We start from the raw sequence: 71,269 nt of genomic DNA, 5'->3' as shown, positions 1-71,269 counted from the left end.
GTCGTTATGATGGCCCAGGACAGAATCCCACCTTGGGGTCCTCAGGCTGGCCTAGGTTGAGCCGATTACCACCAAGGTGAGGCACCTCTATGTCATAACAATGTCATCTTATTGTTGTTGATTTTGTTTTCTTAACCACGAGCATTGTTAAGGTAACAATTGTGTTGGATATACCCAACTTATGAAATATTGTGAGATCACGTCATTAATATGTTGTCGGAATTTTTTTGTTAAGTGTTAATATTTCCTTATGTCCTTACACCATCAAAATATCGTATATCTGGCGTTGCCAAACGTCACTCCATAACTAGGTGATTATAAAGGTAGTTTTTGGGTATACCAAAAAAGTATGCCGTGGTGTTCAGTATGTGAAGACAGTGATTTGCTCCGTCAACGATGGAGAAATATACTCTCCTCCCCCTCGGTATTACGATGTTCATCATCGTCTCGATAGACATAGTGACTAAGATATTAGTCACAAGATCATCGAATATGAGACGGTAATCATGATAATTAGGTATAGTTATCAAAGTGTTGATCACGGGGATACCAGAAAAACCTTGCCTCGGGTTTTGTAAAGTACCGTGAAGTAAAGGGAATGTTACACGATAACAGAAGGTTCACTCGATAAAGTCAATGTTGATGTGTAGGGATCATTATGGGTGTTAGAACCCTCTAATTATTATTCACCAAAACGCGTTCCAAATATGTTCTCATATAATCAAACTTGTAGGGTCACGCGCTTAATGACTAGCAGTATTTAGGAGAACTAGGACATTAAGGATAATGAGATAATGGGCGACATAAGAGTTTCAGATGATCCCAGAAGTATACCGGGAGGTCCTAAAAGTGTCTTGATGATGTCGGGAGTGTCCCGGAAAGGTCCCGAAAGGGCCTGGAAGCTTCTGGATAAATCCAAAAGGTACCCAATTGGTTGCCACCTTGGTTGGCCAAGGGGAAAGGCCCACAAGGGCCCAAGTCAGCCAAACCAAGGGAAGCCTTGGAGGGGAGTCCTAGGAGTACTCCTCCACGTTGGCACATCATGGGGATTGGGATTGGGTTCAACAAAGTACACGCAATATCCGAGAGATTCTAACTTGAGTTGTTCTATCGACTAGCCCGACCCCGCTTTATATAAAATATCGGGGCCCCTAGAGTTACAATAGTCCTGGTCGCCAAGATCGTTGTAGAGGAGTCCTCTACGTATCGAGCTTCCTTGTCTTGTATGGCAAGGCTTTCAGAATCCTCCGTGTACAGAGCCCATGCGTCGTTATGATGGCCCAGGACAGAATCCCACCTTGGGGTCCTCGAGCTGGACGAGACTTGCCCGCTCCCCGCGCGTGCGCCCGTTCGTGCTCCCGCGTACGTGGCTTGACTTGATTGGAACAAAATAAGGCCCGGCCCCACCCCCTTAAAATCAGGGGGGAGATGATTAGATTAGAAAGGAAAAAAGAAAAAAGACAGTCGTAGGATGAAGTGGGAGCACGGATGGGAGCATGGAGAGGGAGCAGGCAAGCCGGATCCCCTCGGGCTGGCCTAGGTTGAGCCGATTACCACCAAGGTGAGGCACCCCTATGCCATAACAATGTCATCTTATTGTTGTTGATTTTGTTTTCTTAACCACGAGCATTGTTAAGGTAACAATTGTGTTGGATATACCCAACTTATGAAATACTGTGAGATCACGTCGTTAATATGTTGTCAGAATTTTTTTGTTAAGTGCTAAAATTTCCTTATGTCCTTACACCATCAAAATATCGTATATCTGGCGTTGCCAAATGTCACTCCATAACTAGGTGATTATAAAGGTAGTTTTCGGGTATACCAAAAAGGTATGCCGTGGTGTTCGGTATGTGAAGACAGTGATTTGCTCCGTCAACAATGGAGAAATATACTCTCCTCCCCCTCGGTATTACGATGTTCATCATCGTCTGGATAGACATAGTGACTACGATATTAGTCACAAGATCATCGAATACAAGACGGTAAACATGATAATTAGGTATAGTTATCAAAGTGTTGATCATGGGGATACCAAAAAAGCCTTGCCTCGGGTTTTGTAAAGTACCGTGAAGTAAAGGAAATGTTACACAATAACAGAAGGTTCACTCGATAAAGTCAATGCTGATGTGTAGGGATCATTATGGGTGTCAGAACCCTCTAATTATTATTGACCAAAACGCGTTCCATATATGTTCGCATATAATCAAACTTGTAGGGTCACGCGCTTAATGACTAGCAGTATTTAGGGGAACTAGGACACTAAGGATAATGAGATAATTGGCGACATAAGAGTTTCAGATGATCCCAGAAGTATACCGGGAGGTCCTAAAAGTGTCTTGATGATGTCGGGAGTGTCCCGGAAATGTCCTGAAAGGGCCTGAAAGCTTCTGGATAAATCCAGAAGCTACCCAATTGGTTGCCACCTTGGTTGGCCAAGGGGAAATGCCCACAAGGGCCCAAGTCAGCCAAACCAAGGGAAGCCTTGGAGGGGAGTCGTACGGGTGTGTTTGGTTCCTGTCACGAAGTGGAACGGCATGGATCGGACCTGCACCGGAGCCTCGTTCCTGCGTTTGGTTTGTAGGTGGAACGAGAACCAAGTCGTTCCCACCAGGCGAATATTCGCCCAATATCCGAAACGCGTTGAGACCTCCAAATCGGAGGAATCACTCGGAACCGGTCGTCGCTCTTCGTCTTTCCTCTCCCTGCCCCGAAAGCCCATCGCGTCTCTCACTCCCCTGATCTGGGCCACCGCTAATCCTCTCCCTTGATCCGCGCCGCCGGCTGCTCCTCTCCCTCGATCCGCGCCGCCGGCTGCTCCCGTCCCTCGTCTCCTCCTCTCTGGACTGCGGTGACGGACGAGCGCGGCGGAGCGGCTGTCTTGAAGCTGGGCGGCTGGCGAGATGCTACTCCGGCGATGGCAGGGACTAGGCATCCGGGGGCCGCGGTGGCGATCTGATCTAGGGGCCGGCGGCGGTCTAACCTCCTGGTGAGAGGGCGATGATTATGTGGAGTGCGGCTGCGGCTGAAACTGCTCGGGGCGGTGATAGACAGAGATAAATGTGAAGGAGCAGGAAAGAGCAGAGGCGATCGAGGAGCAGGGAAGAACACTGATCGATTTTTGTAGCTCAGCGGCAATTGGTGTGTGTTGGTCGGCGTGGACCAGCCAGATCGCCAATGACATTGTGGAGCTTCACCGTAGCATTATCATGTGCATATCTTTTTCCTTGTATATTTCCTGTATTTTTATTCTTGTTCGGACTGTCAATGTATGATCTTGTACATATTTTTTTGGTGCAAGAGGAGATAGTTGTTGGTATCTTTGATGTCATATGTTCAAATATTAATTTACAAAGGGTGAGAAAAACCAAATCCATTCCATTGCATTTCTCCAACCAAACATCAAGATGTTACCATTCCATTCCACACATTGTCCTCAACCAAACACGCGAACGGAACCAACCCATTCTAATGAAATGGAACCATGACATTCCATTCCACTACATTCCTCGACCAAACACACCCTAAGAGTACTCCTCCAGGTTGGCACATCATTCGCCACCAGCCCCGATCAAAGTTGGGCAGGACTTTCGTCTGGAGAACAGAGCACCTATGTCAGGGACGAGGTCCCCGACACACCACCACTGACCAAAGCCAGCACAAGCTGCCCCGCAAAGCACTGACATGAGAACCACTCGCCAGAGCACCACCAGCGATGCAAGCCCAGGAACCATGCCCTGACTAGCACCGCCTCGGACCACCATCCCGTCGGAAGCCACCACGCATCCAGCAAGCAGACCAACATGTTGGCCGAGCCTCCCGCCGCTGCCAACCAAGGGAGCAAGCGTCGTGCCGGGGCGTCGAGATTTGGCCGCAAGACCACCGAGTGCCCAGATCGAGACCTACACCAACGAACCTTGCACCCTTCTACGCCCAGGAGGCCAGGACGCCTCTCATCGGTGCACACACACCCCACGCCACCCTGGTCGACCGCGACCTGCCTCCTCGCGGCTTGCGAGCAATCCCGGCCGTAGGCTTGCCCGAGCCTAGATCTGGCTCAGCCGCCGCGCCCCCATCTCCTACGCTGCCAGTGGCCTCCTCGCGTCGGCGGTGCGCGCGCTAGCCACCTGGCGTGTCGAGCAGCGGCAGCCAGCGTTCAGCCACACGCCGGAATGCCTCGCGCCTCCGCTTGGCGCAGCTGCCCCGCGCTGCCCACCTCGCGTGCGGGAGAGGAAGAGCCCGCCGCCGTTGACACCACACGGGCTTTGCCCGTGGTGCTCGCCGGCAGCGGTGGGGGAGAAGGGGTGGATGTGTGGCGGCGGTGCCCAGCGGCTAGGGTTAGCGCCCGGGTCGCTCGCGGGGCGATACGGGGCTCCTCTTCTGATAGAATTTGTATTTAGTTCTAAATGAATACACTTTTGAATTTTATGTTGGATGCCATATGGAAATGGGTAATTGTTCATTATATGAATTACTGAAGTTTAGAATGGAACCTTAAATGAACACATATAAATTTGATCGGAATCAACTGAAAATTGAAAAATATTATCCACGCATCAAGAAGCTACTCCGAGCTTATCAATAGACCAAAGCATGCAAATATGCCGTGTGTAGGGTTTTGCAAAATTTTGGTATTTAAATTTACAACCTCATGTTTACACTGTAAATTGTTACAAATATAAACGAATTGCATGTGTGTTCTCCACGTGTTCTTTTGGAGAAACTCAATTTTTTTTTCGAGAAACTGTTATCCACGTGTTAAGGAGCAACTTTGAGATTATTGGCGGATCACCTCATGCAAGTGGATCCCACGTACTTGTACAAATGGCTCCCATAAAACTTTAACTTTTATTTTTTTCAACTTGACGTTCGCACTATGAATTTCATGAAATTCTTTGACATTCTATAAACATTGCCAACTTACTGAGGAGCAACTTTTGTGCATGTTGGCAGGCCCATATATGTGCATGGAGGTCCCACGAATGTGCAGGACAATCGAATTCCATTTGATTAGTTGTTGGTAATAAAGAACTAATTCCAATTCTTAAATTCAACAGCAACCAACCTATGATTGGGTGGTTAGAAAGACAGTGGTATCATCGAGTGTTTTTGGTTTTAGAACCAAGTGGAATGTCATGAAACCGTTCCATTCGAAAGGAACGGAATGATTCCATCTTGGTGTTTAGCCGGAAGAGAATGAGATGGGATGGAATGGTTCCTAGGGACAGAACGCCAAAGTTTCCAGTGAATCTGGAACATCTGAAGTCTGAAGAAGCAACGGCGCGGTTTATCGCAGTTTATCTGAACTTGCTAGTTACAACGCCAACACTATCCTTGAGCAAGCACCAACCACCAAAGCACGGTGACCATGCTACCTGAAGAGGAGGACGTCGGGAGACTGGAGCTCGCCTCGGGCTTCCACCCCTACCCGATCCATCATGAACCTCATGCCGACGCTGGGCGGATCTCGCGTCCTTGCACACCTCCACGCCGGTCGGCTGGAAGCGACGCCCCCCCGCAGCGAGCGGTTCCTGACATCGCACGACCGCGGTTCCCAGCGGTGCGTGCTCAAGCGCAGCGCCCGGCTGGATGCGACGCTCAAGCGTGACGGCTGGCTGGAATGCGATGCCCCCGGCAGCGCGTGCTAGATGCCACGTGGTGGCAGTGGCTTCTTGCTGCAGTGGCTGCTCCGCGACTCCATTGCTCTTTGTAGCGGGTAAGTAAGGAGGTGGAGGTCGTGGGAGCGTGTTGAGTATATTGATAAGATTGGAAACATAGGTTAGACTAGGAAATATTCTTTTTTCGTGAATACGCAAATCTTGCGTATCTTTCCATTGATAGGATTAGAACGAGTACATCAAGAGATACAACACATGACACGAACGCAGGCAAGCGTGAACATGGTGCCCGGAGCAGAGAGAAGGGATGCTCATCCCGAGTGGAGGATACAACACAACTAAGCCAAGCAAACCCAAAAAAACCAAGAGTGGCCAAGCCGAACCAGGCAGAACTCTGACATCACCCGAGCCAATACGACGGACACCGCGAGCTAACAAGATAGCGCCTTCAAGAAGGAAAACGATGCCGAGACGCCGTCGCCATCCGGTCCAGAGGAACCAGACCTAGGGTTTCCCCTGAGCTCGAAGAAGGGCGCAATTTAAGGCCTTGACAACGCCTCCAAGAAGGTAACGACACTCGCAAGTGCCGCCGTTGCCAGCACCGGCAAGCCGAGCAGGGATTTCTCCTTGGCCTGAAGCTGAGCAATCCCATAGCCGCCAAATTGGGAATCGAAGATGAGGAAGCCAATGTTGGTCGAAACCACCTTGACGGAAGTTGGGTTGGTGGGGTTGCACTTGCCGTCGGAGGGTGGCACCGCCTCCGAACCCTGGAGCATTGGATCTGCCAAAAGGAGGAGGCTTTGAGGAATATAGAGAAGGGCAGGCAACGAAGCAAACCACACGGGGGGTCTGGACGACGACGTCAGCAACGCCGACAAGCAAGGACTGGAGGGACGCAAATCCAAAACTGTCGTGGCCTTGCCATCGGAACATGGGCGAACCAGGTGAGCCGGAAGGCACGTAGCCACCTGGTTGCCAAGGCCGGAGTCGCCTGGCAGAGCACCAACGGCGGGGGACACCGGAGAGACGCGGGCCCGAGACCGCCGGGGCCGGAACAACGCCAGGAAGGACCCACCATGAGGGCCCGTGTCTGCCACATCCCTAGAAGGATCGCCGTCTCGATCTAGAAGCCGTCACCTAGGCCCGGCGTGGAGGAGGTGCCGCTGGAAACGAGAGGGGCCGCGGGTCGCGAGCAGCCCCACAACCAGCCGCAAGTCCGGCACCCCACCCATGGCCGGCAGTAGCGCCAATAGTGGCTGGGCCGCGCCGCCGCAGGTGGTGAGGAGGACCCTAGGGGAAGGCGCCCAAGGCCAGGACACCGAAACCACCGTCGGACCGGCAAGCATACACAGCAGCTGAAGAAGACGCCGACGAAGCACCGGGAAGGAGGCCCGGGGTCGCACGAGAAGGGAGAGGCGGAGGTGGCGCCCTCGACGGCCAGGGGAGCCAAGGCGAGCCCAATACGGTGGGGAAGGACTGGATCCGGTAGCCCAACACATCATGGGCGCACCACAGCCGTGCCAGACCGACTAGGGGTCGCCGCCGGGGAGGGAGGAGGAAGGAGAGATGGAGCCGCGAGGCTGGGCAGGGGTGGGGGTGGGGAGCGTGAGAGGTCAGATCCGCCCCGCCGCCACCTTCCTAGGGTCCGGCACGACTTCGCCGGCTGGCCCTCCAGCGGCGGCGATGCGAGGGTGTGCGCTGGAGGTGGCCGCTAGTTGCGGCTGTCAGATTTCGGGTTCCGGCAGACCCTTGAGGTTCGAACACTGGGGTGCGCATGGAGATTTCGCCCTCTACCTACCTGCTCCTCGCCGCCTCGCTATGATCTAAACTACGAAAGGAACAGCACAAGAGACACAGAGTTTATACTGGTTCAGGCCACCATTGCGGTGTAATTTTCTACTCTAGTGTGTGGTGTGGTGGATTGCCTCTTGGGCTGATGATGAACAATACAAGGAAGAACAACCTCACGAGGGTCTGTTCTTGGCTGGTGCGATGAACTGCTAGGAGGAGTTCAGTCGCTCTCTCTACTGGTTTTCTGGTGAGGATTCTGTTCTTTCCCCGATGCTCGATGCTAGCTCTCGGGTTCTGGATGGCTCTACCCTGGGGGTGGCTAGTCCTATTTATAGGCAAAGGCCCTGGGCCTCTTTCCAAATATTGAGCGGGAAGGGCACCAACAATTGGCCATTTTGAAGGGTAACATCTGGTACACTTATCCTAACTAAAGTTGGTCTTTGCCTGTCAAAGGTTCTGGTGGTGACGCCTGCTTGGGTTCCACAATGACTTCCTTCCTGCTGTTGGGCTGGTCTTGGTCTTGTTGCACCGAAATGGATGCCTTTGCTTGATGCTCTCGCCTGCGCTTGCTCCCTTCGCACCAAAGAGGAAAGGAGGACACTGCGCGGGCTGGCACCCGCCTGGCGCCCTTGTTCGTCATGGCTTGCGTCATGGGCACCTCGCGAGGTACCCCGCCTTGATCTCTCCGCCTCCTCGTGAGCCAGCCTGATGAGGCCGTGCCTGAGGAAGCTTCTTGTCGTCCGCCCTGCGAGGCTTGCCCCCCCCCTCTCGAGGATGTTGAGCTTGTGTTGATGAAGATGGGCCGTGATGGGTCCCCCCTTTGAGCCATGCCGCAGGCCGCAGGCAGGCAAGTCTGGGGACACCCGTTCCCAGAACGCCGACAGTAGCCCCCGGGCCCAAGGCGCGCCCAGACTTGGCCGAGCAGAGAGGCGAAAGGGCAAGTGTGAAGCGCCGCGGGCCCTAACAGCCTGCGGCCTTGGGCGCCACGTGGCGGTTGATTGGATGTGGGCGCCTCAGCAACCGCGCGAGTTGATAAAGGAGCGGCATCTGTCTGGGCTTAGCCTCTTTTGCTTTCTCCGGTTGCTGCTCAGATCCCCTTTCTTGCGCCTCTCCTTCCTGCCTCCGAAATCTTCAGATCTACTCCGTCTGCGCGCCCTAGCAAGACATGGCGCCTCGCCAGGCCCCGGCCGGAGCTTGGTATTTGTTCGCCTTGGACTCGCCGAACGTGTCGGAGGCGAGCCTTGCCCGGGTGCGCCAGATGGCGGCGGCGCAGGGCATCGACGGGGCGAAGGTGTTCAAGGCCGGCTCTGCCCTTCCTGAGGGCCAAGGGAGCACCTTCTATCCGCTCTTTGTGAGCGCCATTGTTGTCGGTCTGGTGCCTCCCTTTTCTGAGTTCTTTTTCTCTGTCCTCCGCCATTACAAGCTTCAAGCTCTGCATCTCCACCCCAACTCTGTCCTTCTTCTGGCAATCTTCGCCTACTATTGCGAGGCTCACGTAGGGGTGAAGCCCTCAGTGGCCTTGCTGCGCCACTACTTCTCCCTCCGGACCTCTCGTGGTCCCGTCTCTGCGTGCGCGAGCTTCGTCGCGTACGGTAGCTCCATCGCCATTTCGAACCCCGGGAAGAGGATTGAGGGCTTCAGGAGCAAGTGGGTCTTGGTAGATGCTGGACGCATCCACCCTCGGCTGATCTTGCCCACGGGGCACCCCACGAGCTCCGACGACTGGCCTCGAGTGGAGCTTGCCGATCCCCGCGCGAGGCTGGTGTTGGAGAAGATGGACAAGGATCTGAGGCCGGCCAGCATGGCGGCGGCGAAGCTGACTGGCGCATCGCTGCTGAGGGAATTCGTGGAGCATCAACTGGCTCCGCTTCGTCAGTACTCACTTCCGATGTGGAGGCCCCACCCGAGCCCCGCGGTCTTGGCCGACGAGGATCTGGCTGTGGTCCTCCAGTCTTTGGTCGGGGGCAACGTGGCGAGGTTGGAGGGCGCTCCTACGCCCCTATTCCTCCGCGAGGACTGGGAGCAGGTAGTGGAGTCCATGCATGTCTTCATCAGGGACGGGCCCGTGCCCGCGGAGGCTCCCGAGGACCCGGTGGACGTGTCGTCCGACGACTCCAGCGAAGAGAAGGAAGAAGGGGAGCGGGAAAAAGGGCCTGACTCCGAGGCGACTGACGGAGAGTCAAGGGCTCCCCCACCTCGGCGTAGGTCCCGCGCTCTCCGCCTTTCTCTGAGTGATGATGACGAGGATGACGACGAGCAGGGCAGCGGGAGCCTGCCCCCGATCCCGAAGAAGGACAGGACCGGGCTGATCCCCCGCGGGTCTGCCCCGGCCCCGAGGCGATCCGCAGACGCGCCTCCTGCTCCCGAGCTCCTTGAGGCTGATCCTTGCAGCCGGCTCTCGGGCTTCAAGTACGGCCGGAGGCTGCTCGAGCTCGCGAGCGACGACTTGTAAGTGCTTGATTCCTGTCTTATTTCTTGTTCTGTTGCTGAGGCTTGACGTTCGTATCTCCCGGCTAGGCTGGTGCCCGCGGCAAAGAAGTCAAAGGGAGCTCCTGAGGTTCCATCCGGGGCAGCACCTCTGCCCGCGAAAGAAGGTGACCGTGACGCACGGGCCTCTCCTGCCCGGGCATCCTCGCGAGGCCTGGCTGAGCCAGTTGGGGCGAGCTCAGCCCCCACGGCCCAAGCGACTCCCGAGGTGACCTTGCCTGATGCCGCCACCATAGCCGTTGGGGCGCAGCAGGCTCCACCTCAGGATACTATGGTCACGCTGCCGTCTTCTCCTCCTACTCCACCGACAGTTGTTTCCCCGACTCCTCCTACTGTTCTGGATCGTGTTGCTGCCGAACTGGACTGTCTGTGGCAGGATCTTCTGGGCGCCGACCCTCGTTTAGTGGCCGGGCGCTTGGAGCTGGCTTCCGGCTGGATTCGCTCCGACGCTTCGATTTGGGCGGTGCTGGTCCAGGCCTCGACGGCTTGCGACGAGGAGAAGCAGGTCATCCTTGGAGCGAAGGCTGCTCACGACGCCGCCTTGGGGGAGGTGGCTAATGTCCGAGGTCGCTGCAAGGCGCTGGAGAGCGAGCTGCAGGGCCTGCAGGACCAACTCGCCGAGGAGACCCGCCTTCGCCAAGAGCAGGAGGAAGGCATGAAGGCTCGCGAGGCGGCCGTCAAGGACCGGGACGCCAAGCTCAAGAAGCGCCGTGACCGCCTAGGCACGCTGGAGCAAGAGTTGGAGGCGAGGAAGGTCGAGTTGGATGGCAAGGCACGGGTTCTTGTTGAGGATCGCGTGGCCTTCGCGGAGATGGAGGCGAAGGCTCGCACCTCGCTGAAGACGCTTTATGACAGCGGCCTGGAGAGCCTGCTGGCCTGCGCCGAGGATGGCCCCGCCAAGCTGCTTCCCTTCCTGGTTCGTGCTCTTGAAGATGTCACCCTTGGCCTTGGCCCTACGGCTGAGGCCGAGGCGCGTGCCTTCTCTTCTGCAGTGCTGACGCGGGTCCTTACCCACATCTATCTTCACGACCCCAACGTCGACCTCGACAGCCTGTTGGAGCCAGCGAGCGGCGAGCTTGCCACTGCTGCTGCTGAGGCCGTGAAGGGTCGTGCGGAGGCTCTGCTGGGGAAGTTCCGGGCCTTCAGCGCCAAGCCAAAGCGGGGCGCTGCCGACCCTGCAGCTCCACGAGGCGAACCCGCTCCGCGCAGCTCCACCGTCGGCAAGTGACTCCGTTGTGGCTCCCGTCCTGCTTTTAATTCCTGCACATGTACCATGCCTCGGGGAGGCGTTAAAACTTGCATTTGGTGCTGTGATAACAGTATGGACTGTAATATTTGCTTTTGAATTCCTTGAAATTTGCTCTATTTCCTTCCTACTTGCTTATGTTCTACGCCGGCAGAGCCCGGCCCCGCGCATACCTCAGCCGCCGTTAGCCCCGACCGGAAACCAGGACGGGACCAAGGAGTGAGGGGCTACATGACAAGTTAGGCTCCTGAGTCGCGACGCTCAGGAGTCCCCCTTGGCGCTCGAACAGCAAGTAGGGAGGTGAGATGTGGGGGTGACTCCTTAGGGAGGTGAGATGCGGGTGGATCTACCGTTCTACGTCTGCAGAGCCCGGCCCCGCGCATACCTCAACCGCCGTTAGCCTTTCGGAACTAAGGAGTGAGGGGCTACGTGACCAGTTAGGCTCCTGAGTCGCGATGCTCAGGAGTCCCCCTTGACGCTCAAACGGCCTTCGTACCTTGGCTCCACTCGGGGAGGGACGTGCGACGAACCAGGCCCGGGGGCCTGGCTGGGTGGCGTGCGTCTGGGCGTGACCCAGGCGCAGCCCCCGTGCCCAGCCCCCTCGCGCGGCACTCCCGAGGGGAGGCGTTGTGATGAGGCTAGACACTGAGCTCTGGGCTCCCTGAGGTTGATGCGGCCCGGGGGCCACCCTCAGTTGTTTATCACCAGCGCGGAGCATAGCGCTTCCGTATGTGTACGGGCATAGCCGCTCCTCGGCAGTGTCGTCAGCCAGCGCGGAGCATGGTGCTTCCACTGGTGCGTGGGAGGGGGCTCCCCTCCGGGAGGAGCCCCCGGGGCGTGTACAGCCCCGCCCTGACACGTGGCTGGCACAGTAGGGCCTGACGAGGTGTATCTAGGCACCCGTGAGCCAGCACGGGACTCACGGGGCCCTACCTCAAGGCGGGTTGCGCCTGGCAGTGGGCCTTATCTTGGGATGAGTTCCTGCAAATTTGGTTAGATGCCGGCGCTCTACGTCCTCGGGTCCCGGCCCTCAAGCTGGTCTCAGCCGTCGCTGGTATGCCAGGTCGCGATGCCGTGGACAAGGATAGAGGGTGAGGGCTGGAGAGCCGGTAGGAGCCCTGAGTCACGATGCTCAGGTACCCCCCCCTTTAACATGCAAGCTTGGTTAGATGTCAGAGCTCTACGTCCTCTGGTCCCGGCCCTCGAGTTGATCTTAGTCGTCGCTGGTATGCCAGGTCGCGATGCCGTGGACAAGGCCAGAGGGTGAGGGCTGGAGAGCCGGTAGGAGCCCTGAGTCGCGATGCTCAGGTACCCCCCCCCCTTTAACATGCAAGCTGGCGACATCAAGGAAGAAAAGGTGCCACGGACAGGCACCAAATAACAAGCACGATGGGTCGAATGCATGCCCCGAAGATAAATGCAAAAAAAGGGGTACACGCCGCTGGGTCTGACCCGAGCGACTTGGGGATGATGCAGCCCGAGGGGCGCCCCCAACAAAGTAGGCTAAGAACATGAAATAAAAGGGATACACGCCGCAGGGACGGACCCACGCGGCCTGGGAATAATGCAGCCCTGAGGGGCGCTCCCAGCTGGAAATGGAACTTGAAAGATGTCACCTGATAATGTTGACGATGAAGGGGTGTTGAAGTAGCAGGCGCGGTGGACTGCGGGAGCCGATCCTCACGAGCACCCAGGCCCAGGAGCCTCGGGAGGCTCCGGGGGCGCTGGTGGCTCCTCGCGAACCATCTCCATCTCCGCCAGGACTGCAGAATGTCTGGCCTCCTGAGCCTCCAGGATGCCCCTCATGAGGCGCTGGTACGTGGCAGCCGCGTTCGACAAGCCATAAGGCATGCGAACGTAGCTGTGGGGTGGACCTTCGCAGCGCCCCACTTGCGAGGGCCAGAGGCGCTCCTGAGAGGCGGCTCAGTTGAGCCCTGGTATGTCGATGCAGACGCGCAGCCCACCATCCTCGCCTGGATGGGGGGCCACAGCGGGTAAGCGGCGGCTGCCTCTCATGACTCTTGACTCCTGTAGCTCCCGAATGGCCTTGCTGACGAACTCCTGAGGGTTTGGCCCTCCTTGCCTTGCTCCTTCTTGAGGGAAACATGCTTCGAAACACGCCTCCAAGTGGTGCCCAAGCGCCTCCCTCATTACCCTGGCGAGGTCGGCGGACCTCCAGGGGAGAGCCCCCGAGCCCTGCCTGAGGAGGGCGCCAGGCGCGCTTCCCTATGCGATGGAAGGAGGTTCCCCCTAAGCAGGTGCGGGCCCTGAGGGGCCTGCCTCCTGAGGGGTCGGGCCGGACGATGTCTTCTTCTTCTTGGGGGCGGTCTCGGGAAGCCTCCTGCTTCCGCGATCCGGGTCTTCCAGTGACGCGGCCTGAAAGGCTCGTTCCAGGGAGCACACCGTGTCTTTCTCTTCGCAGGGCACCGTGATGACTCCACCACTTCCTGGCATCTTGAGGACGTTGTAGCCATGGTGGGTTACGGCCATGAACTTGGCCAGCGCTGGGTACCCGAGGATGGTGTTGTACGGCAGGCGAATGTGGGCGACGTCAAAGTCGATGAGCTCGGTGCGGTAGTTGTCGCGCGCCCCGAAGGTGACAGGGAGGCGAACCAGCCTAATCGGGACCGTGGAACCGTCGGTGACTCCGGAGAAAGGCTTGGTTAGCTGAAGCTGGTTGTAGGGCACTTGGAGATTGTTGAATGTTTCCACGGACAGGACGTTGAGCCCTGCCCCGCCATCGATGAGGGTCCTAGTGACTAGCACGTTGATGATGATTGGGGAACAAAGCATTGGGAGGACTCCGGATGTGGCCGCGCACTTGAGCTGATCCGCTGAGCTGAACGTGATGGCGCACACCGACCACCTAAGGGGCGCGTGGCTTCAAGCTTAGGGAGGACTGCATTCACTTCGCGGGCGAACTGCTTGAAGATGCGTTGAGAGGCTGGGGCTTGAGCTCCGCCTAGGATGCAGGCGATCGCACGTGGCTCCTGGAAGCCCCCAGCCCCCTCGTCCTGATGATGCTCCTCATTTCTCCTTGGCTGCGGCGGTAGTGGAGGGAGGCCTGCGTTGCCCTGTGGGCGATCCTCGCGAGGCTGATCCCTCCAGTCTCCCTCGCGAGGCGGGTCCTGCCAGCGATCCCCGCGAGATTGGTCGCGCCACCCTTGGCGAGGGCCGCGGTCTTCCCAGCGTCCTGCGTTCCTTCCTCCTCTGCGGTCGGGACGTCGGCTGACCCTTCCTTCACGCACGGCTCGGAGCTCTTGGCATTCATTGGTGTTGTGGGTGTGGAGGTCATGGTACACGCAGTACCAACTGCCCTTGGAAGATTCAGGCTGATCCCTGCCCCGCTTGGCGTCTAGTTCTGCCGCGAGCATGGCAGCCCCCTTGCGCTTCACATCCTTGGCCTTGGGTTTCTTCTCTTCTGGGTCCGCGGCAGGCAGCTCGAGGAGGGAGAGACGCCCTTCCTCAGCCCTGGCGCACTTGGTCGCCAAGTTGAACAGCTCCAAGGAAGTGCACATGTCTTCATGCATCGCCAGCTCCTCCTTCATCTTGACATCGCGCACGCCATCGGAGAAGGCTGAGATGATGGCCTCCTCGGTCACCTTGGGAATCTTGAGGCGTGCGTTGTTGAAGCGCTGGATGTACTTCTGCAAGGTTTCTCCTGCTTGCTGCTTGATACGGCGCATGTCGCTCACGGCGGGTGGCCGGTCGCAGTACCCTGGAAGTTGGCGATGAAGCGGGTGCGCATCTCGTCCCAGGAGGAGATCGTGCCTGGAGCCAGGTTCAGGAGCCAGGTGCGGGCCCCGTCCTTGAGCGCCATGGGAAACCAGTTCGCCATGACCTTCTCGTCTCCGTTGGAAGCTTCGATGCCCAGCTCGTAGAGCTGGAGGAACTCTGCGGGATCAGCCGTACCGTCGTAGCGAGGAGGCAGGTCTGGCTTTTACTTGCCGGGCCACGCGACGCTGCGTAGCTCGGTGGTGAAGGCGCGGCAGCCCGCCGTGGCCACGGGAGGCCTTGGGTGACGAAGAACTTGGTCCTGCGGGTCCTCATGCGCCGCAGCTGGGAGCAGCGCGGGGTCTTGACGTGCTGGAGCAGGAGCATGGTCGCGACGAGCCGGAGCAGGGAGCGCTCGGGCAGCTTCTCCCGGGCGAGGGACTTCTTGGCAGCTCTGCTCTTGCCGCGCTGGCGCCTGACGAAGCGGGTTCCGCCCAGGGGCCGCGCGCCTTGGGGCCAGGGCGCCTTCTTGAGGGGGAGGCGGCTGAGGTGCCCCCAGAGCTTCGTCGCCCGCGCAGGGTGGGGTGCGGTGCAGTGGGACGGACGGCGCAGGAGAGCCCCCTGCGGCATGGACGAGCTCGGCGACGCGGTCGAGCCATTCTTCGTAGACGTCATCGACGGGACGATAGCGCAGAAGCTCGTTTGCCGCGATGAGCACAGCTCGAGCCTCCATGGGCGCGCGAAATGCGCGAGACAAAGAACCAGCTGGGGTGAGCGAGGGGTAGCAGTGCGGCCGTCTTGCTTCACGGAGGGATGCTGGGACGATGCTTGCTGCTCGTTCCCCGCTGGGCCGGTGGCGGCGTTGACGGCAGGTGACGGGGAACGACGAGGGCGCCCGCCGACGGGAGCCGTCTGGGCGACACGGGAAGCGAGGGCGGCTCGGCGCTCGGCGCGGGCCCGACGAGCGTCAGACATGGATGCGATGGTCGGAGAAGAGCAGGGCGACCGAAGATGAATTCCGGCGCACCCCTACCTGGCGCGCCAAATGTCGGATTTCGGGTTCCGGCAGAACCTTGACGTTCGAACACTAGGGTGCGCGCGGATATTTCGCCCTCTACCTACCCGCTCCTCGCCGCCTCGCTAGGATCTAAACTACGAAAGGAACAACACAAGAGACACAGAGTTTATACTGGTTCAGGCCACCATTGCGGTGTAATACCCTACTCCAGTGTGTGGTGTGGTGGATTGCCTCTTGGGGTGATGATGAACAATACAAGGAAGAACAGCCTCGCGAGGGTCTATTCTTGGCTGGTGCGATGAACTGCTAGGAGGAGTTCAGTCGCTCTCTCTACTGGTTTTCTGGTGAGGATTCTGTTCTTTCCCCGATCACTACAAGGAAACCCCCGATAAAGCAACGAAAATTCTACAACGTCTTGAGTATATGTTGTAAAATTCATAATAGATACACATATATGAGTTGTAGCATATGCGTTGTAGATTTTAAGCTCATAACCATACGAGGAAAGGAGAGGGAGACGCGCGAGAAACAGAGCCCACGACTCCCTCGTCTCTCCCGAATCGCCACCACCATTGCCTCGTCTCCCTTGCGCCGACCCTCCCCACCTCCCACCACAAAGCTCTGGAGGCTGTCAGATCCGCCAAATCCCGACCCAACCGTCCCTCTCGCGTCCCATCCTGATCTCTTCACGCGGCTCCTCGCCGCTCTACGTGCGGTGGCTCCATCAGGTAATGTCCGGCGAATCCCGCCACCACGAAGCACAGGCCGAGGTCCCTTCGATCCGTGGAGCCCTCCCATCCAGCTAGATCCAGCGCTTGAGTCCACGACAGCCCACCCGCGACCCATCCCCCATGGCTAGGGTTCCTGGCGTCGGATCTGGTGCCAGTGGCCATGTCGTTGTCGTCCTCGTCTCATCCGTTGAGTGCATCCCCTCCCCTGGCTTCATCATCTCTCTCTCTCCCTTGTCTAACCTCTGCTCTTCACTTCTCATGTAGACGTGCGGGGAGGAACGTCCAGTGGACAACCTTGCTGCGGCTCGGGATGAAGCAGCCACGAGCTTCCTCCTCCTCCGGCTTCAGGTGAGTTGGTCCATTCCTCCCTCTGCTCTGGTTTGTGGCAGATCAGGAGAAATTTTTGTTCTGATGGTGTTAGGATTTTCTACTGCTTGGGATCAACCGCCTGCTGGTTGAGGTCAATTTGATTTTGTTTTGCTGCTAAAGTGTCAAAGCAGAGGACGACCACATGCTGGACTGAGTCCCAATGTGTTGAGGCTGGGAAGGTCGGCATGGCCTCCAACCATGGCAATACACCTACTATGTTGCTGCCTTGCAAGCAGTAGTGGCTAGAAATCAACCACTGGCTGCATATTCTTTCTAGGGTAACATTATTGTAGTGAGGGATTCTGTAGCCCATCTACGCAGTAACCAGTGTGTTTGAGGCAATTAGTATGGAAAACACCTAGGTATAGTTAAAAAACCAGGTTAGGGTCTAATTAATACAGTATATATCTCCAAGGCCCTGATTATTTTCTTTTCCAATCTTTAGTACTCTCCTGTTTCAGGTTTTGACCATGGCCAACATATATTCTTTTAGGCTAATTACTAAATCAATCTTACGATGGTTCATGTGGCTGCGGAGTTGTAGCAACGGCAGTTTGAAGCAGATTAGGCGCCCCGGGCGTCTTTGCCAGCGAGGCTGTCGAGTGAAGGAAATGGCAGTGTGGTGATTTGTTTTCTATTCTCCATCCTTAAAGCTCATAACAGAAGAAAGAACTATACAATTGACTTTATCACTGTAGTTTTATTAAGAAAAAAACCTGTCTTTTACGCATGTATTGATTCTCCTCTTGAATCGATTGTGTTGTAGGGAGTGAAAGCATCCAGTTGGGGTGGTCTGCAGCTCTGGTCGCCTCCAGCAGCACTACATAATCAAAGTTCCAAACAATAGTACTGCACTGCTGCCTCCAGCCAACCACAACATAATCATTGGTGTGCTTCTTATCTAGAAAATTTGAGTGATGTACGTGTTTATTTCAGAAAACATTTCTTAATGAAGGTTTATATAAGACAGATATTCCTGTACATTAGCTTTAGTTTGTTTCTAACTAGAAAGTGTGGTTTCCTTTTTTTTACATGAACTCACTAAAGCATGGGATCCATTCGGGGTTCCTATAGATAGCTAATATTAGGAGCACACAAGATTTAGAATCCTGCTATGTAATTAAAGGAAATCACAATATTGACTAATATCCTCTGTATTACTAACCCCGGATCCCAGACTTTTAAATATAAATTATAATTTGGAAAGTTTATTTATAGGAATGATAAATAGTTTGTATAAATGCCTTTATGAAAATAAATTTATTTCAGAAACATGGAAGCCAACACAGCATCACATGTAATATTTTTCAATTAGTTAAAAGTATGCTTCTTTTAAAATTTATGGTTTTATTTTTTTCTTACATAAGAATATTCTAGTTATACATGGCCAACTAAAATTGTCGTGCATACACACTGGTTGATGACTAGTCTAACTAACTCAGGGATAAATTCATTGAGTAAGATGTAAAGTTGCCAAGATAGTAACTAGGACACATAGAACGGGACAAATATGATTATCTCCTTTTATTAAGTAGGAATGGAACTTGATGAAGCTTTACTTGTGTTGCGCTGTTCTAGAGATGCATGAGACACCTGTAACCTTTTCCCCTTGGCTTTGCAGCTGCACGCACCAACTTGTTGTAGGGGGACACCATGGAAGGTATACACTCTCCCTCTCCCTACTGTACTACTGCTCGTTGTGTCCATGACCATTGAGCCACGCTAGGTTCTATGCTGTTGTCGATGCAAATTTATAAGACTTGGGGCTGTAGGCTTCAATAGATATATTGAGCAATAAATAAATATGTCGGTTGACACAAAACTGTTTGACTGTAGGTGTACAAAATTAGCAATGGATCTCTAGGCTGGTGATGACCATGTAAATTCGTTTCAGTGGATTTGGGGCTGTACGTTCGTTCCAAAGCATGGTGAGCACATGTAGGTTTGTCTATTTCCTGTTGGATGACTGAAACCAACTAGAGCTAAATGTTTTGGTTCAGTTTCCGATGACAAACTTGTTTGGTTCAGTTTGCTAATTAAATGGAGAAGAGAAGAGAAGTAGTACTGTCACTCACATTGCCTTTGAATGCACAATAGCGCTTAGGCTACTGTTCATATAATGTTATTGAGCCATGTTGTTCTGCAGGCTATGTCATATATTGTGGCGTCTGGATTAGTAAACACTCATGCCGGCATATTTTCAGAATCATAACAAGGACGTAGTTTGCTACAGTTCTAAGTTATGATCCTAAATTTAAACTTGATGGTGCTCAAATGAAAGTACATTTTGGGCAGTGTAATACAACACTTGCGAAAACTGAAGATTTGGTACAGAGTCGCAAAAACTGCAAAACTATTGGTAATGCAGAAAAAATATATTGCATGGCCTTCAACCTTTGTACGTGTCTAATATCCTGCCTTTATCACTACTTGCATCATGTCAATGCATTATGTGTTAACAATTCATTTTGTTATTTTCTTTGTAGATTGAAAAGATATATGGATGATTATATGGGTGCGTAACAAGTATGCTGCAACGATGATGATGATATTCTGGTTCATGATGATGGATGCTTTCAATTTTAGTTAAGTTGTGGGACGTTCCTGTTGGACGATGTTCCTTAGTTAGTTTTACTTAAGTTGTAGGGATGTTGATGGATGATTTTAGTTTAGATTTTGCTGTCAAGAAAATATTAGATTATGCGTCACATTTGGATGATGTTCCTCCTATAATATCCATTATTGTAATCCAACAGTTTTATCTAATATATGATTTCTTCCTCTTGTGAGTATATTCTCTTATTTTTTCCCACTTGATACACATAATTATCATTATTATGTGGAGCATTAATTTAATTGCTGGCATTATACAATATTGTTTATATTATATATGCACAAACACCTAAAGCCTTGGAAATTCTCTATTGCCTAGCAATCAGAACTAACACCAACGTATAAAAGTGTTGTAAAAACCGGTTTTATGTGTTGTACTCTTGCAACGATCCGTTTTACCAACGATAGTATAAGCGTTGCATTATGCGCTAGCAACGCCGGATAAGGTTACGCATCCCAATCCGTTGGTAAAGACCCTAGCAACGCATATATGGACTTTTAGATACGGAAAAAAGCGTTGCTATAGGTATGGTCATGTTGTAGTGGATGCTCGATGCTAGCTCTCAGGTTCTGGATGCCTCTACCCTGGGGGTGGCTAGTCCTATTTATAGGCAAAGGCCCTGGGCCTCTTCCCAAATATTGAGCGGGAAGGGCGCCAACAATTGGTCATTTTGAAGGGGAACATCTGGTACACTTATCCTGACTAAAGTTGGTCTTCGCCTGTCAAAGGTTCTGGTGGTGACGCCTACTTGGGCTCCACAATGACTTCCTTCCTGCCGTTGGGCTGGTCTTGGTCTTGTTGCACCGAAATTGATGCCTTTGCTTGATGCTCTCGCCTACGCTTGCTCCCTTTGCACCAAAGAGGAAACGAGGACACTGCGCGGGCTGGCACCCGCCTGGCGCCCTTGGTCGTCATGGCTTGCGTCATGGGCACCTCGCGAGGTACCCCGCCTTGATCTCTCCGCCTCCTCGTGAGCCAGCCTGATGAGGCCGTGCCTGAGGAAGCTCCTTGTCGTCCGCCCCGCGAGGCTTGGCCCCTCGCGAGGATCTTGAGCTTGTGTTGATGAAGATGGGCCGTGCTGGGCCCCCCTTTGAGCCACACCGCAGGCCGCAGGCAGCCAAGTCTGGGGACCCCCGTTCCCAGAACGCCGACAGCGGGGGCTAGGGTTCCCCCCGTGCCGCTAGGGGAGGGCGATGCGGGGGGCGGGATTGCGAGTTCTGTGAAGATACCGGCCCACACCGGTGCGACGTCTCTCAACCTGGATTCCCTTGTTCTGCAGCGACTAGGGAATATTCTGGTTTGCCTTGTATTCCAAGTAGAAGATGTACTCTTATATATATGCCCACGATGCTCAAGCAATACAACGAACTATTCCACCAATCCCTGTCACCCTTCTAACATGGTATCAGACTAATCTATCCAACCCTAGCCACCACCCATCGCTTCCGCTCCGCGCCGCCCCCGGGGCGGTCGATCTCCATGATCGCTGTCGGGGGCCGCGTAACCCGTACCTAAGGTTCGTCCACCGATCTCGTTGATCGGCTGCCCTAGAGAGTTTTTTTATCTGTTGATTCAGAATTTCTCTCTTGCTGATCGCTTGATCGATGTTCTTCTTTGGTCATTTGTGTCGCCCGCACCGTTCGTCGTCTTGGTGCGCCTCTACTCCAACCTAACGGCGGCTAAGTACTACAACTGCACGACATGTGGTGCCCCGGGAACACCCATCTTCCGCGCGGCGGAGCGCATCAGGCCGTTTGCGCGGTCCCGGGTTGGCCCGTCGTCCCGCACCGTGTGGTCACTCGTGCTTCCCGCACCGGCGCGGCACTATTCGATCTGGCGTCCATGATGCACATTGGGTGTCCTAGGGTCAGTTTCACGTTTTGTGCAAGTCTTGGCTGCTTGCACATTGCATGCATTTACTGGTCCGGGTCAGCTCGATGTGTCCGCCTCTGGTCAAACTCCTGCCACGTCTGGTTGCACGCAACACACTTGCAGATACCTCATCGTCCGTCCCTGAGTATGTGCTTCCCTGCACCGATCGAGCAACAGGTTGTAGCTACGTCGTCCCTTTGGACCGCAGCATCGCCGTCCCATGGTTTTCCCGACGACTGCATCAACTCACGCGCTACCGCTGCGTCGCCCTTTCGGGTTGTAGTGCCGCAGCCCACGGTCCACCGCCGTCTCGAGGTCGTCCATTTCAGGTCGTCCCCGTGGCTGCATCGACCCTCGCACCGCAGCTTCGTCGCCCCGTCGGGCCGTAGCGAGCATGTCACGTAGCTCCTGCCGCCATCCAGTGGTTCTTTCGCGGCTACACCGACCCGCGCGCTGCCGCTGCGTCACCATTTGGTCCGTAGTGCCGCAGCCGGCGGTCGACCGCTACCCCGAGGCCGTCCACTCCAGGCCGTCATCCTGGCTGCACCGACCCTCGCGCTGCTACTGCGTCGCCCCATCGGGTCGTAGCGAGCGTGGCACGCGGTCCCTGTCGCCACCCTGAGGTCTTCCTCGCCGTCGCCCCGACCCCTGCGCTGTCACTGCGTCACCCCTTCGGGTCGTAGTGTCGCGGCGCACGGTCCACTCCGTTGTCCCGCGCATCGACTTCTACATGGTATGTGTCGCGCCACCTCCCTAGGCGCGGGAACGCCACCGTCCGCGTCGGTCCTCGTCACGCTGCCTGGTTCTTCCTCGCCTACTTAGAGCACCATCGCCGCGCTTCTGATCTAGCCGCCGCCACCGCCTCCTTAGGCCGCCGCCGCCGCTCTTCTTCCCAATCCACGGCGACTACCTCGACACCGGCCACCCCGACTCGACATCGACCATGGCGTTCCTCGCACGGCTACCTCAACAAACGGCACAAAGGGCTACCGCCTTGCTTGAGCAACCTCGTCGGTTTCCACTCCAGCCACGACTTTGCGATGCATCGACCATTGTGACCGTGGGGGGGGGGGGTGCCTGTCGGCGTGCCTTCGGATTCTTCTCCCATCTCACCGTCTGCGTTGCTACTGTTGTGACCGCGAGGGGATGTTGAGTATATTGATTAGATTGGAAACATAGGTTAGACTAGGAACTATTCTGGTTTGCCTTGTACTCCAAATAGATCATGTACTCCTATATATATGCCCACAAGGATCAAGCAATACAACGAAATATTCCACCAGTCCCTCTCACCCTTCTAACAGAGCGGGCGGTTCCGCGTGGTCCGCTCGATTTGGAGAGACCGCTCAGAACATCATAAACAGGGAATATGCCATTCCCTTGAATCGAGTGGTTCATGTTCCTTTGACGATCCAAATGCAGGAAGGGGTTTTGGGGACTGAACCGACCCGTGCCACTCCACTTGGTGACAGAAACTAAACACACCCAGGGTTCAAGTTCTAGACTTGGCATTGCTGCTCGCATTTTTCTGGATTTCAGACTTTCCGGCAATGTTTGTTTAGTGGGAGAAGATGTTTTCATCAACTACTATGTGTATATAGACTTCATCCATCTCAAAATGTTGTCCAAGTATCTTGGACGTGCTTTCATCATTGTAACCCCTTCATGTGTATATATATAATTATTACACATACACACACGTAGTTTGGCAAGTTGCACATCTAGACATGCTGTAGGACCTTGAGAAGAGGTGTCTAGAGGGGGGTGATTAGACACTAAGTACCAAAGTTGCAGTTTTTAACTTCTTTAAGTTTAAGTGGAGTTTAGGCACAAGTTTAACATTCACAATACATAACAAGCAAGCATGCAAAGAGTGTATGAGCAGCGGAAAGTAAAGCATGCAACTTGCAAGAATGTAAAGGGAAGGGTTTTGGAGGATTCAAACGCAATTGGAGACACGGATGTTTTTGGCGTGGTTCCGATAGGTGGTGCTATCGTACATCCAAGTTGATGGAGACTTCAACCCACGAAGGGTAACAGTTGCGCGAGTCCATGGAGGGCTCCACCCACGAAGGGTCCACGAAGAAGCAACCTTGTCTATCCCACCATGGCCCTCGCCCACGAAGGACTTGCCTCACTAGCGGTAGATCTTCACGAAGTAGGCGATCTCCTTGCCCTTACAAACTCCTTGGTTCAACTCCACAATCTTGTCGGAGGCTCCCAAGTGACACCTAGCCAATCCAGGAGACACCACTCTCCAAGAAGAAACAAATGGTGCGTTGATGATGAACTCCTTGCTCTTGTGCTTCAAATGATAGTCTCCCCAACACTCAACTCTCTCTCATGGGATTTGGATCTGGTGGAAAGAAGATTTGAGTGGAAAGCAACATGGGGAAGGCTAGAGATCAAGATTCATTGTCACATCCCTAGCTTCTGGCATTGCACTAGGCTAACTTCATGTGTGCATCATGTTTAAACTTTGAAGAAACTTGAAATGGGGATGTCCAAACCCTAGTACCAAATGGAATTCAAATAAGTTCAACCTAAAAATATTTTCAGTAAATCCAAATGGCTTTCAAAAATGTTCATCATTTCTGGAAAATGCTAGAAACCATAACCAGAGGTGTTGCACATTTTTCCATGATATATTTGGTCACTGAATTAAATCATATGTACTTTGCATTTGGGCATTTAAATGCTATTAAATATTTTAAATGCTCAAATAATTCTGGAAATAAGTGTGGGCTGTTGGAATTAGTCTAAACAGATCCTATGATTATTTTCAGGATTTTTGAAGGTGTCTAACTATTTTTAATAAAGCCACAAAGTTACAGAATAATAGAAAAAACAAAAACAATTAGAAGAGAGGGAGAGAAGGACTTACCTGGCGCCAGCAACCGGCCCAGCTCCTGTGCTGGCAGCCCACCTGTGCGGCCCAGCCCACCTGGCCCCTCTCCTGTCGTCTTCCTACCTGCCAGGAGGACGGGCGCGTGCCCGACGCGCGCGCACCGCCGCCCGTGCCACCTCCTGCTTCCTGCCGCTTTCCCCTCGTTGCCCTGGGCCTCCCTTGCGACGCCACACAGCCCCGACCGCTCTCTCACTCTCTCCCGTGCTCCCCCCTCCTCTGTTTCTCTCGCCCACAGCCACCCGAACGCGCCGTCGCCGCCGTTCGCCATAGCTGCAGCCACCAGCCCTCCCTCGCCCTGCCGCCAGGTCCAGAAGCTCCGTCGCTGACCTCTACACCGTCCCCGCCAAGCCACACGAGCGGACGCGCCCTGCAGCGGCTTCCCTGACCTCTTCTTCAAGCTTCAGCCGCCGAGATCGCCGGCGACCGTGTGCCCTCCCTGACGCCTCCCCGAGCTCGCTGACCCCCTCTCCGACCCCGCTGTGAGCTCCTCTTCCTCTCGCCCTAGCTCCCGTGCTCGTTTGGCCTCCGTAGCCACCACCAGCTCCTCCTCCCGTGCACCGTAGCGTTGAACCCAACCCCGTCCGAACTCTGGCCGCCGCATTCGTGCTTGCCGTCGTCGACTCAGACCACCCCAGCTCCTCCCGCTTGGCCTACCAGATGCGCGCGAGCCCCAGCTACGCGTAGGACCAAACCGCGGTCGATTTGGTCGACCGTGGGCAAATTCCGACCCCCTCCACCGTCTCAGGTTTCACCGGCGACGAGCCGTGGACCAAGTCCGGCGAGGTTGACTCGTTTGACCTGGGGTTTGAGCCCCCCCCCAGGGTCACTGACGTGTGGGCCATGCCCCTATTTAGTTTAGGTGTGAGTTTAATTAGCACTAATTAACTTAGTTAATTAGTTGACTCACTGACAAGTGGGCCCACGCTCTAATTAACCTAGGTTAGTGCTAACATAACGCTAACTAACTCTATTAGTTAGTTGTTACACTGACTTGTGGGTCCTAGCCGTCAAGTTTGACCTGGGCTGGTGCCTTTGACCTGCTGACGTCACCCTGACGCAATGCTGATGCATTAATTCAATTACTGGATTTATTCTTATACAGGAAATTCCAAAAAATAGTACAAACTTCTAAAAATCATAGAAAATCAACCGTAACTCCAAATGAAACAAATTATATATGAAAAATGATCAGAAAAATCCAATCTATCCATCTGCACTAGTTTCATGCATGTTAGAACACATTAACCTTGCTGTTTAGGTGAAACAAGTTAATGCACTAATATAACCTCTTAAAATGGGTTTGCATTTGAATCTTTGGTTCAAATGGACTCATCCCAGTCTGTTCTAGCTTGCATTAGCCCAAAACACATTCATATTGCCATGTCATAGCATGCATCATATTGTGCATTGCATTGATCGTGTTTCTTCTCTGTTTGCCGGTGTTGTTCCCCCTCGGTAGAGGTTGCACCGATGTTGTGATCGTTGACACTGATGAAGACTCAATGCTATCTTCAGAAGTGCCAGGCAAGCAAAACCCCCTTCTTCATTCCGATACAATCCTACTCTCTCGCTCCTACTCTCTTTTACTGCATTAGGACAACAACGATTCATCTGTTACTTGCTGCGGTAGCTGAACCCCTTTATCCTCTGCATGACCTGTCATTGCCACAGTAAATAGATGAAACCCACTAGCATGAGTAGGAGTTGTTTGAGCCCTGTTGTGCCTACTCATTCATGCTTCTTTGTCATGCCTGCCACTGCTTACAGTTGAGTCAGGTCCAATTCATCGGGGATGAATCGGAGGTGTGTAAACATGTCCAACTATGTGTGAGCTAAGTGTGTGAACACGATTTGGTAAAGGTAGCGGTGAGAGGCCATGTAGGAGTACATGGTGGGTTGTCTCATTGAAACCGTCCTCAGGAACGGAGTTTTGTGTTTGTGATCCATGAACAGTTACTACCACACATTGGGCTCCGGGCACTCCAAGCTCTCTTGACTTATTAATCAACATAATCTCTGTCCAGGAGTTGCAACTAGTTTCTGGTGTTTGTAGGTAGTGTTAGTAGTCTACCAAGTGGCACCCGGTACAGGTGGGCTTGGGACAGACTAGGCACCGTGGCACGGTGTACCAAGCGTAGATCCACCCGTTGAGGTGGGCTTGGGAACCCTGCACACATCGTTTGGAGCCGTGAGCGACACCCCGACCGGATCTCCTTGCGGATGGAACCTGAATAGGCGATAAACCTGGATGAGAGACTTGTGTGGTTAGTTAGGTCGTGGCCGACACCCTCGCTGGGCTTCCGCTTAAAGGTTGTCGAGTACATGTTGTGTAAACGGCGATAAGTGGTGAGAGCGTGTGTGAAGAAGTACACCCCTGCAGGGTTAACATCATCTATTCGAATATCCATGTCCGCGGAAAAGGACTTCTGGGTTGCCTGTACAGTTCATAGACAAGTGAAAGTGGATACTCTAAAATACGCAAGATAAGCGTGAGTGCTATGGATGGCGTCCTCGTAGGGAGACGGGGGCGGATCCATAGTGGTGTATTGATATGGTGAATATGTGGACTCGTGTGCGCCACCTCAAAGAGTTATTTGCAGTTGTAGTCCAGGATAGCCACTGAGTCAAAGCTGGCTTGCTGCAGTTAAACCCCACCACCCCCTTTCTTGATAATGATGCATATGTAGTTAGTTCTGATGTAAGTCTTGCTGGGTACATTTGTACTCACATTTGCCTATTTTATGTTTTTGCAGAGAGACTTCGGTCTCGCTAGTAGTTCCGCGTGGACTTCGATGTTTAGCTTGTTACCTCAGCTACGATCTTGTGCCCTCGGCAGGATCTGGTATATAGTCAGGCTTCTCAGCCTTTTCTTTTGTAGATGTTTGTACTCAGACATGTTAAGCTTCCGCTTGTGCTTTGACTTGTATGCTCTGAATGTTGGGTCGTGAGACCCATGTTTGTAATATCTCGCTCCTCGGAGCCTATTGAATAAAATACTTGAGTTGTAGAGTCATGTTGTGATGCCATGTTGTATTTGCACATATCGAGCATATTGTGTGTATGTTATTGAAATGCTTGGTATGTGTGGGATCTGACTATCTAGTTGTTTATCCTTAGTAGCCTCTCTTACCGAGAAATGTCTCCTAGTGCTTCCACTGAGCCATGGTAGCTTGCTACTGCTCCGGAACACTTAGGCTGGCCGGCGTGTGTCCTTCTTCGTTCCTATGTCTGTCCCTTCGGGGAAATGTCACGCGATGAATACCGGAGTCCTGTTAGCCCGCTACAGGCCGGTTCACCGGAGTCCTGCTAGCCCAGTGCTACAGCCTGGATTCACTCGCTGATGACCGACATGTTCGATGTTGGGTCATGGATGCCTGTCCCTGTAAGTTTGTGCCACTTTGGGTTTACGACTAGCCATGTCAGCCCGGGCTCCTTATCATATGGATGCTAGCAACACTATCATGTACGTGTGCCAAAAGGCGCAAACGGTCCCGGGCAAAGGTAAGGCAACACCCGTGGGGATACCGTGCGTGAGGCCGCAAAGTGATATGTGGTGTTACATGCTAGATCGATGTGGCATTGAGTCGGTGTCCTGACATTCATATGGTAGGAATGGAATATCTTGGCCCCAACATATGAGTAGGTAGTTCTCTCTCAGAAAATGTATGCTGGAAGTGTAGGTTCGTTCTGATGGCTCTCTCCACGAATGAAGAGGAGGCGGAGGGGTATATATAGCCTCCACACAAAATCTAACCATTACACACAATTTACCAAACTCGGTGGGACCGAATCAACAAACTCGGTCGGACCGATTTAGCAAATCTAGTGACCGTTAGGATTTTCGGTGGGACCGATATGGAACTTGGTAGGACCGATATGGTTAGGGTTAGGGCATAACGTAATCTTGGTGAGACCGATTACACAAACTCGATAGGGCCGATTTTGGTAATAAGTTTTCCAGAGAGTTGGTCAGGCAAACTCGGTTGGACCGATTATACAAACTCGGTAGGACCGATTTTGGTAATGAGTCAACCAGGAAGTTTGCATTGTAATCTCGGTAGTATCGATTGCTCAAACTCGGTTAGACCGATTTTGGTAATGGACATACATAGAGAGATTACAATCCCATCTCGGTGAGACCGAGATCCCTATCGGTGAGACCGATTTGCCTAGGGTTTGTGGCAGTGGCTAAGACATTTGAACTCGGTGGCACCGGATAGAAAAAATCTGTGGGGCCGAGTTTGACTTTAGGTTTAGGACAAATGTGTGGAAGTGGGAAAGTAGTTGAGGGCTTTGGAGCATATCACTAAGCACTGTGGAGCAAGAAACTCATTAAGCAATACCTCATCCCTTCTTGATAGTATTGGCTTTTCCTATAGACTCAATGTGATCTTGGATCACTAAAATGTAAAATGAAGAGTCTTGAGCTTTAAGCTTGAGCCAATCCTTTGTCCTTAGCATCTTGAAGGAGTTCCCACATCCTTTAGTCCATGCCACTCCAGTGTTGAACTTATCTGAAACATGCTAGATAAAAGTGTTAGTCCAACAAGAGATATGTTGACATTAATTACTAAAACCACCTAGGAAGCACTTGTGCTTTCAATCTCCCCCTTTTTGGTAATTGATGACAACATACATCAAAGCTTTAGATAAAGATATAAAGAATAGCAAGTAAAGCTTCAGAAAGACATGTAACAAGCATAGGCTCCCCCTACATGTATGCAATCATATGAATATGGAATATAGAAGCATGTGAGAGCATAACCATGATTGAGCAGGCAATGTGTTACATGTATCTTGACCATATGCATCAGAGCAAAGAATATTAAAGAAAATACCTTCATGCCCATGAGTCCTTCTTGCAAACAGTATGTATATCAGCAAGAATTCCTCATACACATGATTGTGATGCATATACTTACCTTGTAGTCTTGAGTTGGCTTAGGATGGAATGAACCTGCGTAAACAAGGTTAGATAACACAGGTACATCTACCAGCCAGAGCAAACAGAAGAAACCACAAGAATACCAAGACTGGGATGACATGTAGAGAGTGAGTACTAAGTACCACATTGGATTAGACATGTCCCCAAGAGTAAAGATATGCAATGAATTTAAATGATTTCTTTCCCTTAGATGTCTTGCTCCCCCTAAATCTAGCATGGGATACTGGGAGAAGATAGGGAACAGAAAGTCAGAGCTGAGAGATATAAATGAACAGAGCTAATGCAAGTAAGCACATATGAACATGTCTTTCCCCTCAATTAGACATGTGGCATCTCTCCTCTTGAACACCAAGCATCTGGGATCTTTGAGAAAGACTTTCTACTTGAGCATTCTCTCCCCCTAGAGATCTCTTTCTCCCCTTGAGGAGGTGATCTCTCTAAGTGATAAGCTTTGATGTGATCTCTCTCTCCCCTTTGACATCAATTTCCAAGAAAGGTCTTCTGGAATTTGTCATGAATGGGTTTGGTCCTTGAGGAACAGCACAAAGCAATGTTAAAAATGTGATGCTTGTAGAGGACAGGATTCATTGAGTGGAGCTGGATCAGAAGAAACACAGAATAAGTGGCAAACTATTTTTCCTGTTATGAAATCGGTGGCACCGAGCGGTATGCTTCGGTTGTACCGGAAGGATTCGGTTGGACCAAAAACATCAAATCGGTGAAACCGAGTTCAGCGCAGAGAAAACACTTGTCATCTCAGCTCACTAGACTAGTAAGATCTCACAAGGATTTGCAAGGAATTTACTGAATGATATGCAATAAATTTGATGCAGAAAAATGCAGAGCAAACAGAAAGAAATCTAGATGAAGTTTTTTTGAAAGGGGAAATAAATATGCATGAGACAAATGCAAAAGCACAGAAAAGAACACAAGAGAACTTCATCTAGAAATGGTCGGCGACAAAGTCACTTATGTTAGAGTATATTGACTTAGGAGTCAAGTGAGATCACTTGATCATTGGTCATACTAATCGTTTAAGCTCAAAATGGGGTTGCCATTTTTCGTTTAAGCATCTTGATGTATTCACATCTTGTCGAGTTGCTTTTGCTCATGACTTGGAGTAAAGCTTCTCTAAGATGGAATAACATACCTTGGTTAGTGTTGTTGTCCATGTAGTTGAGCATGTGTGGGTTGCTCAAGGTTGATGTAGTTCATCAAGAGTTGGGAGCACCACTTGGAATTTGAGTCCATCTACCTACATGGGTTAGTTCTTGCAAGGAAGAGCACTTGTGTATCCAAAAATGACAATCATGAAGCTCAACATAGAATTTTTCAAAGGATATGTTTGAATGGTTTCATGCTTCCTTGTCTTCAACCACCATGGTGTAGAGACTTGGTGATGTAGAGATTGCTCAAGATTTGAGTTTATTACAATCTCATGGAATTTGATTCAATCAAGTTCCTACATGGGTTAGATAACATGCAAGATGCAAATATATCCAAGACATAAGATTTTCATCATAAGAGAAATACCAAGGATTAGTCATAAGCTCATGTCTTGCATGTATCCAATGGAGTTTCTACTCCAAGTTTGAAGCATCAATGATGTTCAATTCTCCTCTTAACCTGCAAAACACTTTCTCATCAAGAGGTTTAGTGAATATATCCGCTAATTGCTTTTTGGTGCGAACATGCTTAAGAACAATGTCTCCCTTAGCAACATAATCTCGAATGAAATGATGACGAACTTCAATATGCTTCCTTCGAGAATGTTGTACGGGATTATGACCAATTTTGATAGCACTTTCATTGTCACAAAGCAATGGAACATGTTTCACATATATCCCATAATCTTTAAGAGTTTGGTTCATCCAAAGTAATTGAGCACAACATGAACCAGCGGCAATGTATTCCGCTTCGGCGGTGGATAAGGATACCGAGTTTTGTTTCTTGGAGGACCAAGACACAAGAGATCTACCAAGAAATTGACAAGTACCCGAAGTGGACTTTCTATCAACCTTGTCTCCGGCATAGTCCGAGTCGGAGTAGCCAACAAGATCGAAAGAGGCCCTCTTAGGATACCAAATGCCAAAATTTGGTGTATGGATTAAGTATCTCACTATCCTTTTCACGGCCTTAAGATGACATCCTTTAGGAGCAGCTTGATATCGTGCACACATGCACACACTTAGCATGATATCGGGACGTGAAGCACATAGATATAACAATGAACCAATCATAGAGCAATAAACCTTTTGATCAACCGGTTCACCATCTTTGGTCAAGTCAAGATGTCCACTAGTAGGCATGGGTGTAGACATACCTTTGCATTCTTGCATATTGAACTTCTTGAATAAGTCCTTGGTGTACTTCGTTTGAGAAACAAAGGTACCTTCCTTAGTTTTCTTGATTTGTAATCCAAGAAAGAATTTGAGTTCACTCATCATAGACATCTCAAACTTCTCCGACATTAGCTTCCCAAACTTTTCACTAAAATGAGGGTTAGTTGAACCAAATATAATATCATCAACATAGATTTGGCACACAAATAGTTCTCCAATAACCCTTTTAGTAAAAAGTGTGGAATCAATTTTCCCAATTTCAAAGCATTTTTCAATAAGGAACTTGGTCAAGCATTTATACCACGCTCTAGGAGCTTCTTTAAGACCATAAAGGGCTTTGTGAAGTTTGTAAACATGATTGTGTTTCTTAGGATTGACAAAGCCGGGAGGTTGCTTAACATAAACTTCCTCCTCTATTTCACCATTTAGAAAAGCACTTTTAATGTCCATTTGGTACATGGTGATATCATGATGATTAGCATAGGCAAGTAAGATGCGAATGGACTCAAGTCTAGCAACGGGAGCATAAGTCTCACCATAGTCCATACCTTCGACTTGTGTGTAGCCTTGGGTGACGAGACGTGCTTTGTTGCGAACTACTTTTCCATCTTCATCTTGCTTGTTGCGAAACACCCATTTGGTACCGATTATGTTGTGGTTGTTGTCGGGCTTCTCAACCAATGTCCAAACTTGATTCCTCTCAAAGTTGTGTAGCTCTTCATGCATAGCATTTATCCAATCCGGATCTTCCAATGCTTCTTCGACCTTCATAGGTTCAATGCTAGAGATGAAAGAATAGTTTTCACAAAAGTTAGCTAAACGAGTTTTAGAGCGAGTGATTCTCCCGGTTTGAATATCATTGTAGATTTTCTCAATGGGATGATCTTTAGCAATTCTTGCTCGAACTCGTGAAAGCTTTTGCTTGGTCCTTGGTTGAACTTATTCTTCATCTTGTTCTTCTTCTTGGCCTTCTTCATTGTTGGCGTTGTCGTTCTCTTGTCGTGGTGGAGAAGGAGGTTGTTGATGTTCATCTTGATGCACTTCCTGGTTTTCTTCATCTTGGTGTGTCCCACTTGTGGATGCTTCCATATCAACTCTTGGTTCACCTTGTCGTGAGGTAGAAGCTTCCACTTGGACGGATGAGGTACTCTCCTTCACTTCCGTTGGACGGACCTTGCCAATAGAGAAGTCTTGGATTGCTTCCGAAGGATCTTTGTCTCCTACATCAATTGGCAATTGCTCTACTTGCGAGCCGTTAGATTCATCAAACTTCAAATCTACCGTCTCTTCAACCTTTCGGGTGAAATTGTTGTAGACATGTTAAGTGTGAGAGTTTGAGCCATAACCTAGTAGGAAACCTTCATGATACTTAGGAGCAAATTTAGAACAACGATGCTTATCAAGAATGTAGCACTTTGAGCCGAATACTCGAAAGTATCCAACTTGGGGTTTGTTACTGGTAAGGAGCTCGTATGCCGTCTTGCCGAGTAGCTTGTGAAGATACAAGCGATTTGTTGCATGGCAAGCTGTCTCAACCGCTTCTGCCCAAAAGTGCTTCGGTGTCTTGTATTCATCAAGCATCATTCTCGCCATTTCGATGAGCGTCTGGTTCTTCCTCTCAACAACTCCATTTTGTTGAGGTGTGTACGTAGCCGCGAACTCGTGTGAAATCCCTTCTTCGTCAAGAAAGGTGTCCACGTTTGCGTTCTTGAACTCCGTTTCGTTGTCGCTGCGAACCTTCTTGATCTTCACTTCAAATTGATTTTGGACCTTCCTAGCGAAGTTTTTGAAGATCTTTTGGACCTGCGATTTATCATCGAGAAAGAACACCCACGTAAATCTTGAAAAATCATCAACTATAACTAGACCAAAAGAATTTCCACCGAGACTCTTGTAAGAGTTGGGACCAAAGAGATCCATGTGAAGTAGCTCGAGTGGCCTCCTTGTGGTCATGATGTTCTTCACGGGATGCCTTCCTCCAACTTGTTTACCTGCCTGACAAGCGCTGCAAAGTCTATCCTTATCAAATATGACATTGTTAACACCAAGAATATGATTTCCTTTAATAAGCTTGTCAAGGTTTCGCATACCAACATGACCTAATCGTCTATGCCATAACCAACCTTTTGAGGATTTAGCAATGAAGCAAGTTTTAGGTTGAGCCTTTTTAGTGAAATCAACAATGTATAGATCACCTCTACGCACACCGGTAAAGACCATTTTATGATTATCTTGACGAAACACTTGGCAATCTACTTCAGTAAATAGGACATTGAAACCAAAATCTGCAAGTCTAGATACTGAAAGTAAGTTGTATCCAAGAGATTCAACGAGCATGACATTTTGTATGGAGCTATCATGTGATATGGCCACCTTACCGAGGCCAACCACCTTACCCTTTGAGTTGTCACCAAAAATGACATACTTTCGAGGACTATCATTTTCAGCAAGCTCACGAAACATGTCTTTATCTCCGGTCATGTGATCGATACATCCACTATCAAGAACCCATGCCTTTCCTCCTGGCATATATCCCCGAAGATTTGCCATAAGACCAAAGTGTCTCATTGCATCATCAAGATCAAAGTCACTATCATCATCCTCATCCTAGTATCCATGTTCAACATCCTCATGTGGTGGATCAAATCCTAGAGAGGGTGATTCGTTAGAGTGAGTTTGACAATGATCTTGCTTATGAATTTTTATAGCTTCGGAAATAATATCACTAATAATTCCAACATCTCCTTTGGCACGCATAAGGTTTGTAAGCTCAAATAGACGATCACCAAACATAGGATCACTAGTATTCATCTTACTCAAAGCAATAGACTTATGGAGAATTTAATCAAGATTTTTCAAGGTATAATTCAGAAAGCATTACTCAAGAAATTTCCACATAGTGTAGGCACACCAAAGAGTAGGCAAACATCCAATCAAGTTTCTAGGAAATCCTCTAATGATAAGTTCGGCAGTTCTAAGATTCCTAATCATGTCAATTGACTCATCAAGAGTAGGATGCATAGGGTCAACATGAGGTGCACAGGGGCTAGCAATGTACTTGTTCAAATGATATTGATTGAAAATTACAAGCATCTCATTTTTCCACTCATGAAAATAATCTCCATCAAGTATAGGCACTCTATATCTAAGACTCCCCAAAGTAGACTCATCCATCTTCCTCCAATGGTGATTAAACCAAGGCAATGGAGACCAATGCTCTGATACCACTTGTAGGACCTTGAGAAGAGGTGTCTAAAGGGGGGGTGATTAGACACTAAGTACCAAAGTTGCAGTTTTTAACTTCTTTAAGTTTAAGTGGAGTTTAGGCACAAGTTTAACATTCACAATACATAACAAGCAAGCATGCAAAGAGTGTATGAGTAGCGGAAAGTAAAGCATGCAACTTGCAAGAATGTAAAGGGAAGGGTTTTGGAGGATTCAAACGCAATTGGAGACACGGATGTTTTTTGCGTGGTTCCGATAGGTGGTGCTATCGTACATCCACTTTGATGGAGACTTCAACCCACGAAGGGTAACGGTTGCGCGAGTCCACGGAGGGCTCCACCCACGAAGGGTCCACGAAGAAGCAACCTTGTCTATCCCACCATGGTCGTCGCCCACGAAGGACTTGCCTCACTAGCGGTAGATCTTCATGAAGTAGGCGATCTCCTTGCCCTTACAAACTCCTTGGTTCAACTCCACAATCTTGTCGGAGGCTCCCAAGTGACACCTAGCCAATCTAGGAGACACCACTCTCCAAGAAGTAACAAATGGTGCATTGATGATGAACTCCTTGCTCTTGTGCTTCAAATGATAGTCTCCCCAACACTCAACTCTCTCTCATGGGATTTGGATCTGGTGGAAAGAAGATTTGAGTGGAAAGCAACTTGAGGAAGGCTAGAGATCAAGATTCATATGGTAGGAATGGAATATCTTGGCCTCAACACATCAGTAGGTAGTTCTCTCTCAGAAAATGTATGCTGGAAGTGTAGGTTCGTTCTGATGGCTCTCTCCACGAATAAAGAGGAGGTGGAGGGGTATATATAGCCTCCACACAAAATCTAACCGTTACACACAATCTACCAAACTCGGTGGGACCGAATCAACAAACTCGGTCGGACCGATTTAGCAAATCTAGTGACCGTTAGGATTTTCAGTGGGACCAATATGGAACTCGGTAGGACTGATATGGTTAGGGTTAGGGCATAACGTAATCTCGGTGAGACCGATTACACAAACTCGGTAGGACCGATTTAGGTAATAAGTTTTCCAGAGAGTTGGTCAGGCAAACTCGGTTGGACCGATTATACAAACTCGGTAGGACCGATTTTGGTAATGAGTCAACCAGGAAGTTTGCATTGTAATCTCGGTAGTACCAATTGCTCAAACTCGGTTGGACCGATTTTGGTAATGGACATACACAGAGAGATTACAATTCCATCTCGGTGAGACCGAGACCCCTATCGGTGAGACCGATTTGCCTAGTGGTTTGTGGCAGTGGCTAAGACATTTGAACTCGGTGGCGCCGGATAGAAAGAATCGGTGGGGCCGAGTTTGACTTTAGGTTTAGGACAAATGTGTGGAAGTGGGAAAGTAGTTGAGGGCTTTGGAGCATATCACTAAGCACTGTGGAGCAAGAAACTCATTAAGCAACACCTCATCCCTTCTTGATAGTATTGGCCTTTCCTATAGACTCAATGTGATCTTGGATCACTAAAATGTAAAATGAAGAGTCTTGAGCTTTAAGCTTGAGCCAATCCTTTGTCCTTAGCATCTTGAAGGAGTTCCCACATCCTTTAGTCCATGCCACTCCATTGTTGAACTTATCTGAAACATGCTAGATAAAAGTGTCAGTCCAACAAGAGATACGTTGACATTAATTACCAAAAACACCTAGGGAGCACTTGTGCTTTCACATGCATGTAAAGGGCACAACGATAGGACGAGCATAGATACACCTCTCACCTCTGTGGATCATGGCAGCCCCGCATATAGTCCTTCTGATGAGCCCCGGGGCTAGGCACGTCCACACAGTGGCCGACCTCGCGAGGCGCCTCGCCACGGACCACGGCTTCACTGCCATGATAGTCACCTATACCAACGACTCCTTGCCCACCCAACACTCCTCCATTCTCACCTCCCTAGCCTCGTCCGTCACCACCTCCGCGCTCCCTGAGGTGCCCACTGACGACCTCCCGGGCGACACCCGCATCGGGATCCGCCTCATCACCGCCGTCCGCTACGCCTTGCCTCACTTGCGCGACCTCCTGCTCCACCTCCGCGACTCCCCCGCGGGTCTCGCCGCTGTCGTGGGAGAACACGGACACCTATGGGGCCGGTGGACCGGGCCCATTTCGGTTCGGTGGGGAGCGGAGATCGCATGAAGAGCAGATCGAGGCGAAGCACACGAGCGATTTACCCAGCTTCGGAGCTCTCCGGAGAGATAATACTCCTACTGCTGCTTGTCTGATTGTATTGCGTTCTTGCTCGGGAGCGCGGAGTGCTACAGTACACCTCAGCTGCTAACAAGACCAAGCGTGAGTGCTTTCTGGTTTCGAACCCGCCCCCCCCTACGTTGCGCATGGGCCTCCTTTTATATGCTCAAGGGGTCACCGACAGGTGGCAACGCATGCAAGGGTAAAAATGGAAAAGAGGTGCGGTTGGTACACCTACTTGTACAGTGTATCATACCTAACCCTGACGGCAGGGGACAAAGGCATTAAATGCCCGTCTGCGTCGCCCAAACAGTGCAGAAAAGTGACCGTTAGGGGCGCCACCGCTTGCCATGATGGTAATCTTGTCAGCGCCGCTTGCCACCTCGCACCGCTGGCTGCACAGCCTTTTGCCACGTGCGCCTGGAACGGCCCCAGGGCGACACATTGGTGGATGCGCTGGAGCGTGGGTACAGAGTGGTAGCTTGCCACGGCAAGCGCCTTGACGCGATCGTTGTCTTGTCGCGCCCGGAAGCTTGTCACTCACCGGGCCTTGCCGGGGCGCGAGGCGCGTCATGGCAAGTTCCTTGAAATGCCTTGGTTGGCCTTCCCGGCAAGCTCCTCTTGCCGGGGTCTTGTCTCCTTGGCTTAAACACTTTGTTCTTGAATGGCTCCAAAGGAACCACGGAGGTCCTTGGCGGTCACCCGGCAAGCCTTGCCGCGGGGTGCTGCGACTGCCCGTGCACAAGTTCGGGATACTAGGGTACCCCTACTCTAGTACACCGACAGGAGCCCCCGGGCCTGGGCCACACACGGTGCCGAGCGCTGTTGGACCAGGCCCAAAACAGGGCACGGGCACGCGCGGCCTGGGCCACGCCGTATCTTACTCCGTATCCACCGCGCCCTCCCTTAACGGCACGCGTCGAATGCGGCGTCGTGGGAGAGATCGTGGGTGGTTCTTTATTCAGAAAAAGCGTAAGGTTCGCCTCCTCCCTCTTTATAAGCAGGGGAAACAGGGGTAGTTCCCCCATCTAGCCAGTTGCTGTTCCAACCTCAGAAATCTCCGCCGCTCCCCCCTTCCTTCCCAGAGCAGAAAGAGAGAAGCACTCCGCCCCCCATCGCCGCCGTCGCCACCAACGCCTTCGATCTCCCCCACCACCTCCGCCATGGCTCCGAAAGCCGGGAAGGCTGTGAAGTCGGCCGAGGCGCTGCGGCTCGAGGCGCTGCGAAAGGAGCGGGCAACTTTCCCCCCTTAGCTCGCCGCGAAGGAGCTGAGGGAGTGGTACTACCTCTTCTGGTCGACGGAGACGCGAGCGCATCCGCGCACGAAGGTACTCTCCGCCGCCGCTTTTAAACGGGCTCCGAACGGATATCCCTTCTTCATGTTGTTCTTCTACTGCGGGCTCTGCCCGCCCTTCTCTGAATTCTTCTGCGATATCATGAACACCTACGGGTTCCACCTCCTTGACTTCACCCCCAATGCTGTTCTGACCATGGCAGTTTTTGCACATCTCTGCGAAAACTTTGTCGAAGTCCACCCAAACGTAGCTCTTTTCCGCCACTTCTTTATGCCCCGGGTCGAGAGAGGAGAGCCTCTATCCGGCGGGATTGCCTGGATCTCGAGGGCCGGCAAGAAGGAAGCTTATCTGGAGGGGGAGTTCCGCAGCAAATGGGAGGAGTGGAGAGCAGACTGGTGCTGGATCATCGAGGAGAACCCGCAGCCATTCACCGCCCAGCGCCAAGCCCGAGTAGTGCGCGGCGGCGATTGGAGCAGTATGGCCCCGGAAGACGATAGGCTGAAGATCGCCGTCACCCGGATTCTGCGCCTAAGGCTTGCCGGGCTCACTGTAGGCGCCGTTGGTGCAGATTTTCTTTGCCGCCGCATCACCCCCTGCAAGAGAGGAGGAGGCCCGCCTGGGAGTTCGGGGGTCCGGCGGATATCATGAGGCTGCGCCCGGGCCTCAACTTCAATTTCACTGTCCTGGAACTGGACGTGATGCTCAAGGAGCTGTTCAAGCACGACCCTCAGCATCCTGAATGGTTCAGGTTGCCGGCGGGTGTCGTTCCGCTGTGCAACAATTCCTCGCTCGACCGCATCCGTGCAATGATGCGGTTGTGCGACTCGCATGGAATTGTTCCCACTAGGCAGGAGCCTGCAGACGACGTCGTGTAGGCGTTCTTTGACGGCTTGGTGGAGGTGGCGGTCCACTCCGACGAACAGAAGAGCCTCACCCGCGACACCACTGACGCGGAGATGCAGTGCATCGCCACCAGGGCGAAAGAGGCGGCGGCAACCGCTGCCGCGGGCGAGTTTGGGTTCACCATGGAGGAGGCAGAGGCAGCAAAGGCGGCAAGCCTTGCCGAGCGAGAGTGGCTTGACGGCGAGGAAGAGCTTGCCGGGCCTGACGCCGAGTCGAGCGAACCCGCCGAGGGTGCGAGCGGCCCGCCATCTCCAGGCAGCTTGCCGCAAGCGGAGCCCCTAGCGCAGCCCCCAGCTCCACCAAGAAGGCGTCTCCGCAGGGCCGGGGATGTAGCAGGGCGGCAGACGAGTCAGCAGCCGTCGCGCCGCGCGACACGCTCCACCGCGACAAGCACTGTTGCCGCGGGAGCGCCTCACGCCGCTGCGGCAACTGGAGCGGGGTCGTCCCGGACCACCGCCGCTGCCCCCGCCAAGCGGCCAAGGGAACCTACTCCTCCGTCTCGTCGCGCCGAAGGTGGGCCGGACTTCGACCTCTCCGCACTCAGCTCCGACGAGGAAGAAGAAGAGTAAGATTCTCTGCTCGTACTTGTAGTTCTTCAATTCTTGCTGTTTTTGTCTTGTATCTGATTTGCTTTACTCTGAACTCATTCCTTTTCAGGACCCTGGCCCAGAGAGCGGCGAAGAGGGCCAAGGCTCCGGTGATTGTCGTCGAGGGTGAGCCCACCGCGACAGCAGGGGGCGCGCCCGAGACCACCTTGCCGGACCCGGCAATCATTCTCCAAAGCAGCCCCCAGCGCAGCCCCCAGCGTAAGTATACAGTTTACCTCTCGCTGTTAGGCGCGCATGGGTGTTCTTTCTTTGCTGATATCTGATTCTTGGTTTGTGTAGGAGCAGAGCAGCCTCACCAGGAGCATCCGGAAGCCGCCCCCGAGATGCTATCTGCTTTGACTACACCGCCAAGGGAGGATTCCCCGGCAAGGGAGCGTTCTCCGGCAAGGGAGAAGTCTCCGGCAAGGGACAGTTCTCCGGCAAGGGGCGGTTCTCCGGCAAGGGACAGCACCAGCGACCCTCAGGTGGTGGAGCCCATGACTATGGAGCCCAGTACATGTAACCTTTCTTGCTTGAAAACTTCCCTTGTGTTCTTCTTCTTCCGATCTTCTTTTTGGATATTTGCTTGACTTTTTCTCTCTTTTCCCGGCCGTCAGATCCATCTTCCACGGAGCCGATGGAGACCGAGGCCACCATCGAGGAGAACGCGCGCGGTAACACCAACGACGCCGCCGCCACTGAGGAGGAAGCTGGCGCCGATGATCCTGCCGGCGAAGAGGCCGCCAAGGCTGCTGCCGCAGGAGCTGGCGAGGGGTCCGGCGATTGCACTGACGATCCTGAGGCCGCAGGAGCGCAAGGTGCTACACCGACCGCCGATCCCTCCGCCGTCGGCGCAGCGCCAGGCTCCGAGGAGCCCCAGCCCGGCGCCTACTTGAAGGCCGGCGATGGCGTCTTCATCAAGCTCCCCTGGGCATCAAGCTCCATGGCGCCGGTCAAAGGAGAAGCTTTTGATGGAGAGGTGCTTGCCTCCGCCGGGCTGACGCTGGTTGACGCGCCGAGAAGCAGCAGTGGTGAGTCTGAGGAGGAGCAGCTGCTGCGGAAGCTGGTGTCGCTCTACCGCGCCCGACAAGCCAAGGTGGAATCCCGGGAAGCGCTTGTCGCACAGGCGGGAGTAGACATCGAGAAGCGTGCGGAGGAGCTCTAGAGTCGCAACCAGGAAGCTCTCCGGCCTTTGGCAGAGGAGCGGGAGCAACTCGCCGAGGAGCGGAAAGCTTTCCTCCTCGAGAAGGCCGAAGCCGTAGAGCAACAGCGGCTTGCCGCAGAGGAGTTGTTTGCGCAGGAAGGCGAGTTGGCGCAGCGGAAGGTTAATCTTGACAGCCACGAGGAGGAGCTCGCCGCGCGCGAGCAAACATTTGGCGGGGCTCTCAAGGAAGCAAAGGACACGGCCGCAGCTGCCGAGGTCGCCAAGAAGGAGCTGGAGACGAAGGTGGCGCAGTTGGAGGCTGATCTCAAGGCGAGCGGTGAAGAGCTTGCCGCACTCAAGCGTGAGCGCGAGAAGGACGCCGACGCTCACGGCGAGCTGCAGGGTCGTCTCGTCGAGAAGGGCAAGGAGCTGAGCGCCACCAAGGACTCCAACGCTGATCTTGAGTTGAAGCTGGCTACTTTGACCCAGACGCTGGATGGCGCCAAGGAGCGGGAGGTGGCCTTAAAAGAGGAGATCAAGGCCAACGAAGTGCTGCTGACGAGGGCCGCCGAAACCCAGAACATTTTTAGGGAGACGGTGGAGCTCTGGACGGAAGGCCTCGTGAACATCGCCGCAGTCATCGACAGTGAGCTGGCGCAGCTGGGGATGGAGGATTTCGGGTACTCCTCCGATGAGAACCTCCAACCTAGTGCCAAGCTCACTCTGTTCTTCAAAGGCGTGGCGACGGCCCTCCAGCGACTCTGGGAAAGGATCCCAAAGCAGCTGGCCGACGAGTCGCGCACGATCTGCGCAAGAGTTCTGCAAAAGGTGTTGGTGAAGGTGGCCTTCCGCAACACAGGCCTCAACCTCACCAACATCCTCAAGAAGCTGCCGGCGGATGCTGATCTGGAAGCGCTCAAGGCCCTTGTCGCACCCATTGTGGACAAGGTGAATGAGGTCAAGAGGGTTGATGGTGATCGCGTAGATTAGGCCGCCCGTTCCCTCCTTTTCTTGTCGCTGTTGGTCATGTTACGGGAACAATCTATTAGAGCTGCGACAAGTTATCTTGTAATATAACTTTATTTTGGGTATCGACTGCTATGTTATTTCCTTTACTTGATTCTTTCCTTTGTATGTTTTTGCCCTACGCTTTTAGGGAACTTGCCGGCGCAGGCACCTTAGCCGCGAGCGCTGAGTGCGGAATGTCAGCAGCCTGCTGGCGGTGCCGCTACCGACAAGAAACCTTGTCGCAACTAGTCGCAGCACACTTAAATTGTTGAGCGGACTCGAAACAAAGTAAGGGCGCAACTAGCTACGAGTTGGTTCCTCCGCGCACAGGTTTTCCATACAAAGCACGGTCGTTCAAGGAAGATAACTCAAAATTTTAAAACTGATTGCTCAAACTTTGGCAACTTAGCTTTTCTGTCGTTTGCTTCCCGGTAAGGCGAAACTTTCTTGAACGATGCCTGGTCCACACCATTATCTTCTCCTTTCCCCCCGGCAAACTTGTGGGCGAGGGAACCTTCCCTTTCTTTGAGAAAAAGAAAGAAGAGAAAATAACATTATGGAGCATTACGGCTCGTTATTGCTTACCGGGGGTAGGTGCTGCACAAAGTGTCAGATAACACATGCAAAAAATAAAAAGCATGAAATTGACAAGATGTGCGGAGCATATGAGCTTTATTTATGCACGGGGTCTTCGCCCGGCTTTGTACAAAGGATTACATGCAACAGCGACAAGACTTGTACAAAAGGTGGTTGCCGGAACAGGTTCCGGCAACCGCGCCTTACGGGTAAAACTTACGAAGATGCTCAATGTTCCAGGAGTTGCTCACCGAAAAGCCATCTTCGGTCTCAAGGCGGACAGCGCCGGGCCTAGTGACTCGTTTCACCCGGTAAGGGCCTTCCCACTTCGGCGTCAACTTGTTGGAATTCTTGGCGGACTGAACGCGCCGAAGAACAAGGTCGCCTTCCTCGAGACTTCTGGCATTAACTTTGCGGCTATGGTAGCGGCGCAAAGCTTGCTGGTATCGAGCAGCTCGTACAGCAGCCTGAAGACGGTCTTCCTCAAGGAGCAGCGCGTCATCTTGTCGCAGCTGTTCCTGCTCGAGCTCATCATAAGCGAGCACTCGAGGCGACCCGTATACGAGTTCCGTGGGGAGAACTGCCTCTGCTCCATAGACGAGAGCGAAAGGTGTCTGGCCAGTGGCTCGATTTGGCGTCGTCCTGATCGACCAAAGAACCACCGGCAGCTCCTCAATCCAGTTCTTTCCGCACTTGTGCAGCCTGTCGAAAGTCCTGGTCTTGAGCCCGCGCAGCACTTCAGCATTTGCCCTCTCCGCTTGACCGTTGCTTCTCGGATGAGCAACAGAAGCGAAGCAGACCTTGGCGCCAAGATCTTGGACGTACTGCATGAAGGTGCGGCTCGTGAATTGCGTGCCGTTGTCGGTGATGATCCTGTTAGGGATCCCGAAACGGCAAACAATCGACCTGAAGAACTTGACTGCTGACTGTGCTGTCACCTTCCTCACTGCTTCCACTTCCGGCCACTTTGTGAACTTGTCGATTGCAACGTACAAGTACTCAAAGCCCCCGACAGCTCGGGGAAAGGGGCCGAGGATGTCGAGCCCCCAGACCGAAAATGGCCAGGATAAAGGGATCGTCTTGAGAGCTTGAGCTGGCTGGTGTATCTGCTTGGAATGGAACTGGCACGCTTCACACTTGGTTACTTGTGCAGTTGCATCCTGGAGGGCTGTCGGCCAAAAGAAACCTTGCCGGAATGCTTTGCCGGCAAGTGCTCTTGCGCCAATGTGGTGACCACATATGCCTCCATGTATCTCCGCCAACAAATTTTGTCCGTCTTCCCGGGGAATACACTTCAATTTCACACCGTTGAATCTCCTTCTGTACAGTATGCTGTCGACAAACTGGTATATACTTGACTGCCGGGCTACTCTTTCCGCTTCTTCTTGCTCTTCGGGAAGTTCTCCTGTCTGAAGGAAACAGACAATCTGCTGTGCCCATGCTGGAGCTTGCGGCTCGACAATAAGGACTAAAGGCACATATGCTGCTGCGGGAACATCCGCTTCTATGGCGAGATCCTGTGGTTCAGCCGGAGCTTGATGTTCCCCGGCAAGCTTGCCGGAGCAAAACTTGTCGGGAGCGTCTGCTTCAACGGAACAAACCCTAGGGCTTGCTGGAGCAGACTGCTCCTCAGCACCTTTGGTGTTGATCTTGGGGACCTTCTTGGCGGCGGCTTCGGGGAGCTCTGCCGGAAAATAGTCACCAAAAATCAACTTCCTCTTCTTGCTCTGTCCAGTTGATGGCGTCACAGACGGTTGAGTCAGTTTGAGCACAAAGATCCCTGGTTCCACAGGTAACTTAAGTGCGGCGCACTTTGACAGGCCATCGGCAATGTCGTTCTGAGCTCTTGGGACATGTTCCATCTGTAGGCCGTCAAAGTGCTCTTCTAACTTTCTCACTTCATCAACGTAAGCTTCCATCAACGGACTCTGATAATTCTTGTTCACTTGGCGGACGACAAGCTGCGAGTCACCCCTGACAATGAGCTTCTTGATCCCAAGGTCTGCCGCGATCCTGAGACCGGCAAGCAAACCTTCATACTCTGCAGTATTGTTCGTTGCTTGCTCCTTGGGAAAGTGCATCTGGACTACGTACTTGAGGTGCTCTCCGGTGGGCGCGACAAGCAGCACGCCCGCACCGGCGCCTTGCAGCGAAAAGGCACCATCAAAGTACATGAGCCACTCTTTGCTTGCTTCCTTGACGGGGATGCTCGTTTCTGGAATTTCTTCATCTGGTGTTGGCGTCCACTCTGCTATGAATTCTGCCAATGCTCTGCTTTGGATAGTTGAAGTGCTCTCAAACTTGAGGCCAAAGCTTGACAGTTCCAGTGCCCACTCGACAATCCTGCCTGTTGCTTCTGGATTCTGCAGTATCCTCTTCAGCGGAAAACGAGTGACAACTGTGATCTCATGTGCTTGGAAGTAATGGCGCAGCTTTCTCGAGGCCATGAGAAGGCCGAAAAGCAATTTCTGCACACCAGAGTACCTCGACCTAGCCCCCTGCAGAAGGGAACTGACAAAGTAAACTGGGCGCTGCACCATTTTCTTCTGCATCTCCTCATGCGCCTGCGCAGATCCATCCTTGTCGGGACCAGAGCTTGTCGGCGAAGCCCCCTGCTTGTCGCTGGATGCATCTGCCGTGGTTGCTGGCTCATCATCCGCCTCCCTCTCCGCCACTAACGCAGCACTAACCACTTGATTGGTTGCCGCTATATACAGCAGCAACTTCTCTTGTGGCTTAGGTGCGACAAGTGTTGGAGTGGAGGACAGGTATCTCTTCAAGTCCTGCAGCGCAGCCTCCGCTTCCGGAGTCCATTTCATTGGACCTGCCTTTTTCAATATTTTGAAAAATGGCAGGGCGCGCTCAGCAGACTTAGATATAAACCTGCTGAGAGCAGCCACGCAACCGGCAAGTCTTCGTACATCCTTGACGCGCTTTGGTGCTTCAATCTGCTCAATGGCCTTGATCTTGTCGGGATTGGCTTCAATTCCCCGCTGAGACACAAAGAACCCGAGAAGCTTGCCGGAGGGGACTCCAAACACACACTTCTCGGGGTTAAGCTTGAGGTTGATCTTGCGCAGATTTGCAAAAGTTTCATCTAAATCTTGAATTAGAGTTGCTTTGTCCTTGCTCTTGACCACTATGTCATCCATGTAGGCTTCCACATTTCTGTGTATTTGTGGCTCAAAAGCGTCATGGACTACCCTTGCAAATGTTGAACCAGCATTCTTCAAACCGAAAGGCATTCGTACGAAACAGTATGTGCCACATGGAGTGATGAATGCGGTCTTCTCCTCATCCTCTTCTGCCATGAAGATCTGATGGTATCCTGAGTATGCGTCAAGAAATGAAAGCAGGTCACATCCGGCCGTGGAGTCAACAATCTGGTCAATGCGCGGCAAGGGAAATGGGTCTTTGGGACAAGCTTTATTAACATCGGTAAAGTCGATACAAAGCCTCCATTTCCCGTTTGCCTTGCGCACGACTACAGGATTGGCCAACCACGTAGGATGGAGCACTCCTCTGACAAGGCCTGCTGCTTCCAACTTCTTGATTTCTTCTGCAATGAATTCTTGGCGCTCCACTGCTTATTTCCTGACTTTCTGCTTGACGGGCCGCGCATGAGGACAGACGACAAGATGGTGCTCGATTACTTTCCTGGGAACACCGGGGATGTCAGACGGTTTCCATGCAAACACATCGACATTTGCCCGCAGGAAAGCAACGAGCGCGCTTTCCTATTTAGGGTCGAGCGTGGCACTGATGGTGAAGGTACCACCAGTGCCGTCCTCCTTGGCGGACACCTTCTTGGTCTCTGGTGGAGCTGCCTTTGTCTTCTTGCACTTGCCGGTGGAGCTCGATGGTGCGTCCTCGACGGTAGCGCAGCACTCCGAAGAGGTGCGCTTGCCGGAGTGGGCATCAGAACTCTTGCCGGACTTGGCCTTCTTCTTCCCCCCGGGAGCTTCAGCGGCAAGTGACTTGCGTTCTGTTGCGGCTGCTGCTTCCCGGTAGATCTTGTCGGCGCAGATAAGGGCATCCTTCTTGTCGCCAGGGACAGAGATGACACTTATCGGGCCGGGCATCTTCAGCACGTTGTATGCATAGTGAGAGGCCGCCATGAATTTGGCGAGTGCTGGACGGCTGAGTATCCCATTGTAAGGCAATGGAAAGTCAGCAACGTCAAAAGTGACCCTCTCAGTCCTGAAGTTCAGTTCGCTGCCAAATGTCACCGGCAACGTGATCTTTCCCTTCGGCTTGCTCCTTCCCGGATTGATTCCTTGGAATGTGCCGGTCTCTTCGAGCTTGCTGTTAGGGATCTGGAGTTTCTAAAGTACCGCGGAGGAGATCAGGTTCAAGCCGGCCCCGCCGTCAACTAGCATCTTAGTGACCTTGAGGTTGTGGATAGTTGGTGAAACCAACATCGGCAAGCACCCGACCGCAGTTATGCGATCAGGGTGGTCCTCAATATCAAAGATGATAGGCGTGCCGGACCATTTCAGAGGCTTGCGTGACTCGACGGGTGGTTCTGCCGCATTGACTTCTCGCACCCACTGCTTGAGCTGGCGGTGTGAAGTACGTAGAGAAGCACCGCCGTCAACGCACAGGACCTCTTTGGCTTTCTGAAACTCCTGCTCATCGGCCTCGTCATCATCCATATCTTCATCTTCGTCGTCATCTTCATCCTTGTCGCGGCCGTGGGGAGGCCTGTCTCCTTGCCGCTGCTTGGCCTTGCCGCGGCGTCCTCCTCGGTCGGGACGTTTCTTGCCGGATCCTCCAGCACCTTCTTGGGCTTTCTCCTTGTCGCGTCGCTCGTACTCAGCCTTCTGCTGCTCGACAAGCTGCTCGACCTTCTTGCAGCTATGGAGGTCATGGCCCTTGGTGCGGTGGATCTTGCAATACTGCTTGTCGGTGCTGCCCTGCTTGTCGGCGACCGCCACAGCCTCGCCGAGGGTACCAGCTTTGGCTTTCTCGGCGCCACCTCCGTTGCCGGACTGCTCAACAACTAGCACGTCTTTGCCTTTCCTCTTCCTGTTGTTCTGCTGTCGGTTTCTCTTTGCCGGGGCGGCATCCTCGCTGTCAGATCCTCCTGCTCCTGCATTCTCTCCGGGGAGTCTCCTCCCTTCCTCAGCACGTGCACACTTGTCGGCCAGGGCATATAGCTCACTGACGTCTCTGATCTTGCACATCGCCATCTCCTCCCGCATCCTGCGGTTACGCACGTTCTAATGGAACGCGCTGATGACCGCGGCAGGGTGGACATCTGGGATGTTGTGCTGTACACGGCTGAATCTCTGAGTGTACTTGTGCAGGGACTCTCCTTCCTTCTGGATGAGTATATGAAGGTCGCTCTCTTGGCCATGAGGTTTGTGGCCGCCTGTAAAGGCGCCGACAAACTGATGACATAGATCTGCCCATGAGGATATGGAGTTGTCCGGCAAGTGCATGAGCCAGGATCTAACGTTGGGCTTGAGCACCAGCGGGAAGTAATTGGCAAGGATCTTGTCGTCCCGTCCCCCGGCAGCTTGCACCGCGATGGTGTAGATGCTGAGGAACTCCGACGGATGCGTCTTGCCGTCGTACTTCTCTGGTACGTCTGGCTTGAAATTCTTCGTGCTGGGCCACTGGACTTGCCGCAGCTCACAAGTGAACGCAGGGCAACCTACCGCGTACGGCAAGTCGCCTGGTTCCCCTAGCGCATGCATGTCGACAGCTGGCCCAGCGCGCTGGTCGGATTGACACCGCGCTTCTCTTCGGCGCTCGATGCGAGTACGAGCGTCTTCTTGCTGCCGTTCCTGAAGAACTTGGCGCTGATCGCGACGAGCTCGAGGGTCAGATGACGCGGTGGAATCAGTGTCGAGGTTGACCCGGCGAGTCGGTGATCTTGGCCTTCGGGGTGGAGAGTGCACGGTGGTTGCACCCCCATCGGTCTTGTCGCCATCGGCTCGCGCCTGGCAATCTTGCCGCGGCTTCGATGTACTCGGTTGCCATGGGGTGTCGCCGTTGGCGAAGCCGATGAGACTCTGAATGGTGGCCCTCCAATCGTCGATCTTGTCCGCCGTTGGAGGGTAATCCAGGAGCAGTTGAGCTCGGGCCAACGCTTCTTCTGGAGTCTTCAGTGGCGGCGGCGAACGGTGCGAGGAGCGGGATATGCTCGGACTTACAACTGGATTGGAAGGAGCAGCATCCCGTCCTGGCGACCGTGTCTTGCTCGTGCCAGCATGTTGGCGTGCATGCTGGTCTTGAGCGCCCCGAGATCCACCAGCTCGATCTTGATCCAACGAACGTATGGTACCGCGAGTACCATGACGCTGTCGGTCCCGCGCCTCCTGGGATGGGCGCGGTGCATGCACGGACGCCGAGGTCTGCGCAGCCTTGTCCTTGGACCTGGCCGCACCGTGGGCTCCCTCGTCGACGCCCGCTCTTCCGCCGGCGTCTACCCCACCACCCGTTTGCTCCGGTGGTGGTGGGATCGATGTGGACGGAGCAGCCACCTCCGAAGCCATCTTCTTCGGTGGCATGTCGATGAAGATGATGAAGAGCTAGCTTGCGTGAACGCCGGATCAGGTTCACACAACCTCGACGCCCCCTACCTGGCGCGCCATAGATGTCGTGGGAGAACACGGACACCTATGGGGCCGGCGGACCGGGCCCCTTTCAGTTTGGCGGGGAGCAGAGATCGCACGAAGAGCAGATCGAGGCGAAGCACACGAGCGATTTACCCAGCTTCGAAGCTCTCCAGAGAGATAATACTCCTACTGCTGCTTGTCTGATTGTATTGCGTTCTTGCTCGGGAGCGCGGAGTGCTACAGTACACCTCAGCTGCTAACGAGACCGAGCGTGAGTGCTTTCTGGTTTCGAACCCCCCCTACGTTGCGCATGGGCCTCCTTTTATATGCTCAAGGGGTCACCGACAGGTGGCAACGCATGCAAGGGTAAAAATGGAAAAGAGGTGCGGTTGGTACACCTACTTGTACAGTGTATCATACCTAACCCTGACGGTAGGGGACAAAGGCATTAAATGCCCGTCTGCGTCGCCCAAACAGTGCAGAAAAGTGACCGTTAGGGGCGCCACCGCTTGCCACGATGGTAATCTTCTCAGCGCCGCTTGCCACCTCGCACAGCTGGCTGCACAGCCTTTTGCCACGTGCGCCTGGAACGGCCCCAGGGCGACACGTTGGTGGATGTGCTGGAGCGTGGGTACAGAGTGGTAGCCTGCTGCGGCAAGCGCCTTGCCGCGATCTTTGCCTTGTCGCGCCCGGAAGCTTGTTGCTCACCGGGCCTTGCCGGGGCGCGAGGCGCGTCGCGGCAAGTTCCTTGAAATGCCTTGGTTGGCCTTCCCGGCAAGCTCCTCTTGCCGGGGTCTTGTCTCCTTGGCTTAAACACTTTGTTCTTGAATGGCTCCAAAGGAACCACGGAGGTCCTTGGTGGTCACCCGGCAAGCCTTGCCGCGGGGTGCTGCGACTGCCCGTGCACAAGTTCGGGATACTAGGGTACCCCTACTCTAGTACACCGACAGCCGCCTTCTTGGTAGACGTGCTCTTCCCATGGGGGCTCGAGGTCATAGCCAAGCTCGGTATCCCGTGCTATGTCATCTTCAGTACCAACCGCATGTTTGTCGCTCGCTGCTCCACCTCCTCGAGCAGGACAGGACCACCACCTGCGAGTACCACGACCTCCTCCCGGGGTGCGTGCCACTGCGCGGCGCCAATCTGTCGATCCCATCCAGGACCGCGCCAATCCGGTGTACCCCCTCATCGTGGATCTGGGGTGCCAATACCTCTCCTTGCCGACAGCTTCATCGTCAACATGTTCGACGGCATGGAGATGGAGACCATACGCGCGTTCCACGAGTTATCCGACAAAGGTGTGTATCCTCCAGTTTACCCAGTGGGTCCCTTTTCCCAGTAGTGCTTCGACAAGTTTGCCGACCACGCTTGCTTACGCTGGCTAGAGGGCCACCCCGCCGGGTTGGTAATGTATGTTTGCTTCGGCAGCGGCGGCTCGCTGTCTATGGAGCAGACCGCCGAGCTGGCAGCCGGGCTGGAGGCGAGCGGGCACAGGTTCCTGTGGGTGGTGCGTTTACCCAGCGACAAGGATAATAGTGCGGGGTACCTCGGCGGGTCGTCGGAGAATGACGGCGAGGACCCTTTGAGCTACCTACCAAAAGGGTTCGTGGAGAGTACGAGCGGAACTAGCATAGGGCTCGCCGTGCCGCTCCGGGCCCCGCAGGTGGAGATCCTGAACCACCACGCCATGGGAGGTCTCGTGTCACACTGCGGGTGGAACTCGACGCCGGAGAGCGTGGCGTTCGGCGTGCCGATGGTAGCGTGGCCGCTATTCGCGGAGCGGAGGATGAACACGGTGATGATGGAGGAGAGGAGCGGGATGGCGTTGCGGCCGAAGGCAAGGGAGCAGGACGGCCTGGTGCCATGGGAGGAGGTGGCCAAGGTGGTGAAGGAGCTGATGGGCGGGGAGAAGGGGGAGTGTTAGGCACTCAATCTCATTTTCAGTTTCAGATACAAATCACAAATAGCAGTAGGTTTTTTTATATACAACGTGGAGAGGAGGAAAAGAAGAAAGTGAAAAAGCAAAAGAAAGGTCGTCGGTGCCGTTTGCCTGATCCTACTTGGATGTCTTTCTCTCTGGGTCGCGTGGCTTAAGTAGAGCTCACCCATTCACGGCCCACGAATCTTCGGTTGGGATGCCTGATCATGGCTGGCTTGGCGATGACGCGCCCCTCTCCTTGATTGGTCCACTTGGCATTCCCTTCTGCTGGCGTGGCCTAGTCAGCTGTTGCGGCAGCGTTATTGCCACTTCCCTCTCCATTCTTACTTAGTGTGCTGACATCCCCTCCTCATTGACTTGCGGCTTGCCCCTAAGCCGGTAGATGAGGAAAGCGGTGGTGGAGGGAAAGGGCGTCCTCCCAAGTGGCATCGAGAATGTCAGGATCAGACCAACGGACTAGTATTAGCTCACGACGGCCGGAGGGTGTGTGGCGCCATCGGCTGTTCAAGATTTCCACTCGAACAAGAGAACTGTCAGAAGGAACTGGCAAGTTTGAAGAGACAGCCGTACCTGGAGCCAAAGCTTTCTTCAGTTGTGAAACATGAAAAACAGGGTGAATCTTGGAGTCATTTGGCAAGTTCAGCTCGTAAGCCACTGGATTGATAGCTCGTTTGACTGAAAATGGTCCAAAATATCTAAATGCCAATTTATGGTTAGCCTTTTTTGCCACTAACATTTGGACATATGGTTGCAACTTGACAAAGACTGAATCCCCTGGTTTGAACAAGCGATCAGTGTGCTTCTTGTCAGCTTGGACCTTCATAATGTGCCTTGCTCGGTGCAAATGTTGCTTCAAGATGATCTAGATCATCTGGCGCTCTTCGAGCCATTCTTTCAGATCTGGTATTTTGCAAGTAGACGCCGCTTCAATGCCTCAGTGTCTCGGTTCATGGCCATACACTGCTTGGAAAGGAGACGTATCCAATGCTGAATGATAACTGGAATTGTATCAGAATTCCGCGAGTGACAAGTATTGACTATGGCGGCCCGAACAAGCATGTATGAAACATCACAGAGAAATTTCCAAACACTGATTGACCCATTCTATCTGCCCGTCAGTCTATGGTGGTAAGGTGTGCTCATATTCAGTTCAGACCCAATCACATGGAACAATTCCTGCCAAAGCTTTCTTGTGAAGACCGGGTCCCTATCTGAAATAATAGCCTTGGGCAATCCGTGCAGTTTGTACACATTATCCAGATACACCTTGGCCGGCCGTTGTGAAGGGATGATTAAGTGGTAGGAAATGGGCGTGTGAATTTATCCACGACCACCAATATGCAATTTGCTTTGCCCGACTGGGGAAGACCATCTATAAAATCCATCGTGATCAGTTGCCAGGCTCCTTCTGGCAGGGGAATTGGTTTGAGTAGACCTGGGTACTTGACTCGTTCTGGTTTTGATTGTTGGTAGATGGAGCAGGTTCTCACATAGTCTCTAATGCACTACTTCATCTTAGGCCAGGCAAACAATCGTCGTAAGCGACGATAAGTTATAGGAAAGCCAGAGTGGCCCCGACTGTACTGTCATGGATGCTTTCAGTACCTTCTGTTGCAAAGCAGTGGATCCTCCCAACCACAATCTGTTGCGAAAGTAGAGCAGCTCATTCGGCCAAATGAATCTGCCCTTGGGGTCCGGACGGAGACGTAGTTGTTCACGGATTTTCTGGACTTGTTCATTGTTGTCATAACTGGCTGGAATGTCATTGATCCAAGCAGGTTGGGAGATAGAAATAGCTGCTAGTTGCTCGTCAGAGTGGAGGCGACTTGAGAGAGCATCAGCAGCACTATTGGTAGTTCCCTGCCTGTAACAGATTGTAGTGTAAGCCGAGCAATTTCGTAAAGGCTTTCTGCTGCCAAACTGTCAATAGACGCTAATCGTCAAGATGGACCAGGCTAAGTTGATCTGTTCGAATCAGGAACTCCTTCGTGTGCATGTATGGACGTCATTGCTCAACAACCATCAGAATAGCGAGGCATTCCTTTTCATATGTGGAGGGCCCTCTGTTTTTGGGTCCCAACGGCTTTCTCATGTATGCAATCGGGTGGCCCCCATCTCGCACTACCAGATATAATGTTCATGCTCAACGCTGGCACCAAATAACAATTATTCAGGTCTAAAACTAATCCCGAAGGTAGATGTAGAGGTAGCGTGCCAACGGCGATCACATCGACCTTGGAACCATTCCCGACGTGCATCGTCACCTTGTCCTTAGCCAATCTTCGTTTAATCGGTAGCTCCTGTTTCGAGTTACAAATATGAGCAACCGAACTAGTATCAAATGCCCAAGCGCTACTACGAGCATTAGTAAGGTACACATCAATAACATGTATATCAAGTATACCTTTGTTCACTTTACCATCCTTCTTATCCGCCAAATACTTGGGGCAGTTCCACTTCCAGTGACTAGTCCCTTTGCAGTAGAAGCATTCAGTTTCAGGCTTGGGTACAGCTTTGGGCTTCTTCCCGGGAGTGGCAACTTGCTTGCCATTCTTCTTGAAGTTCCCTTTCTTTCCCTTGCCTTTTTTCTTGAAACAAGTGGTCTTGTTAACCATCAACACTTGATGCTCCTTCTTGATTTCTACCTCCGCAGCTTTGAGCATTGTAAAGAGCCTGGGAATTGTTTTGTCCATCCATTGCATATTATAGTTCATCATGAAGCCTTTGTAGCTTGGTGGCAGTGATTGGAGAACTCTTTCAATAACACTATCATCTGGAAGATTAATTCCCAGCTGAGTCAAGTGATTATGATATCCAGACATTCTGAGTATGTGTTCACTGACAGAACTGTTCTCCTCCATCTTGCAGCTATAGAACTTGTTGGAGACTTCATATCTCTCAACTCGGGCATTTGCTTGAAATATTAACTTCAACTATTGGGACATCTCATATGCTCCATGACGTTCAAAATGTCTTTGAAGTCCCGATTCTAAGCCGTAAAGCATGGCACACTGAACTATTGAGTAGTCATTAGATCAAGCTTTCTAGACATTCAAAACATCAGCATCTGCTCCTGCAGTAGGCCTTTCACCTAGCGGTGCATCAAGGACATAATTCTTTTGTGCAGCAATGAGGATAATCCTCAAGTTAAGGACCCAGTCCGTGTAGTTGCTACCATCATCTTTCAACTTAGCTTTATCTAGGAACGCACTAAAATTCAGGGGAACGGTAGCACGGGCCATTGATCTACAACATAGATATGCAAATACTATCAAGACTAAGTTCATGATAAATTAAGTTCAATTAATCAAATTACTTAAGAACTCCCACTTAGATAGACATTCCACAAGTCATCTAAATGATACGTGATCCAAATCAACTAAACCATGTCCGATCATCACGTGAGATGGAGTAGTCATCAATGGTGAACATATCTATGTTGATCATATCTACTATATGATTCACATTCGACCTTTCGGTCTCCAGTGTCCCAAGGCCATGTCTGTACATGCTAGGCTCTTCAAATTTAACTCGAGTATTCTGCATTTGCAAACCTATCTTGCACCCGTTGTATGTGAGAACGTAGAGCCTATCACAACCGATCATCACGTGGTGTCTCAGCACGACGAACTGTCACTATGCATACTCAGGGAGAACACTTATACCTTGAAATTTTAGTTAAGGGATCATCTTATAATGCTACCGCCGTACTAAGCAAAATAAGATGCATAAAGATAAACATCACATGCAATCAAAATATGTGCCATGATATGGCCATCATCATCTTGTGCTTTTGATCTCCATCTCCAAAGCATCATCATGATCTCCATTGTCACCGGCTCGACTCCTTGATCTCCATCGTTGCGTCGTGGTCGTCCCGCAACCAATTTCTTCTACAACTATCGCTAACGCATAGTGATAAAGTAAGCAATTACATGGCATTTGCATTTCATACAATAAAGAGACAACCATAAGGCTCCTGCCGGTTGCCGATAACTTTTATAAAACATGATCATTTCATACAATAATGTATATCACATCATGTCTTGACCAAATCACATCACAACATGCCCTGTAAACACAAGTAGACATCCTCTACTTTGTTGTTGCAAGTTTTACGTGGCTGCTACGGGCTTCTAGCAAGAACCGTTCTTACCTATGGCACAAAACCACAACGGTGATTTATCAAGTTTGTTGTTTTAACTTTCAACAAGGACCGGCCGCAGTCAAATTCAATTCAACTAAAGTAGGAGAAACAGACACCCGCCACTTCATCCAACAATATCTGTCGGTGGAACCGGTCTCATGAACGTGGTCATGTAAGGTTGGTCCGGGCCACTTCATCCAACAATATCACCAAATCAAAATAAGACATTGGTGGTAAGCAGTATGACGATCACCGCCCACAACTCTTTGTGTTCTACTCATGCATATCATCTATGCATAGACCTGGCTCGGATGCCACTGTTGGGGAACATAGCATGCAATTTCAAAAAAATTCCTACACTCATGCAAGATCTATCTAGGAGATGCATAGCAACGAGAGGGGGAGAGTGTGTCTATGTACCCTCGTAGACCATAAGCGGAAGAGTTTGACAACGCGGTTGATGTAGTCGAACTTCTTCTAGCTCCGACCGATCAAGTACCGAACGTACGACACCTCTGAGTTCTGCACATGTTCAGCTCGATGACGTCCCTCGCCCTCTTGATCCAGCAAGGTGTCGAGAAAGTAGATGAGTTTCGTCAGCATGACGGCATGGTGACGGTGATGGTTAAGTGATCCGTGCAGGGCTTCGCCTAAGCACCGCGAGAATATGACCGGGGTTTAAACTGTGGAAGGGGGTGCTGCACACGGCTAACAATTGATGTTTTTTGTGTTCTAGGGGCGCCCCCACATATATATAGGTTGGGGGAGAGGGGAGGCATCCAGGGGCGCCCAAGTAGGCCGAATCCTACTTGGGGTTCCTCCCCAATTCGGCTCCCCCTTCCCCTATTTATTGGAGAGGAAGGAAAGAGGAGGGAGGAGGGAAGGAAGGGGGAGGCCGAAGCACCCCCCCCCCTTTCCTTTTACCTTCTCCTCTTTGTTTCTCCTCCAGGTTCGGCCCATATGGGGGCACACCAGCCCTGGTGGCTGCTGTGTTTCCCTTGGCCCAATAGGCCCATATCTTTTGCCGGGGGTACCCGGAACCCCTTCCGCTGACCGGATATGTACCCGGTACCCTCCGAAGCACTTCCGTTGTCCGAATACTATCGTCCTATATATCAATCTTTACCTCTCGACCATTTTGAGACTCCACGTCATGTCCGTGATCTCATCCAGTACTCCAAACAGCATTTCGTCACCAAATCACATAACTCATATAATACAATATCGTCATTGAACGTTAAGCGTGCGGACCCTACGGGTTCGAGAACTATGTTGACATGACCGAGACACCTCTCCGGTCAATAACCAATAGCGGAACCTGGATGCTCATATCGGCTCCCACATATTCTACGAAGATCTTTATCGGTCGAACCGTTATGACAACATACGTTATTCCCTTTGTCATCGGTATGTTACTTGCCCGAGATTCGATCGTCGATATCTTCATACCTAGTTCAATCTCATTATAGGCAAGTCTCTTTACTCATTCCGTAATACATCATCCTGCAACTAACTCATTAGTCACTTTGCTTGCAAGGCTTCTTATGATGTGTATTACCGAGAGGGCCCAGAGATACCTCTCTGATACTCGGAGTGAAAAATCCTAATATCAATCTATGCCAACCCAACAAACACCTATGGAGATACCTGTAGAGCATATTTATAATCAACCAGTTATGTTGTGACGTTTGATAGCACACAAGGCATACCTCCGGTATCCGGGAGTTGCATAATCTCATAGTCGAAGGAATATGTATTTGACATGAAGAAAGCAATAGCAATAAAACTGAATGATCATAATGCTAAGCTAACAAATGGGTCTTGTCCATCACATCATTCTCCTAATGATGTGATCCTGTTTATCAAATGACAACACATGTCTATGGTTAGGAAACTTAACCATCTTTGATCAACGAGCTAGTCTAATAGAGGCTTACTAGGGACACGGTATTTTGCCTATGTATCCACACATGTATCAAGTTTCCGGCTAATAAAATTCTAGCATGAATAATAAACATTTATCATGAAATAAGGAAATATAAAATAGAAACTTTATTATTGCCTCTAGGGCATATTTCCTTCAGATCAAGCATCAACGGTGGCGGCGCGCTCATTGGCGTTGGATTCGATTCTATTGAGGTAGGCGGGCTTCCCGTGCTTGGAGTCGACGAAGGGTCTCCAACATGGTGGCAGCGCTGCAGAGTAGAGAGGGCGGCGGTGGAGAAAGCGACGGCGGCAGAAGGGAAGTGTGTGGCTAGTCTGATACCATGTTGTTAGGCACTCAATCTCATTTTCAGTTTCAGATACACATCGCAGGTAGTGGAAGATTTCTTGAAATACAACTTGGAGAGGAGGAAAGAAGAAAGTGAAAAAGCAAAAGACGAAAAGGTGTTTCCCCCCGCTTTATATTATAAAGCACAACCGCTAAGCATCCAACAACAAGAAGTACAAGTTTAGGGCATGAATAGCAAATAAACAAGGTCTGGCTGGGGGCACAGCCAAACAAGCCCCAAACACAAGGAAAAAGCGACTCCAATCAGGCTCTAGGGGTAGGGGTGGTGATGGCGGGGCCATTGCGGCTTCAGAGGAGCGAAGACCTGCTACGATGGAGTCGATGAAGCCACGATCACGCCGCTTGCTAAGCGGTCTCCAGAGATGTAGAAAACCGCACATTTTAAAGATGGCATCAGTCACACGACAAGGAATCACGTGCTCGATCACCAGTTTATTGCGACAATTCTAGAGGGTCGGGGTACCCACTGCCACCCAAAGGGAGGTCCTACTAATAGGGGGAATCTAGGATCTCCCGGAATAAGTCTGGGAGATTATCATGGCACCACGTCCCGCCCATGACATCTCGGAAGCAACTCCATAGGAATCACGCAGCCAGGCACCGGAAGAACATATGGTTGGAGTCTTCCGGAACTCCACATAAGGGGCAAAGGCCATGACCCGGGCCATTACGCTTCCGGACCTCTGTGCCCGAGGGCAAGCGGCCACGAACCAATTGCCACAAGAAGATACGTATCATCAGTGGTAACTTAATTTCCCATAGTACCATAAGCTCATTGGGACCCGGAGTCGGTAAGATCGTGTGGTATAGGGATTTAGTGGAGAATGCCCCATTCGGCTCGAGGTGCCACACAACAGAACCCGGTTCGAGCCAGGGGGTGTGTAGTGCCACGCACTCCAAAAGCTCGTCCCATTGTTCGCGCTCAAGCTCCCTAAAGGTGAGACGAAAGGTGATTGCGCCTATGTCATGAAGGGCGGCTCCCACCATAAGACGTGGGTGGGAGCAAATCGAGAATAAGGCATACAACCTTTCCGTGAACGATCTGGTTCCCGACCATCTGTCCAGCCAGAATAGTGTATTGGAGCCCGAGCCCACTGTCGGTGTCAAAACCGGCAGATCTCGGGTAGGGGGTCTGGAACTGTGTGTCTAAGGCTAATGGTAACAAGAGGCAGGGGACACAATGTTTTAACACAGGTTCGGGCCCTCTCGATGGAGGTAATACCCTACTTCCTGCTTGATTGATCTTGATGATATGAGTATTACAAGAGTTGATCTACCACGAGATCGTAGAGGCTAAACCCTAGGAGCTAGCCTATGATTATGATTGTCCTTGTCCCACAGACTAAACCCTCCGGTTTATATAGACACCGGAGGGGGCTAGGTTTACACAGAGTCAGTTACAAAGAAGGAGATCTAACATCCGAATCTCCAAGCTTGTCTTCCACGCGAAGGAGAGTCCCATCCGGACACGGGACGAAGTCTTGAGTCTTGTATCTTCACGGTCCAACAGTCCAGCCAAAGTATATAGTCCGGCTGTCCGGATACCCCCTTATCCAGGACTCCCTCAGTAGCCCCCAAACCAGGCTTCAATGACGATGAGCCCGGCATTCAGATCGTCTTCGGCATTGCAAGGCGGGTTCTTCTCCAAATACAGAGTACCTGTTGTAGCGAACAGTGTCCGGCTTCCCATCAATGTTGTATTCCTCGGTTTATGTGCTTCAATAATGGCCATCTCCATGTGTCGAGCGAATACGAGGAGCCGGAGCATTTTTACATTTGCCACCCCGACCCTGCAAGCAAACCGTCTATTTGAAGAGATGGGGATCCTCAGATCCAAATCTCACCTTCTTCCCTCAAGCAAGCATTCAACAGAGTGCATCCGGAAAAAACCATTCCATCATGGCCGGTCGCCGTAGCTCCTCTTCTCGCTCCCTTAGCTCTAAGCCAGGTGATTGGGAAAAATGTTCTGTCCCCCACAGCCATTTAGTAGAGTTGCAGACCCAAGGGTTTCTTCCACCAGCGTACATGGTCCCCGTCCGAGCCGGACTAGCCACCTACAATGGCGGGGCGCAAGCGGAGAGATCTCCTAACCCATCTTAGGGGGAGCGGGTATGCCTCGTCCCATATTTGCTAAGAGGCATCAGGTTTCCAATCCACCCATTCCTCCGCGGGCTCCTGGAGTTCTACGGCCTCCAGTTGCATAACTTTACCCCCGCCACCATGTTGCACGTCGCAAGATACGTTGCCCTTTGTGAATTATTCCTGGGCTGCGAGGCTCACTTCGAGTTATGGAAGAAGTTATTCTGCCTCGTCCCTCGTAATCAGGGGGGTCTATATATCAAGTGGGCGGAGCCGAAATATGGCGTGTCGCCCAGACCGGATACCTGTCCGGCAATCCAAAGAAGGCATCTCAAGACTGGCCCTCAGAGTGGTTTTATGTAGATGACATTCCCCTTCCGAACCCAATTCGGACGGGCCTTCCTGAGTTTAATAATGCTCCACTGAAGAAACACCAAAGTTGGCACCCTCGGAGCACCCAGGAGGAAGATGCCAGAGAAGTCCACTTCCTGATGGGCAGGCTAAAGACACTAGCCCAATCAGGACTGACAATAGTCCAGGTTATCTCAATATGCATAATGCGGGGGGTGCAGCCACTTCAATATCGGGGGAAGCCCATGTGGCACTTCAACGGGGAAGACGATGCCAACCGCTGCGGTCGTAAAGGTCCAGACTCCGCCACTGCTCTGGCGAGAATACTGTTCGATTTATATAAAGGAGAAGAAGAGGAGTTCCTCCGTATCAAACCACGGGATGGATTTTCCATGTACAACTCCCCAAGCTGGGTAAGCCGTTACTCTTTACTCAAATCTATCCATTCTTTTGCCCTTCATCACGATCATTTACCTTGATATTTCTAAGCAGGAACTGAGGAAGGCCGTGAAAGAGTTCAACAGCTCCTCTCCGCAGCCTGAGGATCCTGACCGGGCCCTCGACCCCGGACTTGAAGAAGATCCGGATATATCTGTGGAGCTTGTCAACGGGACATTTTATCAGGCAAGCTGCGATGGCACCTTGGTGGCCATTATCGCCGATTATCCCAGACTGTTCCCTACGTCGCGTGTAAGCAAAGCTGAAGCCTTAACCTCTGAAGAGGATTCCTTCCTTATACCATGCCTTATGCACAAATATCGCATTTTTACAGAGACGACCATCAGAATGCGGCGCCGAGCCCCTGGAAGCTTGTCAGCAAAGGGCATCTGGGCCAGGCAGGCTCAAGAGGAAGGCGGTTAGGGTTGAAATGCCGTCGCAGAGGTATAGTTAAAATCTGCTCTGTGATTATCATGTTTGAAATGTAACAGCGTCCATCGTGTCCTGGCAGAAAGAGTAGTCATCGGACTATATTCGAAGATCCTGCCGGTCACGCCTCCACCAGCCGGATTCCAGAACCGGCTTCAAGAGAGGAGGCCAATGCAGGGCGATGCCGAATTGTCCTCCGACAGAGGATGCGGATAGGCTCTCCGACACAAATTCCAAAGTAGAGAGCGCCATGAATCACCGGCGCCGACGAACCGTACTTCGCAATGGTATCTTTTCCGAAGAGGCATTCAATGCCTTCAATTCAGGAGACGCATACATCCGAGCTGCCCAAGATGGACTCGCCCAAGCAACGGACCAGTATGCAAAAGATATACGGGTAAGAAAATTTGATAAGCATGTATATCAGTAGCCCCTGAGACTTGAAACAGTTGGAACAACTGATTTAAGGATCATTGTATGCACATGTTCTTGTAGAGAAGAATACCCATTTGTCTTGAGAGCTAGAGGAGTGCAAGACCCAGCTGAGGGTCGTTGAGGGAGTCCTGGATTAGGGGGTGTCTGGATGGCCGGACTATAGCCTTTGGCCGGACTCCTGGACTATGAAGATACAAGATTGAAGACTTTGTCCCGTGTCCGGATGGGACTTTCCTTGGCGTGGAAGGCAAGCTTGGCGATACGGATATGTAGATCTCCTACCATTGTAACCGACTCTGTGTAACCCTAACCCTCTTCGGTGCCTATATAAACCTGAGGGTTTTAGTCCGTAGGACGAAGAACAATGATACCATAGGCTAGCTTCTAAGGTTTAGCCTCTCTGATCTCGTGGTAGATCTACTCTTGCACTACCCATATCATCAATATTAATCAAGTAGGAGTAGGGTTTTACCTCCATCGAGATGGCCTGAACCTGGGTAAAAACATCATGTCCCTTGTCTCTTGTTACCATCCGCCTAGACGCACAGTTCGGGACCCCCTACCCGAGATCCGCCGGTTTTTTCACCGACATTGGTGCTTTCATTGAGAGTTCCTCTGTGTCGTCATCTTTAGGCCCGATGGCTCCTCCGATCATCACCAACGATGCGGTCCAGGGTGAGACTTTTCTCCCCGGACAGATCTTCGTATTCGGCGGCTTTGCACTGCGGGCCAATTCGCTTGGCCATCTGGACCAGATTGAAAGCTACGCCCCTGGCAATCAGGTCAGATTTGGAAGTTTAAACTATACGGCTGACGTCCGCGGAGACTTGATATTTGACGGGTTCGAGCCACAGCCGAGCACGCCGCACTGTCACGACGGGCATGATCTAGCTCTGCCGCCGGACAGTGCCCTGGAGGCCGCACCAATGTCCGCTCCGACCCTTAGCTCGGAGCCGACTGCACCGATCGAGGACGGGTGGCTGGACACCGCCTCGGGGGCTGCTATCTCTACGGCGATTGAGCCGAACACCAACCATGTCCTTTGCGAAGCTCGTGACTCCAAGGTGCCGGACTCCTCTCCGGACTCCGAACCTTCCGCGCCCCTGCCAATCAAATCCGATTGGGTGTCGATCATGGAGTTCACTGCCACGGACATCTTTCAGCACTCGCCCTTTGGTGACATCCTGAATTCACTAAAGTTTCTCTCTTTATCAGGAGAGCCCTGGCCGGACTATGGTCAGGAAGGTTGGGATGCGGACGACGAAGAAATTCAAAGCCCACCCACCACCCACTTCGTAGCCACTGTCGATGATTTAACCGACATGCTCGACTTCGACTCCGAAGACATCGACGGCATGGACGACGATGCAGGAGACGACCAAGAACCAGCGCCTACAGGGCACTGGAAGGCCACCTCCTCATGCGACATATACATGGTGGACATCCCAAAAGATGGGAATGGCGATGGAACAACGGAGGATGACCCCTCCAAGAAACAGCCTAAGCGCCGGCGTCAATGGCGCCACTCTAAATCCCGCCACAGCAAAAACGGCGATTCCGGCACGGGAGACAATAACACCCCGGACAGTGCCGAAGACAACCCCCTCCATCAGGATTCAGTGCAGGAGGATGGAGAAGCCAGCCCTCATGAGAGAGCGGTAGACAGAGAGGTAGAGGACGATAATTACATGCCTCCCTCCGAAGACGAGGCAAGCCTCGACGACGACGAATTTGTCGTGCCTGAGGATCCCGTCAAACAAGAGCGTTTCAAACACAGGCTTATGGCCACGGCAAGCAGCCTCAAGAAAAAGCAGCAATAGCATAGATCTGACCAAGACTTGCTAGCTGACAGATGGACTGAAGTCCTTGCGGCCGAAGAGTATGAACTCGAAAGCCCCTCCAAGAGCTACCCAAAACGCAGGCTGCTACCCCGATTAGAGGAGGAAGCACCTAAACCTACATCACCAACGCATGATACGGCCGACCGGCCACCTCGTGGCCGCGACAGAGAGGCCTCTCGGCCCTCCACTCAAGCCGCACCCCGGCACTGCTCAAAAAGTACCAAGGCACGGGGAAATGCGCCAAACCTGCGAGATATATTGGAGGAGAAGGCAAGGCAAACAAGATCGATCTACGGATTGCGTGGGCGCCTCACTACATGTGACGATAACCGTCATGCTGGATACAGCAAATCCGGCCAAGCCGAACACAGCAGACAAAGCTCATTTGAGCTACGTCGTGATATAGCCCAGTACAGGGGCGCCGCACACCCACTATGCTTCACAGATGAAGTAATGGATCATCAAATCCCCGAGGGTTTCAAACCTGTAAACACCGAATCGTACGATGGCACAACAGATCCTGCGGTATGGATCGAGTACTACCTCCTTCATATCCACATGACCCGCGGTGATGATCTACACGCCATCAAATACCTCCCACTCAATCTTAAAGGACCAGCTTGGCATTGGCTTAACAGCTTGCCAGCGGAGTCAATTGGTTGTTGGGAAGACCTGGAAGCCGCATTCCTCGACAACTTCCAGGGCACCTATGTGCGACCACCAGACACCGATGACCTAAGCCACATAATTCAGCAGCCAGAGGAATCGGCCAGACAATTCTAGACACGGTTCCTAACCAAGAAAAATCAAATCGTCGACTGTCCGGATGCAGAGGCCCTTGCAGCTTTCAGACATAACATCCGCGACGAGTGGCTTGCCCGGCACCTAGGACGGGAAAACCCGAAATCCATGGCAGCCCTCACAACACTCATGACCCGCTTTTGCGCAGGAGAGGACAGCTGGCTAGCTTGTAGTAACAACATGACCAAGAGCCCTGGTAATTCGGATACCAAGGACAGCAACGGCAGGTCACGTCGCAACAAGCACAAGCGCCGCATTAATGGCAATAATTCTGAGGATACGGCAGTCAATGCCGGATTCAGAGGCTATAAACTCGGTCAGCGGAAAAAGCCATTCAAAAGGAATAATCCGGAACCGTCCAATTTGGACCGAATACTCGATCGCTTGTGCCAGATACACGGCACCCCCGAAAAACCAGCCAACCACACCAACAGGGATTGTTGGGTGTTCAAGCAGGCAGGCAAGTTAAATGCCGAAAACAATGACAAGGGGCTGCATAGCGATGACGAGGAGCAGCCCCGCCCGCCGAACAATAGAGGACAGAAGGGCTTCCCCCCACAAGTGCGGACGGTGAACATGATATACGCAACCCACATACCCAAAAGGGAGCGGAAGCGTGCACTAAGGGACATATATGCGATGGAGCCAGTCGCCCCAAAGTTCAATCCGTGGTCCTCCTACCCGATCACTTTTGATCGAAGGGACCACCCCACTAGCATCCACCATGGCAGATTCGCTGCATTGGTTCTAGACCCAATCATTGACGGATTTCACCTCATCAGAGTCCTGATGGACGGTGGCAGCAGCCTAAACCTGCTTTATCAGGATACAGTGCGCAAAATGGGCATAGACCCCTCAAGGATTGAACCCACAAAAACGACCTTTAAAGGCGTCATACTAGGTGTAGAGGCCAACTGTACAGGCTCAGTTACACTTGAAGTGGTCTTCGGATCCCCGGATAACTTCTGAAGCGAGGAATTAATCTTCGACATAGTCCCGTTCCGCAGCGGCTTTCACGCACTGCTCGGACGAACCGCATTTGCAAAGTTCAATGCGGTGCCGCACTATGCATACCTAAATCTCAAGATGCCAGGCCCACGAGGAGTCATTATGGTCAACGGAAACACCGAACGCTCTCTCCGAACGGAGGAGCATACGGCGGCCCTCGCGGCAGAAGTAAAAAGCAGCCTCTCAAGGCAATTCTCGAGTCCGGCTATTCAATGTCCGGACACCGTCAAGCGCGCCCGGAGTAACCTACAATAAGACCACCTGGCACGTTCCGAGCACGCGTAACAATGCGGCCCCAACCCCAGCCCTCGCGAAATTGCGAAACCAGTACTACGCGTACATAATTACGCTCTGGAAATACCATGGGCATAGGGGGAGGGGCACGACCACGGCAGGCCCAGAATGCGGCTCAACCGCACCAGGGGCTCCCGATTGTGTCATTCTTTTTCTTACTTTCAGGACTCCATTCTCAAGAAGCCATGTCCGGCAGTAGAATTACCGAACACATGATGCAACAGCCAGGGAAGCAGAAAGCTACGTCAAGTGTCCAGGTGGTCTCTATAACGAGCAGTATACTTATTTCACATATCATCCCGCAGCTCGCCCCTGGAGGGGGACATGTCAAATAGTCCCATCCATTGCTTATCGCACTATTTGTATCGTTCTGCTTTTACCGCAGCCCTTTTGAATAAACAATACATAGCTTCTGCCTATTATTGCATTCCTTTTTTTTAATCTATATATGTTCACTTATGACATGTTGCATCCGTACACTTTGGTACAGCCAAATACACCAGGGGCTAAAGTACCCCAAAATATGGTGTGATAAGTCCGAACACTTTCACAAGTGTGGCACCCCGAACTTATAGCATTATATGCATCGGCTCCGAATCATGTCTTGGGTCAATAGTTGGGTTTGCCCGGCTCCCATGTTTTGGTACCTTACGTTCCGTTATATCAGCTAAGGTAGCGCTAGGAGAACCACTGCGATTGTGCCCCGGTTGAGCTGGGTTAAGCACCTCAGTGGAGAAAGCTAAAATTGACAGTCATGATAGGGCGAGAGCCGGTCGCTGTTCGAGAGGTTTTCGAGTCCCTAAAGACTTATGCCGCTTAGAGCGAGGAGTCGGCTTTGTCCGGCCCAGGCGTGGATAGCGCCCCGAACTCGGTCTTCCGAATACTAGGGGCTTCGCCGAAATTTAAAATTATAGAATTCTATGGCTAAGTGAGAGTGTTCAAGCATTATAGTCTGGTTGCCTCGTTCGTTTCATGGAGCGCCTCCCTCGAAGGACCCAAGAATGGGAAAAAGAGCGCTCAAGTTTATCCCGAACACCCCAGCACTCGTGGCATGGGGGCAGAAGCCGATGACTCGCCATCTCTCAAATTTAATAAACGACCGCACAGAAGGTAATATTTTAAATTCACAAGCGTTGCTTAGCGCATATGAACAAGTTTTCAACGTACAGGATAAAAAATGAGAGTTTACGCAAAAATTACATCTTTGGAGCATTCACCCGCTATAAGGCGGGCACCCTTTAGGACGCCCTCATAATACATCTCGGGCTTGCGATACTCCCTGCCTGGCGGTGGTCTGTCCATCACAAGCTTCTCAGCGTCCATCTTGCCCCATTGCACTTTAGCACGGGCAAGGGACCTACGGGCACCTTCGATGCAGACGGAGCGCTTGACGACTTCAATCCATGGACAGGCGTCCACCAGCCGCCTCACCAGCCCGAAGTAGCTCCCATGCATGGCTTCCTTAGGCCACAGCTGAACTATGAGGCCCTTCATGGCCTGTTCGGCCACCTTATGGAGCTCGACCAGCTGCTTCAGCTGGTCGCTCAAGGGCACCGGGTGTCCGGCCTCAGCATACTGAGACCAGGACACCTTCTCCATCGATCTCCCCTCCTCGGCTCGGTAGAACGCGGCAGCATCGGACACACTGCGGGGCAGATCTGCGAATGCTCCTGGAGAGCTCCGGATTCGGGTAAGTAACAAGTAATTCACTTTCACGTTCCTGCTTTGCATAAAAAATGCCTTACCCGCCGCTATCTTCTTCATCGCTTCAATTTCCTGGAGGGCTTTTTGGGCTTCGGCCTTAGCGGCTTTGGCGCTCTCAAGGGCCAAGGCGAGCTCGGACTCTCGAGTCTTTGAGTCATGCTCCAAACTCTCGTGTTTTTCCACGAGAGTCTGGAGCTCTTGCCGCACCTCCGCCACCCGTGCCTCCTACTTCTCTCGCTCCATGAGCTCCGCGACCGCATTGCTTTCGGCCTTGGACACCGCTTCCTTCAGGGTCGCCACCTCGTTCGTGGCCCCTGCAATACTCACGTTATTCCTGTCATTTTTTGCAACCACATCTTTTATATACTTCCATAAGGTATTACTTACCTTCCTTGTCCTCGAGCTGCTTTTTGGCAAGGCCGAGCTCGTTCTCGGACCGCTCAAGACTCTGCTTCAATGCATTGACCTCCGCAGTCAGTGCGGCAGAGGTCAGCAGCGCAGCCTGCATTCCCCATATTGACATACTTATGTTAGACTCCTACGTACATCTTTTTAGATCCTCAGTTTGGCTTTTCTTTCCGAACACCAAACTGAGCATCAGGGGCTACTGTCTATTTGGTAACATTTTTACATATCTTAAATACATACCTCAAAGCCTGCTAGAAGGCTGGCACAGGCTTCAGTCAGCCCGCTCTTGGCGGACTGAACTTTCTGGATCACCACACTCATAACAGTGCGGTGCTCCTCGTCGATGGAGGCACCGTTAAGCGCCTCCAGCAAATTATTCGGTGCCTCCGGTTGGACGGAGGTCACCGGTGTCGCAGTCTTATCCTTCTCACGAAGGGGTCGCCTGCCGGACTCTGGAACCACTGAAGGTTTCGGTGCGGAGTCTGGCCCAGGGCCGGACTTAGAGCCCTTTGGGGTTTTATCCCCCTTGCGCCTGGGGTCCGGGAGGTTGCCTTGCGGCGCCTCCTGGACCACCTCCTCCTGGCTGGGCCCCTTTTGGGACCCCACCTCGGCGTCATCCGCAGTTCAAGGAGAGGAGGAAGCCTGAAGTGAGGTGCTATTCACGTCCGGCAAATCCAGGGAGCCGCTCGTTGAAGCGTCGAGCCCGTCCTTGGGCGGGCTGCAGGGTTATATTCGGCGTTAGGAGATTCTGTGCGACAAACGAAACGCCATGAGTTATTCTGGTATCCCGACACTTACGATGTCGCCAGGGGCTTATCCCTCGGTGGCCACTCCTCTTCGCCATCGTCGGCGTTGGTGGAGTAGTCCGGAGGAAGGGTCCTTCCCTTCTTGGACCCTCTGGCCTCCCCAGTTGGGGCGGCCTTCCTTTTCTTCTCTCCCCCCGCTGGGGGAGAGGCCTCTTTTTCCTCCTCCTCGTCTTCACAGGAGGAGTCCGCCTTAGAGTCATCGGACGATGAGTCTGACAACACCTGGCGCCGGGAACTCCTTCGAGTTCCCGTGGCCTTCTTCTTGGCCTACTTCTCCGGCACCACGTGAGGTGCCAGAACCAGCAGCCCCGTTAATCGGGCGTCCACTGGGTCTTCTGGCAAGGGAGCCGGACAGTTAACCTGCCCGGACGTCTTTTGCCAGTCCTGTCAAAGGTAAGGGAGTTTAGATCCCGCATAGAGTCAAACTATGAAAAACAAGTGTCCTGTAAAGGGTAAAATAGCTTACCTCACTGGCTTGGCGCTGCGAGCTGAATCCGCGATCTTCGGTAGCGGATGCAGGAGCCTCGACGCCCTTGAACAGCACCTTCCAGGCATCTTCGTATGTAGTGTCGAAGAGCCTGCTCAAGGTTTGGTGCTGTGCCGGATCAAACTCCCACAAGTTGAAGGCCCATTGTTGGCACAGGAGGATCCGGCGGATGAGCATGACCTGGACTACATTGACAAGCTTAAGCTTCTTGTTCACCAGGTTTTTGACGCAGGTTTGGAGTCCGGTCAGCTCTTCCGAATTACCCCATGTCAGGCCCGTCTCTTTCCAAGAGGTGAGCCATGTAGGGAAGCCAGATCGGAATTCGGGGGCCGCTGCCCATTTAGGGTCACGCGGCTTGGTGATGTAGAACCACCCCGATTGCCACCCCTTTATGGTCTCCACGAAGGAGCCCTCAAGCCATAGGACGTTGGCCATCTTGCCCACCATGGCGCCTCCGCACTCCGCTTGGTGGCCGCCCACTACCTTCAGCTTGACATTGAAGGTCTTCAGCCATAAGCCGAAGTGGGGCTGGATGCGGAGGAAGGCCTCGCACACGACGATGAATGCCGAGATGTTGAGGATGAAATTCGGGGCCAGATCGTGGAAATCCAGGCCGTAGTTGAACATGATCCCCCGGACAAATGGGTGAAGTGGAAAACCTAGTCCGCGGAGGAAGTGGGTGAGGAATACCACCCTCTCATGGGGCCTGGGGGTGGGGATAAGCTGCCCCTTGTCGGGGAGCCGATGCGCAATGTCGCTGGACAAGTATCCGGCCTTCCGCAGCTTTTTGATGTGCCCCTCCGTGACGGAGGAGACCATCCACATTCCTCTTGCTCCGGACATGGCTGGGGAAGGTTGAGGCGAGATGTGCAGACTTGGGCGCTGGAGCTCGAGTGCGCGGAAATGGATGAGCAAAGGAGGAAGAAGGCGTAGGTAAAAAGCTGGATCCTTATCCCCTTATATGAACGGACGAAGCTATGCGTCCCCACTAGCCTGGTAAAACTCTCTTATCTCCCAAGCGCCATAATCAATGGCGTGGTTGGGTTACCCACGCCCGTTGTCGGTGTCAAAACCGGCCGATCTCGGGTAGGGGGTCCCGAACTATGCGTCTAGGCGGATGGTAATAGGAGACAAGGGACACAATGTTTTTACCCAGGTTCGGGCCCTCTCGATGGAGGTAAAACCCTTCTCCTGCTTGATTGATATTGATGATATGGGTAGTACAAGAGTGGATCTACCACGAGATCAAGGAGGCTAAACCCTAGAAGCTAGCCTATGGTATGATTGTTGTTGTGATTGTTGTGTCCTACGGACTAAAACCCTCTGGTTTATATAGACACCGGAGAGGGCTAGGGTTACACAGAGTCGGTTCCAATGGTAGGAGATCTACATATCCGTATTGCCAAGCTTGCCTTCCACGCCAAGGAAAGTCCCATCCGGACACGGGACGAAGTCTTCAATCTTGTATCTTCATAGTCTTGGAGTCCGGCCGATGATGATAGTTCGGTTATCCGGACACCCCCTAGTCCAGGACTCCCTCAGTAGCCCCTGAACCAGGCTTCAATGATGACGAGTCCGGCGCGCATATTGTCTTCGGCATTGCAAGGTGGGTTCCTCCTCCGAATACTTCATAGAAGATTGTGAACCCCAGGATAGTGTCCGGCTCTGCAAAACAAATTCCACGTACCACCGTAGAGAGAATAATATTCACACAAGTTCAATCTGCTGACGTATTTTGTGGCATGACGTCACACCACTACCAAGCCTTTACTTGAATCGTTTTTATTATACCACCTCAGCGTGTTTAGCGAAGCGGTTTCCTTGGCACGTCTTGTCAAAGCAGAGATCGTGTTCCCCTTATTCCGGGATTCCTATCAATACGGACGTGGGTAACCCAACCGCGCCATTGATTGTGGCGCTTGGGAGATAAGCGAGTTTTACCAGGCTAGTAGGGACACATAGTTTCATCCGCCCATATATAAGGGGATAAGGATCCACCTCCTTTACCTACGCCTTCTTCCTCCTTTGCTCATCCATCTCCGCGCACTCGAGCTCCAGCGCCCAAGTCCGCACATCTCACCTCGACCCTTTCCAGCCATGTCCGGAGCGGGAGGCAAGTGGATGGCCTCCTCCGTTACGGAGGGGCACACCGAGAAGCTGCGCAGCGCCGAATACCTATCCAGCGACATCGCACACCGGCTGCCCGATGAGGGGCAGCTCATCCCCACCCCCAGGCCCCATGAGAGGGTCGTATTTCTTCCCCACTTCCTCCGCGGACTGGGCTTCCCACTTCACCCCTTTGTCCGGGGGATCATTTACTACTACGGCCTGGACTTCCACGATCTGGCGCCAAACTTCATCCTCAACATCTCGGTGTTTATCGTCGTGTGCGAGGCCTTCCTCTGCATCCAGCCCCACTTCGGCTTGTGGCTAAAGACCTTCAATGTCAAGCCGAAGGTTGTGAAGGGCAGCCAAGAGGAGTGCGGAGGCGCCATGGTGGGCAAAATGCCCAACGTTACTTGGCTTGAGGGTGCCTTCGTGGAATCCATCAAAGGGTGGCAATCGGGGTGGTTCTACATCACCGAGCCGTGTGACCCTAAATGGGCAGCGGCCCCCGAGTTCAGATCTGGCATCCCCATG

General features: G+C 52.2%; 1 protein-coding gene and 1 pseudogene across 19 annotated transcripts; both read left to right on the top strand.

Annotated features, from left to right (window-relative positions):
- Nucleotides 1-16,349: 16,349 nt before the first annotated feature.
- On the top strand, nt 16,350-19,766 carry LOC123070158 (uncharacterized). Of its 19 annotated transcripts, XR_006433494.1 has the most exons (7): nt 16,353-16,791; nt 16,870-16,953; nt 17,741-17,862; nt 18,596-18,634; nt 18,811-18,902; nt 19,121-19,333; nt 19,461-19,766. XR_006433494.1 is itself a non-coding variant. In XM_044493190.1 (4 exons), the coding sequence occupies exons 1-4, from the start codon at nt 16,726-16,728 to the stop codon at nt 17,745-17,747; spliced, it is 318 nt and encodes a 105-aa protein (XP_044349125.1). In that variant the 5' UTR covers nt 16,353-16,725; the 3' UTR covers nt 17,748-18,588. The 19 variants fall into 19 exon arrangements, 1 of the variants encoding a protein (XP_044349125.1); XR_006433495.1 differs by lacking the exon at nt 19,121-19,333 and having other exon boundaries at nt 16,350-16,791; nt 17,468-17,862; nt 18,811-18,912; XR_006433487.1 differs by adding an exon at nt 17,468-17,596 and having other exon boundaries at nt 16,351-16,791; nt 17,741-17,893; nt 18,811-19,766.
- A 16,865-nt stretch (nt 19,767-36,631) lies between these two features.
- LOC123067521 (hydroquinone glucosyltransferase-like) lies at nt 36,632-51,093 on the top strand (annotated as a pseudogene).
- The last annotated feature ends 20,176 nt before the right edge of the window (nt 51,094-71,269 follow it).

Source organism: Triticum aestivum, chromosome 3B, assembly GCF_018294505.1.
Source record: "Triticum aestivum cultivar Chinese Spring chromosome 3B, IWGSC CS RefSeq v2.1, whole genome shotgun sequence".
Lineage (NCBI taxonomy): Eukaryota > Viridiplantae > Streptophyta > Magnoliopsida > Poales > Poaceae > Triticum > Triticum aestivum.
This window is presented reverse-complemented; position numbering and strand designations above follow the sequence as displayed.

Coding starts and splice junctions, on each gene's coding strand:
- LOC123070158 (XM_044493190.1), top strand. CDS start 16,726: ATGGCTAGGGTTCCTGGCGTCGGATCTGGTGCCAGTGGCCATGTCGTT. Junction 16,792..16,869: donor TTGTCGTCCTCGTCTCATCC/GTTGAGTGCATC, acceptor CTTCTCATGTAG/ACGTGCGGGGAGGAACGTCC. Junction 16,954..17,435: donor TCCTCCTCCTCCGGCTTCAG/GTGAGTTGGTCC, acceptor CTCCTGTTTCAG/GTTTTGACCATGGCCAACAT.